Here is a 72,089-nt window from a genome sequence, read left to right as displayed (position 1 = left end):
CCTGCGCCATAGGATTTAGACCGACGTGCTGACCTCTCTGTTGTGCCTAGGTAGGGCTGCGACGTGTAGATCTTCCGAGGATGTAAGTGCATCTTGTGATGCCTCGAGACTGATGTGCCAGGTGTCGTCCAGTTATTCGCCGTCGTTGCCATCTCTTTTGCTAGCGTGTTGCATCTTACCATGTCATCATGTGCATTGCATCATCATGTTTTCAAAACTTGCATCCGTCCGGGTTCCCCCAATTCCGTCCGTTGTCCGTTCTGAGTCCAGACACACTTGCACGCGCCCGCGACACGTCCGAATATTATTTTAGAAGTGGCCGGAAAATGTTCTCGGAATGGGATGAAAGTTGGCGTGCGGTGTTGCTTTGTTGTTAGTAGGCCGCCTGGCAAGTTTCAACGCATTAGGAGTCCGTTTGAAGCCCCAACGGATAACTATAGCGACAATATAGCCGGTCTAACGTTGGACGTTTTCGGTCTCCGAAAACAGTCGCCGGGCCTCCCTCTCTTCTCTTCTCTCAGCTCGACACCGTCTACATAGCCCACTACCTACCGCCAGGCCCAACCTAACCTCTCTCGTTAGCCCGCGACCCTCCTCGCGCGTGCGCCCAGAGGTTGTCCCGGACCCGTCCCAGGCAGTCGTCACCGTTGGATTCGGATCATCCCCAAACATCCCTAAAACATCTGCGATTATTTGTTTGGACTCCCAAAGCATTTTATTTCGAACCGTCCGATTACGATCAGAGGGACCTAGATAACCTCAAACCTTATCTCCTACCTATATAATCGTTGTAACCCTAGACCTAGATGTCCCATCCATCCCTCTCATCTCGCCGCCGCCACCCACTCACCATCTCCATCGGGATCCTCCCAGATCCATCCAATCCTCCCAGCCGACACGACCAACTCCCTCGTTTTCAGCACAAGCCAATCTCCTCCTCCTTCCAATCGATCCAACCAAGCTGCGTCGCTCTAATCCCGCAGGAGCCCGAGCTCCTCTGCCCAGCAGCGCCCGATCTCCCCTCATCCCCGAGCTCCACTCGAACCCCCTCCTGCTTTGCTTCGTCCTGCTCTCCGAGCCCAACAGGAGAGGGGCTCCTCCATGGCGTGCTCCTCACCGAGCCCCACCTCGTCGCCGGAGAGGATCTCCTGTAGGACCTCCGGCCTCCTCCCACAATTCAGCCGCAGCGGCACCCGAGGGCCTCCACCAGCTCACCGCCGCAAACTCCACCACGATCCGGAGCCACCAGGACCCTGTCGCCACGCCTACTGCCGCCTGCATCGAGCGAGGGGACGAGCTCCTCCTCGGCCAGCCACGTCGTCCTCTTGACCCCGACCTCTGCGTGCCGGCCTCAAGCTCGACCTCGCCTCATCGCCCGACGACCGGCGCCGCTGCCGTCGACCACCACTAAGGGAGCACCACGGCGCCCCGTTTTCCCGCGCCCCCTCTCGAACCAGGAGCCGGAGCTCGTCCACGCGCTGGCCAGCAGCAGTGCGCCCCGCCTCGACTCGCCATGGAGACCACCGCGGCAAGGCCAGCCCTCGTTGCCCTTCTCCTTTTCCATCCTTTCTTCTTCCACCTCCCTAATCTCTCTGCTCCCTCTCTCTGCCGCCATGGACAGGGCTTCGACGTCGTTGCCTCCTCTACTTCAGAGCAACGCGCCGCCCCATGGATCCTTCTATGCCTGGAGCTTCTTCACTTGCATCCCCCCCTCCGCCCAGATCTGCCGTCTCTGCCTCCCTTCCTTCCTCTCCGGCGAGCAGCCGTGCCGCCGTGGCTCTGCTTCCTGTCGAGCAGAGCAGCGCGCCCGCTCGTCCCTGTCGCGTTGACCGCGATAACGCCTGAGCCAGATCCAGCCGGCCCACTTGCCCCGCAAGCCTGCTGCTTCCACCAACTAGGCCTTAGCCCAATGTGAGCCACCCCAAGCGCCCCCTCCTTTTTTTCTTACCGCTGGGCCAGTTCAGTTTCGGCCCAGTGGATGTTTTTTTTGGTTCTGCGAATTTAGCTAATTTCCGGGGATTTGCAGATTTACAGAAAACCCCTAGCCTTCATGCATTTAATATCTCACAAACTAAGCATCACATGTAAAAACTTTGTATATGAAACTTGCTTAGTTTTTCATCTAGTTTCATAATATGTCTTTTTCATCCATGTTTAAAATGTTTAATATGCTGTTTGATTAAATTTGCTTAAATAACTTGCTAAAATGCTTTATTTCATAACTTAATAACCGTAGCTCCAAACCTAACAAACTTTATATGTAAATGGGGTAGAATTTTGCATAGTTTAACTTGGTGGCATCACTTTGCATGTTTAACAACTACAAAATATGGTTTAGGGCAGAACAGTACCAAACCAAATATATGCATATGAGGGTTTTCCGGACTTGTTGTTTGTTGTTCCGGCCTCATTTAAACTTGCCTAGATAGGTAGTTTTCATTTGTTTCACCCTCTTGCCATGTTTAACAACATTTAATATTGTTGGGTACATAAACGAGATCGAACTAAATAACTTGAATGTGGTGTTTCGTCAATATGCGACGGAGTTGCATATTGTGCTCCACTTAATTTGTAGGGTTGCTTGTGCACTTTGCCATGCCATGCTTCATTAAACCGGACATGCATCATACTTGATTGTGCATCATGCCATGATTATATGATGGTTGTTTACTATGTTGTTTGCTCCTTTCCGGTGTTGCTTCTTCGGGTTGGTTCCGGTAACGTTGCGTTTGTGAGGATCCGTTGACTACGTCCGTTTGTCTTCTTCGTGGACTCGTTCTTCTTCCTTGTTGGATTTCAGGCAAGATGACCATACCCTCGAAATCACTTCTATCTTTGCTTGCTAGATGCTCGCTCTTTTGCTATGCCTATGATGCGATACCTACCACTTGCTTATCATGCCTCCCATATTGTTAAGCCAAGCCTCTAACCACCTTGTCCTAGCAAACCGTTGTTTGGCTATGTTACCGCTTTGCTCAGCCCCTCTTATAGCGTTGTTAGTTGCAGGTGAAGATTGAAGTTTGTTCCTTGTTGGAACATGGAGATGTTGTTCCTTGTTGGAACATGTTTACTTGTTGGGATATCACAATATCTCTTATTTAATTAATGCATCTATATACTTGGTAAAGGGTGGGAGGCTCGGCCTTATGCCTGGTGTTTTGTTCCACTCTTGCCGCCCTAGTTTCCGTCATATCGGTGTTATGTTCCCGGACTTTGCGTTCCTTACGCGGCTGGGTTATAATGGGAACCCCTTGATAGTTCGCCTTGAATAAAACTCCTCCAGGAAGGCCCAACATTGGTTTTACCATTTGCCACCTAGCCTTTTCTTTCCCTTGGGTCGGCCAGCCCAAGGGTCATCTTATTTTACCCCCCCCCCCCCGGGCCAGTGCTTCTCTAAGTGTTGGTCCAACCCAGAGCACCGTGCGGGGCCGTCCCTTGGCAACTTGGGTTACGTTGGCTCCCGTACGCTTAGCTTATCCGGTGTGCCCTGAGAACGAGATATGTGCAGCTCCTATCGGGATTTGTCGGCACAGCGGGTGGTCTTGCTGGATTTGTTTTACCATTGTCGAGGATGTCTTGTAACCGGGATTCCGAGTATGATCGGGTTTTCCCGCTAGAAGGAATATCCTTCGTTGACCGTGAGAGCTTGTGATGGGCTAAGTTGGGACATCCCTGCAGGGTTTTGAACTTTCGAAAGCCGTGCCCGCGGTTATGGGCAGATGTGAATTTGTTAATGTTCGGTTGTAGAAAACCTGAAGTTTACCTTAATTAAAATGCACCAACCGCGTGTGTAACCGTGATGGTCTCTTCTCGGCGGAGTTCGGGAAGTGAACATGGTGTTGGAGTTATGCTTGACGTAGGTTGTTCTAGGATCACTTCTTGATCATAGTTTTATCGACCATGCCTTGCCTTCTCTTCTCGCTCTCATTTGTGTATGTTTAGCCACCATATATGCTAGCCGCTTGCTGCAGCTCCAGCTCATACTTTTCCTTACCCATAAGCTTAAATAGTCTTGATCGCGAGGGTGCGAGATTGCTGAGTCCCGTGACTCACAGATACTTCCAAAACCAGTTTGCAGGTGCCGATGTTACCGAGCAGGTGACGCAACCAAGCTCAAGGAGGAGCTCGATGAAGATCTTATCCTTTGTGTTGTTTCGTTCTAGTTGATCAGTAGTGGAGCCCAGTTGGGGTCGATCGGGGATCTGTGTAGCATTTGGGGTAGTCTTCTTTCATTTTGGTTCCGTAGCCGGACCTTGATTGTATTTGAATGATGTAATGCTTTATTCATGTATTGTGTGAAGTGGCGATTGTAAGCCAACTATGTATCTCTGTCCCTTATGTATTACATGGGTTGTGTGAAGATTACCTCACTTGCGACATTGCTTTCAATGCGGTTATGCCTCTAAGTCGTGCTTCGACACGTGGGAGATATAGCCGCATCGAGGGCGTTACACATCTAGTGCCCCTTAGTGATTTTGGTGTATTGAAGACTTATAGGTTAAGGGACTAATGCGTTTGTGAGTGTACACAGGTCTATAAGTCTATGAGAAGTTTGATATTTATAAAGAAAGTCGACCCCTAAAAATGAAGTTCTTCGACTGAAGACTTTGGATTTCGGAAGACTTTGAAAGTGAAGAAATTGGTGTGACCTTGAAGACTTGGTATTCATTCGAGGAACATGAAGCGTGAAGACTTTTGTTTTCGTAGTTTCATTTTCTCTTTCTTGAGTCATAGGAAACACCGTACTGTTAAAGGGGGTCGAGGAAATACTAAGGAAAAATTATCATGTGATGCTCAACTCAAAATCCTACACCTACCAATCCCTTCGAGTGAAGCCATTGGAAATCTCATACATTCCAGTCATATTCTTCAGTGACAGAGACGAAGTTCTTCTGGTCTCTAACGAATTTGTTCTGACTGAGGAGTAAAGAATTCGCCAGTGCGGATTGCCTACACAGTGAGGAACATGATAACCCTGAGGATTTTGCCACTCAAAATTCCGACCGTTGCTGTGCTATGCGCCAGCTGTCCCAAAATTTCTATCCACCTAACGGTCATATCATTGAAGGGCATTTATGTCTTATCATGTCGGGCTGCTCCCTAGGCTATAAATAGCCGCCCCCTACAACCACTAGTTGGTTGGCAGCTCCGAGAGAAACTGACACTTGTCATTTGAGAGCAACTCATCCTCCGAGGACTTTGAGCGAAAATCATCAAGTGAGGAAAACCCAAACCCAAACACCTACAAACCCCAAGTGATCGAACATCACTGAAGAGATTAATCATGCGTGGATCCGACGCTTGTTACCTTTGAAGACTGTGCTTCTTCCAGACGGTTAGGCGTCATGGTCTAGAGCATCCAAGAGGAATTGTGGATCGCCGAGTGACCAAGTTTGTGAAGGTTTGGAAGTCACCTGAAGACTTACCACGAGTGATTGGGCGAGGTCTGTGTGACCTTAGCTCAAGGGGAATACGATGAGGACTGGGTGTCCTGAGCTGCGTGTTCAGGACTGGGTGTCCGGGACTGTGTGTCCTCAGGTTTAAATACCTAGCCGCCCTAACCAGACGTACAACTGAGACAGCAGTTGGAACTGGTCTACCAAATCATTGTCTTCACCAAGCTTACTGGTTCTATTTCCTCAACTCTTTCATTTCCTCATAACTGTGTTGTGTGCTTGTTCATATCTGTGTTTGAAGACTTTGACTGAAGATTTTCTCAATTTCCTCAGTTCAATTTCTTCAGTCTGTTTGTCTTCATCCTGTGTTATCTTGTGCTTACGCTCTCTGTACTCTGTGCTTGTCTTCATTTCATCATGATGACTATGCTTGTGCTCTGTTATGTTTACTTTTGAGTACTTATTCCGCTGCTAGTAGTTCTTCGCTAAGGTTTTTTCCTCACCGGTAAATTTCTCAGTGAAGAATTCATAAAAATCGTCTATTCACCCCCCTCTAGTCGATATAACGCACTTTCAATTGGTATCAGAGCAAGGTACTCCCTTGTTCTGTGTGATTTTGGTTTAACCACCTGGAGTTTAGTTATGTCGACCGCAGGTATGAAGAAAGTGACATGCCCCATCTTTGACGGTCACGAGTATCCCAAGTGGAAGGCCATGATGAAGAAGCGCCTCATGGCGATGAACAGCGAGTTGTGGACCGTCACTGAGATTGGTCTGACCGATCTGTGCAAGATGGCGGAAGCTGATGACATTCGCAAGTACACTCTTCTAAACCTCACGGCAAAGGATGTCATCTGCTCCTGTCTGTCTCAAAATCAGTTCAGGAATATTATGCATCTCGATCATGTGAAGCTTATCTGGGACCGTCTCTCTAAGGTCTATGAAGGTCATCGAACCTGTCATGATCCTTGGTTTGAGGACTTCAAGGAATCTCTCAAAGCGATGACATTTGAACCAGAATCATCATCTTCTGCATCATGCCTTATGGCAAAAGATGCTAAGGTAACTGAATGCTACTTATCCGAGTCTAGTGATGATGAATCTGGTGATGAATTTGGACCCAGCTATGTCAAACTTGCTTCCCTTGCCACTAAACAACAAAGAGCTTTGGAAAAAGTTCAATACATGCTAAATAAGAGAGATGATATGTTGGGTGAAGAAATGGATCAGTCAAAAGCTTTGGCTGAAAGTCTTCAGAGACTTCATACTAAGTATGACACCCTTCAAGATCAACATAACACTCTTTTATCTGATCATGAGAAGCTTTCTTATGAATTTCTTCAAAGAAAGTAGGATCTTGAAAAGCTAAGAGTGAGTTATGAAGATCTTCAGAAGGAGCGCGATTCATTACTTGCTCAACAAATCAGTGCTTCTCAAGAAGAATTTGTTCCTCCATTCTTAAAGTGCATTGAACATGAATCTGCTGATTCATCACCAGAATGTTCAAATGCTGCTAATGTTTCAAATTCTTCACATGCCTCTGCTATCACTAATTCCTCATCTGAGGACACTACTAGTATCACTGACGATGCAGGGCTGAAGGAATTGTACATGACAGGCATGTACAAAAGCCTCAAAGGGCATCAGACTCTTTGTGATGTGCTTAAAAAGTAGATCCTCAACAGGAACCCTAGGAAAGAGGGTATTGCCTTTGAGAGGAAACTCAATGCTGATGGTACATATTGGAAGCCTGAGCAGTACCCCAAAACTACATGGGTTGCTGCAAAAGGACCTCTAGTTGATCCATCTAACTTATCTAGATTTGCATGTGAATCTCCTCGTTCTGATGATGAGTCATTTGACTCCAACTATAAACTGTTCAAAAATCAGAATGGTGAAGTATTTGCTAGATATGTTGGCACTAACTGCAGGAACGGTTCCCCTATGAAGAAAATCCGGGTTCCCAAAAGTGCCTTGAAAGTCTTCAGGTGAATGTCCTCAGGACACCACCTGTGAAGAATAGGAACCCCAGAGCAAATTCTTCATATGGACCAAATTCTTCATATGGACCCAAGTCCTCATACGGACCAAACTCCACACGTGGATCAAATTCCTCAAAAGGATCGAAGTCCTCATATGAATATCATCGTGCTAACAACTCTGTTTCGCAGGGAAGAGCTAAGGGCTATGAATATGAGCATTATTCTTCTAATCATCATGTTCATAAGTCCTCGAAGAATTTCTCTGCTTATTCATATGCTTATCCTAACTCCTCTTATGTGAAACGAAATGGACTGGCTTCTATGCCACCTTTCTCGTATGGAGCTCGCAGAGTGATGAACTCTTTGCCACCCCTTCAGATGTGGGTGGTGAAGAAAAAGAACCAATCTCTTCTGCAGGGTCAGGTCTCCAGACGTACGTAATCGTCTGAAGAATTTGCTGGAGACCTGAGTATGCCTGGAAGGACGCAGGCTAATCATGAAGAAATGAACTTTCATTTCTCACGTCCTCATACTGCTTTACTGTTCTATTGCTTAATGTAATTGATCTGATGAATTGATGTCATATTCTTCACTGATGAAGTATATGAGTTCGTAAGTTGCACTAATTCATCTGCAGGATGATCAACCCAAAGCCACTGAGTGGGTCATCGATAGTGGATGTACAAATCACATGACTGGTGACAAGAATCTATTGATGGATGCTCCATTATCTCCGTCGCATATGAATCATATCATCTTTGCCGACAAAGGCAAAAGTCAGGTATTGGGTATAGGTAAGGTTGCGATCACAAAGGATCGACACGTGGACAAAGTCATGCTTGTCGAGTCCTTAGGATACAACCTCATGTATGTCGCAATGCTTTGCGCTCTCGATATGGTTGTTGTCTTTGGCAAGTACCGCTGTGTTGTGGTTATGGAAGCTGACAATTCCAAAGTCTTCGAAGGCTTTAGGAGAGGAGACTTGTATATTGTTGATTTCTCTACAGGATCACAACCAGCCATGTGCCTACTTGCAAAAGCTTCAGAAGGCTGGCTATGGCATCGACGACTTGGTCATGTAGGCATGAGGAATCTCCACACGCTTGCGAAGAAGAAGCATGTTATCGGCATCGAGAATGTCAAATTCCTCAAGGATCACCTATGCGGAGCCTGTGAAGCTGGGAAGATGACAAAGGCTAAGCATCCAGCGAAGACTATCATGACCACTACTCGTCCATTTGAATTGCTTCACATGGATCTCTTCGGTCCTAATCATTATTCTGCTATTACAAATGATGCATATCTATATGGCTTTGTTATTGTTGATGATTACTCTCGATACACATGGGTACACATTGTTACTTACAAACATGAAGTGCAGGAAGTCTTCAAACGATTTTCCTCAAGGGCTTCAACCAACTTCGGTGTGAAGATCAAGCACATCAGAAGTGACAATGGAACTGAGTTTCAAGAATTCTGGTCTAGATGACTATCTTGATGAACTTGGTATTACTCATGAGTTATCTGCTCCTTATACTCCTCAGCAGAACGGCGTCGTGGAGCGCAAGAACAGGACTCTTGCTGAGATGGCTCGCACTATGCTTGATAAATACAAAACGCCTCATCGTTTCTGGATTGAGGCAATTGATACTGCGTGCCACATCATCAACAGAGTATATCTTCACAAATTCTTCAAGAAGACTGCCTATGAAGTCCTCACTGATAAGAAACCCAATGTAAGTTATTTCAAAGTCTTCGGTGCTAAATGTTGGATTAGGGATCCTCATCACAACTCAAAATTTGCACCGAAAGCACATGAAGGTTTTATGCTTGGTTACGGAAAGGACTCGCACACATACAGAGTCTTCAACAACGTTCTTCACAAGGTTGTTGAAACTGTAGATGTGCGGTTTGATGAAACTAATGGCTCGCAAAGAGAGCACCTACCTACTGTGATAGATGAACTAGCACCTGAGGAAACTATCAAGTTCAAGGCTACTGAGGATGTCATTCCTACTGAAGAATCTGCTAAAGAATTCATTCCAGAACATGAAGAACGTCGAGCTAATGCACCTGAAGAAAATACTGAAGAAAATGGTGCTGAAGAGAATGCTGATCAAATTCCTCAACGACAACCAGCTCATACTCGCATTGCAAAAGAAGTGCAAGTTGAAAAGATCATCAATGACATCAAAGCGCCAGGTCTTCTCACACGCTCAAAAGCTTCACATTTATCTAACTTTTGTGGGCACTATGCTTTTGTCTCTATCATAGAGCCCACTAAGGTAGATGAAACATTTCTAGAGCCTGAGAGGATTCAGGCCATGCAAGAAGAATTACATCAGTTCGAGCTCAACAATGTCTGGGAACTGGTCAAACGTCCAGATCCTCGCAAGCACAATATCATTGACACAAAGTGGATCTACCGCAACAAGCAAGATGAAAATGGCCTTGTGCTGAGGAATAAGGCACAGCTCGTAGCTCAAGGCTACACACAGATTGAAGGAATTGATTTCGATGAAACTTTTGCACCTGTTGCTAGACTTGAGGCTATTCACATATTACTTGCTTATGCTAACCATCATGATATCACTTTATATCAAATGGATGTGAAAAGTGCATTCCTCAATGGTAAGCTTGAGGAAGAAGTATATGTTGCTCAACCCGTAGGTTTTGAAGATCCAAAGAATCCTGACAAAGTCTTCAGACTCAACAAGGCCCTCTATGGCCTCAAGCAGGCCCCACGGGCGTGGTATGATACTTTGAAGGAATTCTTCATGAAGAAAGGCTTCAATCCCGGTTCACTCGACCCTACTCTTTTCACTAAATCTTATGATGGTGAATTGTTTGTGTGCCAAGTATATGTTGATGATATTATCTTTGGCTGTACTGACCAACGTTATAGTGATGGATTTTCCTACATGTTGAGTGAAGAATATCAAATGTCTATGATGGGAGAATTGAAATTCTTCTTAGGTCTTCAAATTCGTCAACAACGCAATGGCGTATTCATATCTCAGGAGAAATACCTCAAGGATGTACTGAGGAAATTCAGCATGCAAGATTGCAAAGGCGTCAAAATTCCTGTGCCCACAAATGGCCATCTGTGCACTGATGAAAATGGTATTGACTTCGATCATAAGGTATACCGCTCCATGATTGGTTCTTTATTGTACTTATGTGCATCTAGGCCAGATATAATGCTTAGTGTTTGCATGTGTGCCCGATTTCAAGCTACACCGAAGGAATCACACCATAAGGCTGTGAAGCATATTCTTTGATATCTAGCTCACACACCAACACTTGGATTATGGTAACCCAAGGGCTCGGCTTTTGATCTCATTGGATATTCTGACTCTGACTATGCTGGTGATCGTGTGGACCGCAAGTTAACATCTGGTACATGTCATTTCCTCGGACGATCTTTGGTCTGTTGGTCCTCGAAGAAACAGAACTGCGTATCACTATCTACTGCTGAAGCTGGGTATATTGCCGCTGGTTCTTGCTGTGCTCAATTGCTATGGATGAAGCAAACTCTCAAGGACTATGGCGTCAACATGAAGAATGTGCCTCTCTTCTGTGACAATGAGAGTGCTATCAAGATTGCTCACAACCTAGTTCAGCACTCGAAGACTAAGCACATTCAGATTCGTCATCATTTTCTTCGTGATCATGTGTTGAAGGGCGACATTTCTATTGAGCATGTTAAGACTGAAGAACAGCTAGCCGATATCTTCACAAAGCCCTTGGATGAGAAGAGATTTAGCAAGTTGCGGTGTGAGCTAAATATCCTGGAATCTTCGAATGTTCTTTGAAAAGGACACTCATCCTAACACTTATGCAAAATTGATGACTTAGATGTGCAACACATGAAGAAACGTTTTTCTTCAATCAATGAAGAATAACACTCTAAGTGTGAAGAAATTAACGAAGAATTTGATTCTCAGAACCCTACGACAATTGTACGCGGTGTCTGAAATCATCATTCTTATACGGTGGGTCACGCCACCACCAAAAGTTGAAATTCCTCAGTTGTTCAAATTCTTCAACTTTGCATTATCTTCACTGTTTCCGTCGTTTTTCTTCATTGTCTATATATATGAGTTTATGTCCTCTACAGCATTCACTTATGGCTAATTCTTCAAGTTGGTTTTTTTTGCTAAGTGAATGTGATCGGACCCTTCCCCTCTATGCTATACTCAACCCAATCTATTCACAAATTCTTCATGTGCATTCTATTTGAAACTCGTTCAAAATCTTCACTGTGTCCTTGTCAGCTGAATAATTTGCAAATGGAACTTTTAACTTATCTTATCCAAATTTCCGGCTTTGCCGCTCAAACCGTTCCACATCCCACGACATACTTATCCATTCACCCACGATCTAACACGATCTCCACTTCTCAGTACGTGGGTGACACATGTCATGCGAAGGAGAAGGGTCAGGGGCACATTCGTCCAAATTCTTCGGGCGAACAGTTTCTCACCGTGGCTATAAATACCCCCTCTCCCCTTCCTCACTTCTTTTACTCCGGTCGACCTCTCTCCAACTCGAGCTTCTCAAACCCTAGCGCCGCCACTACTTCATCGTCGCCGGTGAGGAAGAGCTTCACTGCCTCGACCTCGTCGCCGCCGTACTTGCACCGGCCGCGGAAATCTTCACTCCGCCACCGCCGTAGCCGTCTTCCTCCGCTGAGTTAGGGCGTGGAAGATCTGCACTGACAAACTTCACATCTCCACATTCAAGTTCGTCGTGTTCTTCGTCCAGGGTAATTAAAAGTTACTTTTAACGCCCTAGTTGATTCAAATGATTATCTACAAAATCTTCAAAGGTGTTTTTCTTCATATCTTCACACACTAAAACACCTCACATATCATCTGTTCTTAATTCATTTCTCTAAGCTGCAAATTTCTCTTCAAGATTCCTCAATTGTGCGGATTTCTGATCTGTACAACTCTGGAACCTAAGTCTAAGAACGCTCAGTGAAATTCTTCAAGACTTATCTGGTCAAATTCCTCAAACTTGTTCTCTATAAAAACCTTCTGAGGACGCATATGACCTCTCCAAATTCCTCGCAACTATACTCTGTTCATAGGTACTCATGTCAGCTGCTGAATCACTAGGTTCTCATCAACTTAACTCATTTGCAGTGTTCCTCGAAGAAAAGTTGCATACTTCTTCGGAGAATTTGATTGTTCAAATTCCTCAACTGAAGAAAATGGCTGACGGTAAGAAGCCACAGAAAGGAGGAAAGAGGCCTGAGGTCAACACCGCATTTGAGATCCCTGATGATATATATGCTGGGTACTGCACACCTCCTGAGGAAGACAAAAATCAGCGCAAGTTGCGCATTCAGAAGAGAGAGAGGAGATGGGCTAGAGAGTGGAAGGAGTACAGATATGTCACTCCCAAATACATGAAGAAATTCGCACTCAATTCTCCATGCCCAAGATCTCCATTGGCACCTGGCCAAATAGCTGATCCCACCAGCCTCAAGCGTGGTGAGGATTATCCTGATGAATGGGCCAAGCGCCAAGCCAAGTTGGCTAAACAAGCCAAAGAAGCTGTGAGGAAATTCAACGAAGACTCTGCTGCTGCCGCTGAGGCCTCTGTCAAGCCTAAGAAGGTCATGTCAAAGCAGCCTGCGCACAAGCCAAGTGCTTCGCCTTCAATGCCCTCAAGGTCAAGTTCCTCAGCAATGCCCTCACGGCCAGAATCTTCAAAGCCATCAAGGCCAATTCCTCATGATGCTCCTGCTCCTCCCAAATCCTCAGCTCCTCACAAGTCCTCAGCTGCTCCGACAAATTCCTCTGCACCTATGCATATCACCACGTGTCAAAGGACCACAGGCGTCTCAATTGCCTCAGGAGCTTCAGCTAGTTCCTCAGTTGCACCAAATTCTTCAACGGGACCCTCTCTACTAAAGACAAAGGCCACTGCTGGACGAGGTCCTCGCCCTAGTCCTCAGAAGAAGCAGGTCGCCTTCCAAGTGCTGTCCGAAGAAGACGAAGCTGATGATGATGAACTTGCTGAAATCATCAGAGATAGGCAAGTCAGGGCCGCTAGAGCCAAGGAAACAGATGTGCCACTACTTTTGGATCCAAAGTTGATCCTCGAATACATTGATGTTTGGCACAAGGACCCCAACACTCCCATGCCTGACTTCAAGCTGACTCCTGGCCAAAGTCACATGCTAACCCACTTCATACAAGAAGAAAAATGGAAATATGAGAAGGCTAGGCAGATCAAGAAAGCGCAGTACAAGAAGGAGCGCTATCTGAAGAAAAACGTTGTCTCTATGACAACTGAAGAACTTGTCACTGTTCAAACTGAGATCAAGAAACTCGGTGATGAATTTGATGCATACCGCACTAATTGGCTTGGAGCCAAGGTTCGCTTTGTGAAACTTGTTGATAACTTCACCTCAAATGTTGCAGCCCCAACGCAACATGAAATTCCTCAGGACAAGGACTTCACTCAACTACAAAGCTGATTTTCAGAATCACCTCTGCTACTTGCCCCCAATTGAAGTCCTCAAGCGGACCTATTCCTCAGTTGATGAAAAGGGAAAGGCACCAGCTGTTATAGATGAAGGCATTCGTCCATTAGATGGTCAGTTTCGCAAAGCTGCATCTTATTCCACCAATGATGACTCTGCCACACATGACTCTGCCAATGCACCCAAGTCTATTCCTCAAGCCACTGCTCCTCGTGTGATGACTGACCATGAGCTTCTGCTTAGTCTTCACCAGAAGGTGGATCGAAACCATAAATGGGTTAAGCGTCAGTTTGGTTCATTTCTTCACAACATGACTGCTACGCACAATGCAGTGAAGAAAAACCATTACTACCTCCATGAAGTTTTCGGTTGCACCTGGGCAATACTGTCACATCTGTATGGTGAAGAAGATCTTAAGAAAATGGGTCTCAAGGAAGATTTTGACTGGTCTGCACCTCCACCGAAGAAATTCAAGAAGGTCAAGGTTCCTTCCTTGGTGGCTAGCTCATATTCTTCATCGCGCGACACCGATGAGAATGAAGACTTGGACGACACTGAAGCAGGCCCTTCCATGACAAACGGCCCCAACAACGCTGGCGCTCCTTCATCAACTTGATATTTTTCAGGGGCGTTAGTCCTCATATTCGATCCTTTTGGTCATTTGATTACAAAGGGGGAGAATTTTGAGTTAGTCTTCAAGCGGGTCTTTCTATATGGGCTTTTTTTTGTTAAGTTACAACTCTCGTTCTTTTGAGACTTTATTGGATCGAGTTGTAAACTTAAACCCGATGGTGCTCTGATACTTTTGATATGTTTTTCTGCATGCTTATTCCTCATATATGCTAATGCACGCATGCTGAATTACATCAGTCACCATATTTCATCATGCATTTCAAATTCTTCATTGTGATATGTCAAATGCGTGTATGAATTACAAGATATAGGGGGAGATCTCCATGATTCTACTCTTCAAGTGTGCAATGCTTCAAAAGCAATACCTCACCATGCACATATTCAGAGGGAGTTCTTCTATATCTTGCAATCAAATTCCTCAATATCAGTATTTACACTTCATATGTTTATCCCCGTTGAAAACTTAACCTATATTGTCATCAATCACCAAAAAGGGGGAGATTGTAAGTGCATCTAGTGCCCCTTAGTGATTTTGGTGTATTGAAGACTTATAGGTTAAGGGACTAATGCGTTTGTGAGTGTACACAGGTCTATAAGTCTATGAGAAGTTTGATATTTACAGAGAAAGTCGACCCCTAAAAATGAAGTTCTTCGACTGAAGACTTTGAATTTCTGAAGACTTTCTGAAGACTTTGAAAGTGAAGAAATTGGTGTGACCTTGAAGACTTGGTATTCATTCGAGGAACATGAAGTGTGAAGACTTTTGTTTTCGTAGTTTCATTTTCTCTTTCTTGAGTCATAGGAAACACCGTACTGTTAAAGGGGGTCGAGGAAATATTAGGAAAAAATTCCATGTGATGCTCAACTCAAAATCTTACACCTACCAATCCCTTCGAGTGAAGCCATTGGAAATCTCATACAGTCCAGTCATATTCTTCAGTGACAGAGACGAAGTTCTTCTGGTCTATGAGGAATTTGTTCTGATTGAGGAGTTAGGAATTCACCAGTGCGGATTGCCTACACAGTGAGGAACATGATAACCCTGAGGATTTTGCCACTCAAAATTCCGACCGTTGCTGTGCTATGCGCCAGCTGTCCCAAAATATCTATCCACCTAACGGTCATATCATTGAAGGGCATTTATGTCTTATCATGTCAGGCTACTCCCTAGGCTATAAATAGTCGCCCCCTACAATCACTAGCCGGTTGGCTGCTCCGAGAGAAACTGACACTTGTCATTTGAGAGCAACCCATCCTCCGAGAACTTTGAGCGAAAATCATCAAGTGAGGAAAACCCAAACCCAAACACCTACAAACCCCAAGTGATTGAGCATCACTGAATAGATTGATCCTGCGTGGATCCGATGCTTGTTACCTTTGAAGACTGTGCTTCTTCCAGACGGTTAGGCGTCATGGTCTAGAGCATCCAAGAGGAATTGTGGATCACCGAGTGACCAAGTTTGTGAAGGTTCAGAAGTCACCTGCAGACTTACCACGAGTGATTGGGTGAGGTCTGTGTGACCTTAGCTCAAGGGGAATACGGTGAGGACTGAGTGTCCTGAGCTGCGTGTTCAGGACTGGGTGTCCGGGACTGTGTGTCCTCAGGTTTAAATACCTAGCCGCCCTAACCAGACGTACAACTGAGACATCAGTTGGAACTGGTCTACCAAATCATTGTCTTCACCATGCTTACTAGTTATATTTCCTCAACTCTTTCATTTCCTCATAACTATGTTGTGTGCTTGTTCATATCTATGTTTGAAGACTTTGACTGAAGATTTTCTCAATTTCCTCAGTTCAATTTCTTCAGTCTGTTTGTCTTCATCCTGTGTTATCATGTGCTTACGCTCTCTGTACTCTGTGCTTGTCTTCATTTCATCATGATGACTATGCTTGTGCTCTATTATGTTTACTTTTTAGTACTTATTCCGCTACTAGTAGTTCTTCGCTAAGGAATTTCCTCACCGGTAAATTCCTCAGTGAAGAATTCATAAAAATCGCCTATTCACCCCCCCTCTAGTCGATATAACGCACTTTCAGAGGCCGGGCATGACCCAGAAAAGTGTGTCCAGACAAAGGGGATCGGGCGTGTTGGGAAATGTGGTGCACCCCTACAGGGAAGTTGATCTATTTGAATAGCAGTGTCCCTTGGTAAAAGGACGACCCGGAGTTGTACCTTGACCTTATGACAACTAGAACCGGATACTTAATAAAACACACCCTTCCAAGTGCCAGATACAACCGGTGATCTCTCTCTCACAGGGCGACGAGGGGAGGATCATCGGGTAGGATTATGCTATGCGATGTTACTTCGTGAACTTACCATCTACTCTCTTCTTCTGCTGCAAGATGGAGGTTACCAGAAGCGTAGTCTTCGATAGGACTAGCTACCCCCCCCCCCCCTCTTATTCTGGCATTCTGCAGTTCCGTCCACATATGCTACCCTTTTCCATTTGATACCAATGCATACATATGTAGTGCAGCTCCTTGCTTGCGAGTACTTTGGATGAGTACTCATGGTTGCTTTGTTCCCTCTTTTTCCCCTTTCTGTACCCGGTTGTTGCGACCAGATGTTGGAGTCCAGGAGCCAGAGGATCCCGAGGTTGATTCTACGTGGAGTTCTACTTCGAGGAGTAGTTAGGAGGTCCCAGGAAGGAGGCCTTGCCTTTTCGATCATTACTACTTTTGTGCTAGCCTTCTTAAGGAAAACTTGTTTAACTTATGTCTGTACTCAGATATTGTTGCTTCCGCTGACTCGTCTATGATCGAGCTCTTGTATTCGAGCCCTCGAGGCCCCTGGCTTGTAATATAAAGCTTGTATTATTTTAATTTGTGTCTAGAGTTGTGTTATGATATCTTCCCGTGAGTCCTTGATCTTGATCGTACACCTTTGCATGTATGATTAGTGTACGGTCAAATCAGGGGCGTCACATGTGCCCTGGTTGGTTGTGCTCTCCTCGGAGCACCCCCCCAGGCGCGGCCTTGGCCCATTAGGTGTCTTCTGGTCCATAAAAAATCTCTGTAAAGTTTCGTTGCATTTGGACTCCATTAGGTATTGATTTTCTGCGATGTAAAAAACATGCAAAAAACATCAACTAGCACTTGGCACTATGTCAATAGGTTAGTACCAAAAAATGATATAAAATGATTATAAAACATCCAAGATTGATAATATAACAGCATGGAACAATCAAAAATTATAGATACGTTGGAGACGTATCACGCCCATTCACGGAAGATGAAATCTGGCATGCGGTTAAGGCGCTCCCCCGCGGCAAGGCCCTGGGACCTGACGGGTTCACTCCCAAATTCATCGTGGCATGCTGGGACATGGTTAAAGCCGACATTTGCCCCGTGTTTGACAAGTTCTACTCCATGAATGGGCGCAATTTGCAACACCTCAATGAGGCCCTCATCACACTCCTCCCGAAGAAGTCGGACGCCTCCTTCCTCTCTGATTACTGCCCCATCAGCTCGATACACCTTGTGGCCAAGCTCATCGCCAAAGTTCTTTCGCTCCGCCTTGCCCCGCACCTTGGCCAGCTCGTCTCCACCAATCAGAGCGTGTTCGTCGCGGGCCGGTGCGTTCACGACAATTTCATGTTGGTCCAGCAGACCGCCCGCCAGCTGCACAACCTCCGAGTGCCTCGTGTCCTCAAGCTCGACATATCGCGCGCCTTTAACACGGTCTCCTAGCCTTTCCTCATCCATGTCCTTCGCCACCTGGGCTTTGGAGGGCGTTGGATCGAGTGGATCATCATTTTTCTCTCCACATCCAGTACGCGTGTTCTCATCAATGGCTCTCCTGGGCCTCCGATCGCCCATGCCTACGGGTTGCAGCAGGGAGACCCCATTTCCCCCATGCTCTTCACTATTGCCATTGACGCCCTGAACTCGCTTCCTCTGCATGCCCACTAGTGCGGCTTGCTCCAGCGCCTCACCGCTCGCCACGCCTCGTCGAGCATATCCCTCTACGCCGATGATGTTGTTATCTTACGCCACCCCTCGGTCCGCGATCTTCGAGTTATCCGCGAGCTTCTGCGTGTCTTCAACGAGGCATCCACTACGTGCTCGGCGACACCCATCCGTTGCGGCGATCCCGAGTTGATTACTATCAACAACGAGCTCATGTGTGCCACCATCTGCTTCCCCATTACCTACCTTGGGATCCCTCTTTCGATTAGGAAACCCTCCGCTACATTGCTTCGCGCAATTGTCGAGAGGCTTGCCAAGAAGCTCTCCACCTGGCGCGCGGCGCTCCTCTCCCACAGCGAGCGCCTTGCCCTTGTTCACCACGTGCTTTGCACGATCCCATCCCACATCATGGTGGCTATTGCTCTCTGTCCGACAATTCTCAAGAAGGTGAACCGGACCACTAGGGAGTTCCTTTGGCATAGTAATAAGGAGATCCGCGACGACCATGGCCCTATGCACTGGCAGCGCGTCTGCCACCCCCTTCAACTAGGCGGTCTCAGCATTTCAGACCTTCATCGACAAGGGATCTCGCTCCATGTTCGTTGGTTGTGGCTACAACATACCGACCCCACCAGGCCTTGGGCGCATCTACACCTCCCTACTAATCCAGGCTCATCCTCCATCTTTCGGGCATCCACGTCTTGGGCCGTCGGCTATGGCCGGACCTGTCGATTCTGGACAGACCCTTGGATCGATGGCCATGCCATCTCCAATATCGCCCTGCTCTCCTACCCCTCATGCCCCGCCAATGGCGGAAGGGCTTCAAGACCATAGCTGGGTTGCCGACCTGCATGGCGCCCTGACGCCAGGTGTGATGCTCGAGTACGTGCAGCTCTCGAGGCGACTCCGACACCTCACTCTATCCAACTCCCCCGACCGCCTCATATGGCGTTGGACTGCGGACACCAAGTACTACGCCAGAACATGCTACCGGGCCTTATTTGCTGGATCTACTATAGCCCCATTCTGGCACCTGGCCTGGAGATGTGGGACTCCTCTTCGAGTCAATGTTCACCTGGCTTGCCGACCTCGACCGCTACTAGACCGCCGCTAGATTGGCCCATCACGGACTACCGCACAACGACCGTTGTGTTCTCTGCGACCAGGCAGAGGAAAGCATGCAACATATTATCATCAACTACCCTGTAACACCCACAATGCGGCTATATCTCCCACGTGTCGGGGCACGACTTAGAGGCATAGCCACATGGTAGGCTTGTCTCAAGAGGGGTAATCTTCACACATCCCAGGTACTAAATAAGAAAGGGATAAAGAGTTGGCTTACAATCGCCACTTCACACAATACATAAATAATTCATACATCATCCAAAATACAATCAAAGGTCCGACTACGGAACCAAATAAAAGAAGACAACCCCAAATGCTAGATCCCCGATCGTCCCAACTGGGCTCCACTACTGATCATCCGGAAAAAAAACATAGTAACGGCCCGAATCCTCGTCGAACTCCCACTTGAGTTCGGTATCGTCACCTACATTGGTATCCTCGGCACCTGCAACTGTTGGGAAGTATCCGTAAGTCACGAGGACTCAGCAATCTCACACCCACGAGATCAAGACTATTTAAGCTTATGGGTAGGAAAGGGTAGCGAGGTGGAGCTACAGCAAGCACTAAGCATATATAGTGGCTAACATACGCAAAAGAGAGCGAGAAGAGAAGCAGCGCAACGGTCGAGAGGCTAGCGGTGATCAAGAAGTGATCCAGAAGCTACTTACGTTCAAGCATAACACAAGACCGTGTTCTCTTCCCGGACTCCGCCGAAAAGAGACCATCACGGCTACACACGCGGTTGATTCATTTTAACTAAGTTAAGTGTCAAGTTCTCTACAATCGGATATTAACAAATTCCCATCTGCCACATAACCGCGGGCACGACTCTCAAAAGTTTATACCCTGCAGGGGTGTCCCAACTTAGCCCATCACAAGCTCTCATGGTCAATGAAGGATATTCCTTCTCCAGGGAAGACCCGATCAGTCTCGGAATCCCGGTTACAAGACATTTTGACAATGGTAAAACAAGACCAGCAAGACCGCCCAAATGTGCCGACAAATCCCGATAGGAGCTGCACATATCTCGTTCTCAAGGCACACCGGATGAACACTACGTACAACTAAAACCAACCCTCAAGTTTCCCCGAGGTGGCGCTGCAAGTGGCTCTATTTTGGACCAACACTCAGAGGAGCACTGGCCCGGGGGTTTAAAATAAAGATGACCCTTGAGTCCGCGGAACCCAAGGGAAAAAGGCTTAGGTGGCAAATGGTAAAACCAAGGTTGGGCCTTGCTGGAGGAGTTTTATTCAAAGCAAACTGTTAAGGGGTTCTCATAACACCCAACCGCGTAAGGAACACAAAATCAAGGAACATAACACCGGTACGACGGAAACTAGGGCGGCAAGAGTGGAACAAAACACCAGGCATAAGGCCGAGCCTTCCACCCTTTACCAAGTATATAGATGCGTTAAAGTAAATAAGATATAATAATGATATCCCAACAAATCCATGTTCCAACATGGAACAAACTTCATCTTCACCTGCAACTAGCAACTCTATAAGAGGGGCTGAGCAAAAGCGGTAACATAGCCAAACAACAGTTTGCTAGGAAAGGTGGGTTAGAGGCTTGACATGGCAATATGGGAGGCATGATAAGCAAGTGGTAGGTAGCGCGACATAGCAATAGAGCGAACAACTAGCAAGCAAAGATAGAAGTGATTTCGAGGGTATGGTCATCTTGCCTGCAAAGTTCTTAGAGTTGTCGAAAGCTTGATCCTCGTTAGCGTACTCAACAGGTTCCTCGGTCACGTACTCGTCTCCCGGCTCTACCCAAAGCAATAACACAAGTAAAGGACCAACAATCAATCACAATGCAATGCACAAGCAACATGATGCAATACATGGCATGATATGCAAGACATGATATGCAATGCATATGCGTGCTCCGGAAGGGAAAGAATTATCAAAGCATCAACTTGGCAAACCAAGTGTGCCGCTGGAAAGATGAGGTGATTTTGGTTGAAATCGATATAAAAATCACCGGAAACAGATGCACGGTTTGCAAATGGCAAGCAAAACAAGGTTGATGCTATTGTGCGATTAACAGCACGATGCCACTTAGAATGCAACAAGAAACTAAGATACTGCACTCCAACATAACAACAAAGCATATGGCAGTGATGTACAAGAGATGCTTGACAAAACATGAACAGTGAGCTACGGCTAAATAACACAAGAGCATGATCAAACAAGCATGGCAAAAGTGCAAAAGATATCAGCATCACAGACTTAGTGAAAATACTAACATGTCAAAAACAACATCAGGAAGCATTATTTAGAGTAAGCAAACAACATGCTACAGTAACATATCATAGCAAACAAAGGCATGGCATGATTCTACTAAATGCATAGATCAAAAGTCCCTTACTGATCATGAGCCAAAAAGGCACAGAAGATATGATGGCACCCATGTAAACATAGCAAGTTTTATTAACAGTTTCAGACTTAGCAGAAAAACAGAGCATGGCATAAACAGAATTATGATAGCAACTTTGCGAGCTCAAACCACTCGCCACAAAGCATTGCATGGCAATATAAGCATACCAATAGCAAGATGACATGTTCATGAAGCTAACCATGGCAAGAGAAAGTTCATAGGATGCATGGATCACTAGCAACAACCATGGCAATATTGATTAACATGTTAACATTCTGCCAGGAACATTTTATAGCAAAAGTAGAGCAATAACAAGACATGCTAAGGCACTCCATAATTGCAAACATGGGCATGGATGGATAGAGCATAACCACATGTTCAAAACATCCTTACTTAAGTATCTCAAAATAAGCATGGATATCACTGTAGCATCAAGTTTACATGGCATCAAAATAACAGCAGGAAAAAGACTTAGCAATATCCTAAGTCCCTGAACACAGCAACATTGTGAAGCCTAGTTTGCATGCTTGTGCTAGTCACCACAATGATCACAAAAATACAAGACAAACACCACTCTAAAGATGGCATGTTGTAGTTCAAAACACATGTAGACCCCAAGCTCATACGATGCACACACCAAATGCAACAAAAATGACAAAACCTCATGATCTGATAAGTACCAGCAGTTAACATTTTATAACACTCTTGCATCAATGAAAAAGGCATCAAAATGTACAGTATCATGCATGGAAATGCTTCTAACGTGAAGAGCTCATCGAGACGATCAATTCAACATATCATATGCATGAATCGGAGTCACGGACACCGAGATATGAAGCAATGAAGGGGGCATAAAATTATTGCAGAAAAGGACTTAGTGGAAATTATACCCCGCGAATCTGGATCTAGGGTTCGTCGATACGCTTCCCGAGGTTCACCGGAGGACGAGCTCACCGGAGTTGGACGCCGGGTGGAGGGAGATGGCCGGCGACGGGGTTCCTCCGGGTCAGATCTCGCCGGATCCGGCCGGCGGCGAACCGAAGAGGCGGTGGGGCGACTGGGCAACGGGCGGCGACGACGACCCGGTCAGGCGGCAGCGGGGTGAAGCGGTGTGGCGAGGAAGAGCGGCGGCGCGCGGGAGGCGGAGCCGGGCGGCGCGGCGAGAGAGAGCGGCAACGCGGGGAAGGCGGAGCCGGCGAGAGGCGCTGGGCCCGCGAGGGCCGAACGCGGGCCTGGCTGGCCGGTGGCGCGGGGACAGGGCGGAGCCACGTGGCGGCTCACTATTGGTGCGGGTGCCGTGGCGGTTTCGTCCGGTGATGGCCGGACGTGTCCGGCGGCGTGGATGGGAGATAGCTAGGGTTTTGGACCCGAAATTCGGGGAAGGGGCACATATTTATAGGTGGAGGGAGTTTGGAGTGTCCAAATGAGGTGTAGTTTTCATCCACACGATCGTGATCCGACGACGGAGGACATGGAGATGGTTTAGATGTGTTATTGGGCTGTTTTGGAGGGGTGTTGGGCTGCAACACAAAAGAGGCCTTCGCGGTTACCTGGTTAACCGTTGGAGCATCAAACGGCCTCCAAATGGAACAAAATTCGACATGTTGTCTACCGATAGTGTACCAAGGCCACTTGACAAATCTCGATCAATTCCGAGAACGTTTAACACCCGCTCACGGAAAGAGACAACAGGGGTGCGCCGGTGCATGTGGGAGTGTCGGATTGCGAAATGGCCAACGGGGAAAATATTCGGATGCACGAGACAAACACGAATGCAAATGCAATACACATGATGACATAATATGAAATGCATGACATGAACAAAAAGCAAAACAACGTCAAAACCCAACCACGAAGGGAGATCTCATAACTTAAAGCCAAAAATGGCAAGAGTCGGAATTACAAATATGGCAAGTTACATACGGGTGTTACACTACCCCTTCTCTACGTAAATCTGGCATGATGTGCTAGCCTGGGGCGCTACCCCCCCCCCCCCCCCCCCCCCGAGGAGTTCCTCCTGCGGTGCACATCGACGATCACGAGATCCCCCACTGGCCACCGCAAGGGCTTGGCCACGTGGCGATCCTAACAGCCCGGTCCATCTGGAAACAGAGCAGTTGATGTGTATTCCACGGCGAGACAACCTCCATCTCACGACTTTTTGCGTCTATCCAAGACGAGGCCCGCTCCTAGGCTAGGGCAGGCGCGCACGGACTGAACTCGTTGCTAGCATTGGGTCATAATCTTTTAAGCAGCCCGTCACCAATGCTCTGCAGCTCTTTGTCTTGCCTTTTGATCCCAAAAAATGTACGATTTTTTTCAGATGGAGGTAGTATGTTAGTCAAATGTGACTAACAATTTCACTACTGCACACCCGCAAAAAACATTTTTACTACTGCAGCTACTTAAACCAAGAAAAAGTCCATTAGTCTCCCATTATCGCCAGATTACAACAAATGTCAATATCAAGTCGCAAAACTATACCCTTGTATACAAGCCCACTACCAAAATCATATGTACTCGACTTTGTTCTAAAAATGAACCAACATCCAACATCTACCCTTAGGAGGGTGGCCTTTACACCCAATTTACAGAAACTTGATATCGTGCACCCTTGCGATGATGAACCTTGAAAAATCGTCATGGCCATGCATCAAGAGCAAAAACTGTAGCACCCAAATGGCCAAACATGCTGCTGCTTTCACCTGTTGCAGCCTACTCCTTTTCCACTCCCAGATCAACGCCTTCATCAGGGGACCAACACAGTTTTAAGGCGTACTAATTGTATATCCTCACCGGCTTCTCATGCGTGTGACGGTTCTGCAGGTGTATAAAACCACCAGAAAAAGCAAGGATATATAAGATACATGTCCTTGTGAAATAGAATGAATTAGGTGAGGCTTGCACGAAATCACGCAATAATCAAGGAAGATCTGCTACTAAGCAGGCCCTGCCCTGACGGGAGGGGGCGGCCACCCGGGCCCCCCGAAACCAAGGAGCCCCTCAGGTATGCCGTATGTCCTTCCCTATAGCCATTCATGGCGCACAATGCAAAAGCCCGATCGAGCCAGCCACCAAGCTAATGCGTGTGCATCTAGCGATCTTCTAGACTGAAATAATACCACGTCTAGCTCATACTCCAATCGACCTACCACTATCTTTCGGAGATCTGGTTGATTGGCTAGCCGGCTGGGTTATGCTGCCACTACGAGACCGGAAATGGAATACTCGAGTTTCCAACAGAGTATACCCAGCCTATCATAAAAGAGCTGCTAGCTAAACTGGGATATGATCCATAAGTGCACGTCTTGCCTCCATCATCATCCCACTCCTTAATTCCTACTTTAGTTAGCTAGCTAATTTCTTTCTTACATATTTAGGGTTAGATATCATTGCAATTTGTGATTTATCATCTGTGAGTTCGAAATGATAATCGGTAAGATTTTACTGGTTTAATCTAACTTTGTGACTTTAGCTTTGCGCCAGTTTTCAATTACTTATTGCTCTAAATTCCAGCGCAGCCATGCCATCTACAGTATAAAGTATGCATCCGGCCATGAGAAAGGAAAAAAAACAAGTAGATGAGATGCCAGAATCAAATCAACAATAACAATGTGAGTGATCATAAGCACATATTTAATTCATTACAGAAACTGCTAGTCTTGATGGGTACCAAGCACGTGTAAATTATTTGATATGAATGTTGCTTTTGGATGCACTCTACGTGTTTACTGGTAACAATTCATACATACATATATTGATTAATACATTGATGTTTACATTAAAAGCCCAGGATTATAGTTTCGCCCTGGGCCCCTGAAATCTCAGGACGGGACCTGGTACCAAGGCTACACAGTATAGGGCTGTGGCAGCATATACTGTGTAGCCTTGGTAATAGCAAGGGAAGAAATACTGTTTGACAAAAATGCAAAGCTTTGCACAAAATCCTGTAATAGCAAGGGAAGCTCCGATACAGAGATAACAAAGCATGGCTGCAGCATATTAAGCCCAAGCATGACTAAAGGTAAAATTTGACATCCAAAGTTTGGTAAGTTCACTTCCCAGCAAAGCAACTGCATACCTGATTGGCTGTATAGGCCCTTTTTGGTGCAGTGTCAGTATGCTCCAGCCCAAGATATTGTTCCCAAGCTCCATAGACATCTCTCCTCTGTAGAAACCAAAAGAAGTCAGAAACCACCGAAAACAAATGTATGGGCAGAACTATAGAAGCATGTAGGGCAAAATCACCAGTTTACCTGGAAACGAGCAGATACAACATCAGAATCTTGTAGGTAGTCTGGCCGATTCATAGATATGAATGCAAATTTCCACTGAAGACATAAGCATGAATAGGTATATTAGTTCAGTAGCTGTACTATATATTCATACTACGATGCAATGCAACTCCAGGTAGACAGTAAAACCAAGGATGCAGACAGGACATGAAGCTTAAGCAATACTTCACAGCCCCTTCTATAAGATTAAGATCTACAGTGCTTTCAGCGCCAATCACCACCCGTTTTATTATGATAGCAGACAGCAGTGCTTTATTTATTGATTTAGCATATTACTAATCAACTTTGAGAGTAAAGTAAGATACGTAAACTATTCTCAGTTCACTATAGCACAACCAACTGGCTACAAAATCGGTGCTGGTTCTAACATTTGTGTTTAATTTACAATATCAGTATGAAGGGAAAAAAAGTAACTTTTATATCGCATCTACTCCCTCCGTTCCTAAATATTTGTCTTTCTAGAGATTTCAACAAGTGACTACATACGGAGCAAAATGAGTGAATCTACACTCTAAAATATGTCTATATACATCCGTATGTGGTAGTCCATTTGAAATCTCTAAAAAGACAAATATTTAGGAACGGAGGGAGTAAGAAACAAATAAGATCACCTTGGAGAATTCTTCATCAGGGACCTGGAGTTTTCTCTGTATGCGGCCCTTTACTTCCGCTAAAGTCTCACCTTCACGGATGGCAAGAAAAAAAGGATCTCCAAAATTCTGAATCTGCTGTTGGTCACAACAACGGTGTCACCTGATTGGATAAGAATGTCATAAATATATGCTGTCATTAATACGAAAGTGCAATACTTGATTCTGAAGAGGATCTTTCGCGAAGTGATAAACATGGATTAAGCGATCATTCTGACTGGGATTTTTCTCCTCCTCTGGAACCTATGAAAATGGGTATAAATAGATATGAGGACTAAAAAAGCACATAAATTAATCACAGCAGGTACAGGAAAATGTACAGTAAGAAATCAGGGAATGGATGACACTTGGAACTTAAGGGCATCTCCATCACGGCACGCCAAACCACCACCAAAATGTCCAGGCCGAACAGTCCAGACACTTTTAATCCTCCAACATGACTAACCAAATCGGGCCGGGCCAGTCCGCACGTCCAAAATCCCCAAGGCCAGCCCCAAATCAGGGGGAGCTATGAGGGAATTCGAACATCCGCCATGTCGGCATCCAACAACCCGGTCCCACCCCAAAAAACCCTATCAGACTCCAGAAGCCTCCACATTCACACCGGCTTCACCGGCCACCCGCCTACCCGCATTGATCCTTCGCCGCTCCGCCAGCAGCAATCATGGCCAGTTAGCTGACAAGCCACCCAAGAAGCCTACCCCAGCTATTAAAAGCCGCTCGGAGATCATCCAAACCCTAGCCAGCATCCCATTTCTCTCATTTCAACTCGTCTGCGGCGCCGCTCGTAGCAAAGCCCTCGACCTCCACATCAACATTCCCGACGGCCGCTGTCACCATGGTCCACACCAAGATCACTGGGTACAAGATGTTGACAATGGAGTGTCGCGCCGAAATCACAGCGAAGGTCCGCATAGTGGACGAACACCGGAAAGCCCGCGTTGCGGCGGGCCAACCTCCAAGCTGTCCGAACCAAGCTCTAGCATGGAGATGGTATAGGACCACGGAGAGGGGCCAGCAGCGGAGGAGGCGATGGGCATCGAGGCCGCGAGGAGCGTGGTGGACGGTCTCTTCACCATGTGGCACTAGGCGCTCTTGCGGTGGTCGATCAACCGAATGTGAAGCGCGCGGATGCCGCAGCCATGGCAGAGCTCCTGACGAAACCGGAAGTCGTCGACGAGAACTAGGCGGTGCTCGCCGTGCAAAGTGCTGGCACGATCGACTGTGAGCCCTGCCAGCTCCGCATCAACAAAGCACAGCAGACCTGGCTCTTCGAGGAGCTTGATACCGAGGACAATGAGGCATCGGAGCAGCACGACAACAATGCCAAAGAGGCACACGTCGGCAGCTCTGGCACGGGGGCTATCGACCTCAACGTCAGGGAGTAGGAGTAATTGTTAGTTGTTTTCTAAGGATCTTTGTGTTGTATGATTCCGCTTGGTGTAGAAAACTACGAACTAGTGATGATTCCGTTCAGTGTCCATCTTGTTTGAGGGATTGGGTTGGACGGCCGCTGCCCAGCAGAATGTTCGCGGACATTTGATGTGGTTTGTTTGAGGAACCGCGTTGGAGATGCCCTAAGTTCTCACGAGATGACAATCACCAAGTAAAACTAAAATATATGATATCAAAGATGTAAAAGAGGTATGACATATAACATCATTAGTCTTACATACCTCTTCAGCACGTAGCGTCCAGTACTGATCATTTATATTCTCTATCTTCTCGTGAAGTGGAAAGATCTACAAAAACATAATTAGTAATAGCTACAATGATATATGGAAAAAATGATACTCCCACCGATCCAAATTAATTGCCGCAGCCGTAGTACAACTTTGTACTAAAGTTGCGTCAATTAATATGGATCATAGGGAGTATTTAACTGCTGAAACATTTTCAAAGGGCATTCGTTAGTAGTTCAAAGATTTTACTTCTGAAGGCTAAAGAAACCTCAAGAACAATAAAGCTCTTTTTCAGGAAGACATGAAATAGAAGACTAGCACATGATTTCAAATACATACCTTATAGATCTTGTGGTAAAAGACCTCTAGCACGCGTAGCTCGGCAGTGGGACTGGATAGATCAACCTGTTGATTAGTAGTACAAGGTTTAGAAATGGTTCTTATTGGACAAACCATCCGCAGAAACACACCACTTTGCAGTTGTATAACCTACAGTAGATCGCAATGGTCGTAAAGATAAAAGGCAGCTTCCCTTTCTTGTAGAAGCTAAATGGCAAAGGTTTAAGTGAGAACCAAAAAATCAAATAGGCGTGACCATGTGTTTGAGGGACAGAAGTGTTAGAGTTATAATATAAGTCATGTACCCCTTTGTATTTATCCCGTTGTATAAGGGGTTTCCTGCATATGTTCCACACCTGTACATGTATATATATCGGCCTATGGCCTCATGGGAATACAAGTTGCATATTCCTAACATGGTATTAGAGCCTTAGGGTTTCTTTTTTTAGCACGCGCAACTCGTGCTCTCGATCCAATCTCCCGTCCACACAGCCGCCGCCCTTCATCTCTTGGCCGGCGCTGCTCTCCGGTGCCTTCACCACCGCAGGTCAACCCTGCTCTTGGGCCGTCGCTGTCCCGTCTCATCTGCAGGTCCGCCCAAGCGATCCCGAGCGATCTCCTTCCGGACGACCGCTTCATCCCCGCGCCCCGAGCCGACGGTGGACAAGGCTGCTCCAGATCCATCGATCCCGTCAGCAGCTCCCGTACGACCGCTTCCCATCAATCCCGTCAGCAGCTCCCGTACGACCGCTTCCCATCGATCCATTGATCTACTTCCGGCCGACCGCTCCAGATCCATCGAGGTGGCGCAGTTCGAGGGGTTCGAGGGCTCCACGATCTACTTCCCGGACGACCGCTTCGACAAGGCTGCAGTCTCGTTCCCAGCCAGCCCCAAGCGACGGGGCCCTGATCTCCTGCTCCCGCTACTCTCTGCCTAAAAAAAATGTCTGCTGCATCGGGCTATGTTGCTGTCCCTCGCTGTCCGGTGATCTTCGATGGTACTAACTACACTGAGTTCACTGACTTCATGCGCATTCACATGCGTGGCATCCGTCTCTGGGGTGTTCTTTTTGGCGAGGTCTGCTGTCCGCCACGTCCGGTTCCTCCGGTGGCTCCTATTCCGCCGACTCCACCGGTTCTTCCTCCGGATGCTAATCAGGCCGCCAAGGATGCGGCTAAGCTTGCTGATGAGGCTGCTGATCGTGCTTATGATGAGAGGGTTTTGGCTTATGAGGAGGCTCTTCAGACGTATCATGGTGCTCTGTCTGTTTACACCCAGTGGCTTGATGATGATGCTCGTGCTGCAGCTGTTCTCACTGCTAGTGTTCTGCCTCAGTTTGCTTCTGAGTTTCTGGGTCTTCCTACTGTCTTTGAGATGTGGACCCGTCTTCGTCAGCGCTATCAGCCCTCTGGTGATGCCTTATACCTTTCTGTGGTCCGTCAGGAGCATGCTCTTCAGCAGGGTGACTCTACTGTTGATGACTTCTATGCACAGAGTTCTGCTATCCGGCGCCAGCTTGATTCTCTCCGCAGTGCTGGTTGTCGTACCTGCCCCTGTTGCCAGGCTGTCCAGGCCAATTTGGAGTTTCATCGCGTCTATGAGTTCCTGTCTCGGCTCCGTAAGGAGTTTGAGCCCCGGCGTGCTCAGTTGTTTGCTCGTGGCCGTATTTCTCTCATGGAGGCGCTTTCTGAGATTCGTGCTGAGGAGACTCGCTTACATGCTGCTAGTTTGCTGGAGGTTCCCTTTGTGCTCGCTACCCGTGCTCCTACGCCACCTGCTGCACCGACCCCTTCTCGCTCGAGTGCTCCGCCGCTCTTGCCCACTCCTTCTGGAGGCTCAGGTCGCCCCCGTCCACATTGCGACTATTGCAACAATGATGGTCATCTTGAGTCTCAGTGCTACACGAAGAAGAAACACCTGCGCAAGGCGCGATCATCATCTTCAGGGACTTTCGTCATCTACCTCGACAGCTTCAGCCATTGCTTTGACTGACCAGGATATTCTGAGACTTAAGCGTCTGCTCGCGGCTTCAGGTTCTTCCTCGACAGGTACTGCTGGTTCTGTAACTGATGCTTCCCGCACTGAGCAATCACCCTCTACACAGTCAGGTACATCCCCATGGGTTCTGGACTCTGGAGCTTCTTTTCATATGTCTTCTCATTCTTTCACTTTGTCCTCTCTTCGATCACTGGATTCTCCTGTTCATGTCTTCACTGCTGATGGTACTCCACTTTCTGTTGCCAGTAGAGGCAATCTTACCACTCCTTATTCTGTTCCTGATGTTGCTCATGTTCCTCGACTTACCATGAATCTGTTTTCTGCTGGTCAACTTACTGATTCTGGTTGTCGCGTCATCCTTGACGTTGACTCTTGTTCTGTCCAGGACCGTCGCACGCACACTCTGGTTGGGGCTGGCCCTCGCCGCCGTGATTCTCAGGGTCTTTGGGAGTTGGACTAGCTTCATGTTCCTTCCGCTGCCACCACCATCGCCAGTTCTTCCGCTTCTGTCGCCTCCGTTACTGGTTCCTTCCAGCAGTGGCATCATCAACTTGGTCATCTGTGTGGTTCTCGGTTGTCTTCTTTAGTTCGTCGAGGTCTTCTGGGGTCTGTCTCAGGAGATGTCTCTTTAGAGTGTCAGGGTTGTCGTCTTGGCAAGCAGATTCAGTTACCATATTCACATAGTGAGTCAGTGTCCAAGCGTCCTTTCGATTTAGTCCATTCTGATGTATGGGGTCCGGCCCCTTTTGCTTCGAAAGGTGGTCATAAATACTATATTATTTTCATAGATGATTTCTCTCGTTACACATGGCTTTATTTCATGACTTCTCGTTCTGAGGTGTTGTCTATTTATAAGCATTTTGCTACCATGGTTCATACTCAGTTCTCTTCACCCATTCGTGTTTTTCGTGCTGACTCCGCTGGCGAGTATATCTCTAAGATGTTGCGTGGTGTTCTTGCTGAGCAAGGGACTCTCTCTCAATTCTCTTGTCCTGGTGCTCATGCTCAGAATGGTGTGGCTGAGCGAAAGCATCGACATCTTCTTGAGACGGCTCATGCATTGATGATTGCTGCCTCTCTCCCGCCTCATTTTTGGGCTGAGGTCGTCTCCACATCCACCTATCTTATCAATATACAGCCTTCCGCTGCTCTACAGGGTGGTGTTCCTTTCGAGCGACTTTTTGATCGTTCTCCCGATTATTCAATGCTTCGCTCGTTTGGTTGTGTTTGCTATGTTCTTCTTGCCCCTCGCGAACGCACCAAACTGACCGCTCAGTCTGTTGAGTGTCTTCTTAGGCTACAGTGATGAGCATAAGGGCTATCGTTGTTGGGATCCTATCGGTCGTCGGATGCGTATCTCTCGAGACGTGACTTTTGATGAGTCTCGTCCCTTCTACCCACGCCCATCTTCCTCGACTTTTTCAGTGCATGATATCTCTTTCCTCACTTTTCCTGACTCACCTATCACCCTCGTCGAGCCTGTACCTCTCCGTTCCACTTCCTCTCCTTCTCCACCTCTAGTTGATTTGCAGCCACCATCCTCCCCGGTCTCCTCGCCTAGCATGCCACCTCTAGCATGTCACTGGATTCTACACCTTCATCTCCGGTGACTTCTTCGTCGCCACCCCCCGATTCTACCTTGACGATTCCTCCTTCTATTATTCCATCTTTTCCTCAGCATTACACTCGTCGTCCACGACCAATCGATGCCTCTGTGGATGAGTCGTCATCTTCCTCTCAGCCTACTTATGGCTTGCGTTCTCGTCCTCGTCCGCCTGTTGATCGCTTTGGATTTCCCACCGCTGGTGCTGCTGTTCTTGAGCCGACTTCTTACCGTCAGGCTGTTGTTCATCCTGAATGGCAGTTTGCGATGCCAGAGGAGATTGCTGCTCTTGAACGCACTGGTACCTGGGATCTTGTTTCTCTTCCTCCCGGAGTCCGTCCGATCACTTGTAAGTGGGTCTACAAGGTTAAGACTCGCTCCGATGGTTCTCTTGAGCGTCACAAAGCTCGTCTTGTGGCTCGTGGTTTTCAGCAGGAGCACGGTCGTGATTATGACGAGACTTTTGCTCCTGTGGCCCATATGACCACTATTCGTACACTTCTTGTCGTTGCCTCTGCACGCCACTGGTCTATATCTCAGCTTGATGGTAAGAATGCCTTTCTTAATGGTGAGCTGCGTGAGGAGGTGTACATGCAGCCACCACATGGGTATTCTGTTCCTGATGGCATGGTATGTCGTCTTCGTCGCTCTCTCTATGGCCTTAAGCAAGCCCCCCGCGCCTGGTTTGAGCGCTTTGCCTCTGTGATCACTGCTGCTGGTTTTTCAGCAAGTGCTCATGATCCAGCATTGTTTATTCACCTTTCTCCTCGTGGTCGGACTCTTCTTCTTCTCTATGTTGATGACATGATCATCACGGGGGATGACCCCGAGTATATTGCCTTTGTAAAGGCCCGTCTTAGTGAGCAGTTTCTTATGTCTGATCTTGGACCTCTTCGCTACTTTCTTGGGATTGAAGTCTCTTCTACCTCTGATGGCTTTTTTATATCCCAGGAAAAGTATATCCAAGATCTTCTTGCTCGTGCTGCTCTTACTGACGAGCGCGTTGTTGAGACTCCTATGGAGCTCAATGTTCACCTCCGTGCTACTGATGGTGATCCTCTCCCTGACCCGACGCGTTATCGTCATCTTGTTGGCAGTCTTGTCTATCTAGCTGTCACTCGTCCAGACATCTCTTATCCGGTTCATATTCTGAGTCAGTTTGTCTCTGCTCCCACCTCGGTTCACTATAGTCATCTCCTTCGTGTTCTCCGATATCTTCGAGGCACGATCTCTCACCGTCTATTCTTTCCTCGCTCCAGTTCTTTACAGCTTCAGGCCTATTCGGATGCTACGTGGGCTAGTGATCCTTCAGATCGCCGTTCACTTTCTGCTTACTGTGTTTTTCTTGGTGGTTCTCTCATTGCCTGGAAGACGAAGAAACAGCTTGCAGTTTCCCGTTCGAGTGCCGAGGCTGAGTTGCGAGCAATGGCTCTTTTGACGGCAGAGGTGACTTGGTTACGGTGGTTACTTCAGGATTTTGGTGTTTCCGTCACTACACCGACTCTGCTCTTATCTGACAGTACAGGTGCTATCAGCATTGCGCGCGATCCTGTGAAGCATGAGCTCACCAAGCATATTGGTGTTGATGCTTTCTATGTGCGCGCTGGTGTGCAGGATCAGGTTATTGCTCTTCAGTATGTGCCTTCCGAGTTACAGTTGGCGGATTTCCTGACGAAGGCCCAGACTAGAGCACAACATGGCTTTTATCTCTCCAAACTCAGTGTTGTTCATCCACCATGAGTTTGAGGGGGGGTGTTAGAGTTATAATATAAGTCATGTACCCCTTTGTATTTATCCCGTTGTATAAGGGGTTTCCTGCATATGTTCCACACCTGTACATGTATATATATCGGCCTATGGCCTCATGGGAATACAAATTGCATATTCCTAACAAGAAGCAAGTATGACTAGACTTGACTTAACTGAGACATCTACTAAAAGGTATACATGTAGGGGGTCTTTACACATCTAACTGCATAATCCCACGGTTCCAAAATCTAAGTGCTTTTACTTTTCACAGTTTTAATTCATGATTTTGACTATAATTTTTATTTAAAATATGCCTACAAATTAGTGCTCCCTCTGTTCACTATTATAAGATGTTCTAACTTTTTCTAAATCGAATGTATGTAGACATCACTCATTTCAGTCTGTATCTAGTACATAGTGAAATATCTAAAACATCTTATAATAGTGAGCGGCGACATAAAACACTTTGCAAGACAAATACAACAATGTTATTCGTACATGCTCGATTCATATACTTCTTCACAAATTTTGGAATAGAGGGAGCATATATTAAGTAATCTCACCCAAATTGAATCCGCAACAAAAAATGCAGCTGGCTAAATTTCCTGCTAAACAAAATCAGCCTCCAATCATGAATGATTGTGATCTCCCGATGTCACCTACCTCTCAGGAAGTTAGACATGCACCCCAAAGCCCAAAAGACTCCTTATGAATATATCCAAGAACAATCAATTGGTGTATCTCAGTTCCAATATTGTAAATGTGCAACAAGAAACTAAAAAAGAATTCAGGAAAGGACAGAAAAGGGCTGTATAAGTAATAACCTTAGTTTTCAAGTCAATTATCACATCAGCAATGGTGCTGTTCTTAGGAAGCCTGATGCTGTGAATGACAACCTAAACAAAGAATATCTCATAAGAAAGTTCATTTCGCATCCGAGGATAAATAAACAATATCTCAAATGATTTCAGTGAAAAAACCTCCTCCTTTGTAGCATGGTGGAATGCAACTTTAAGGGTTTTAAGGAACTGCAATTCCGGCAAAGGAATATCCAATACTTCGTAATACAAGATGTCAGACGTCTGTATCATACAGTAAGTATCTTTAATGGATATGCATTCTGCATTATCGTTATGCTGAAAACATGCTCATACTGGAAAAAAAAACAAGTGAAAGGGTTAACCTGATTATAGTGGACGAGCATGTCCAATAAATGCTCCACACCCTGATATCTGATGGGTTGCGGTTTAGGCTGCTGTGAATAGCAGTTATGGGATGTAAGGCGAATTTTCGCTGGATCATCCAACCCAAGCTGGTGGGCAACTCTCTCAACAACATCATCGTATGTGTGAAGCTTTGACCTTAACGCATGAGAAAACAAATAAATAAAAATATGAGATAATGAGTTAATTGACATTTTAAATAAATAGACAAACACGTTTGGAAAATCCCTCACAATTCCAAACAAAATTCATCATCCTTTGGTTTCTCCAACGACCGAAAGTGCACAACCTGCAATAAACAGAATAGCTACTCAGACAAATATAAAATACAACACAGTAAACAAAAGCTGTCAGAGAAACTAGTCATGCCGTCCAGGTCCATACCATGTTGTGACAAATCAAATGTAAACAAGCATCAGAAAGAGAATAACTCAAGAAAAACAGGTAGAGAACAAAAGCAAGCAAAATTTCCGGGTGAACTAAGGGTGTGCTCGGTATGTGCCCAAAGTTTGCCTTACAAAAATTTGGCTACCCAAGATTTTGGTTGAGATTTTCCTTGCCCATAAGTTGGTCAACATTGTGAGCATTAATCTTGTCATGATCAGTTATGTAGATGTTGTATCATGGCATGCAAAGCTAACAATGCATGTCAGCAAGGAGCAGCAGCTAGACTCTCAAGGATAGAGAATGTACTCCCTCCGTCCCATAATATAAGAGGGAATAGCTGAAGCAGCACAAGGTTGTGGAGGAGCAACTCCACCTTGCTGCTACAACGTGTACAACACAACTGTTGAAGGGAACAGCTTCAACGTGCTGCGCTAGAGCGAACCAACCTGTGGTTGGATGGTTAGAGGGACTATGGTATCCCCCGGCCATCAGGGTTCAAGCCCTGGTGCTCGCATTTATTCCTGGATTTATTTCAGGATTTCCGGCGATGCACATTCAGTGGGAGGAGACGTTCCCGTCGACGACGAGGTGCCTACGGCGACTTCATAAATTTCAAGATGATATGCCGGCTCAGTCTTTCGGAGGTGCTCATAGGGGTATGGTGTGCGTGTATAGGAGCGCTTGCGTCTGTACTGTGTTAAAAAAACGTGTTGCGCTAGATATTGCCCTAGAGGCGAATGTAGGCCTATAGGGCAGCAGGAGTTCAATCCGAAACTCCTAGGACACAAGATCTGCTCCAAGATCTTAGATAAGAACAAGTTCTATTATAGGTAGTGGATACATAGTCTGCTTACAAAGTAGAGGTGAGGACCTCTATTTATAGGTCTTTGAGAAGCCTTCACATTCTTCTACTTATAGCTGGAACACTCTAGAAAACATTATTTAGGACTCACCATTCTACTCACAGCTACTTATAACTAGAGAACTCTACCGAAAAAGGCTTTCGCCCTGCTTTATATTATAAAGCAACTGCCCAGGCCAAACATCCAATAAGGTTCAAACACACGCACACACAACAGTCTAACACGAAAGAGAATCCAAGGGTTAATGCTGAGGGCACAGCTCAACAAGCCCTGAAATCCAGAAAAAAACATGCACACGCGAGGTGCAGAGAGCAACTAGTCGGGCTCGGGGGGTGGGAGGGGGGGGCAGAGGCGCCAAGCGGAAGGCCATCGATCGAAGGTCGGCGAGGAGAGTGTTGATGACGTCCCGGTCCTGGGGGCGGCTAAGCGGCCGCCAAAGCTGCAAGTAGCCACACATTTTAAAGATAGCGTCAGTAGCACGTCGAAGAGGCACCTTCTGGATAACAAGCTTATTGCGAACGGTCCAAAGCGTCCAGGCAAGGACCCCAACGCATAATCATCTAATATGGCGGTAGTGAGGAGGCGTGCATCTCAAGCAGGTCAGGGAAGTTGGTGTTGCACCACTGGCCACCGACCGTCTCGCGAAAACACGACCATAGAAACTGGGCCGTGGAGCAAGTGAAGAAGATGTGGTTCGCATCCTCCACCGTGCCGCATAGGGGACAAATCCCGTCTCCAGGTCCATTACGCTTAAGGACCTCCACGCCGGACGGGAGGCGGCCGCGGATCCATTGCCATGGGAAGATCCTGATTTTCAGGGGCAAGCGGATGCCCCAAATCAAACTAAAGGGCTCGTGGGCCGTCGAGGGGGCGATGGCCGCGTAGAGGGATTTGATGGAGAAGCAGCCGGGGGGCTCCAGTCGCCAAGAGATAGCGTCCGGGGTGTCGGCGACGTTCATCGGGAGGAGGGCGATGTCCTGGAGGAGGGCATCCCAAGCGGCCACTTCAGGTAGGCCGAAGGGACGGCGGAAGGCGAGGCGCCCTAAGTCAATAAGGGCCACCTCGACAGAGACCCGAGGGTCGATCGCAATGGCGAAAAGCTCCGGAAATCGCGTGGTCAGGGGAAGGTCGCCAATCCACCGATCAAACCAGAACATGGTCGAGGACCCAGTACCAACCAAGATAGACGTGCCAATGCGGAGTACAGGCAGCAGCTGGATGACGGCTTGCCAAAACTGGGAGCCGCCAGAGCGCTGACAGAATGCGAGTGGCTGTCCCCGAAGGTACTTGTTCCGGATGATGGTGAGCCAAAGGCCTCCATCGCCATTAGCAATGCGCCAGAGCCAACGTGTCAGGAGTGCAATGTTCATGCGCCGAGAGGACAAAATCCCAAGACCGCCCTGGTCCTTGGGTTTGCAAATGTCGGGCCAGCTCACCATATGGTACTTCTGCTTATCACCCTCTCCAGCCCAGAAGAATCTGGATTGGTACTTGGCGATTTCCTGATGATGCGTCTCATGAAGGTTGTAAAAGCTCATGAGGAACCAAAGAAGGCTGGCAAGCGAGGAGTTAAAGAAAAGAAAGACTACAAGAAGTTAAAGCGAGAACTCTAGAAACAGCAGGTAGGGTAAAGAAAAGAAAGACTACACTAGAGTAGAAGCATCTAGAAGTAGCCAAACAAATCTGACATACGATTCTATTTTTATTTTTCCTCATCTAGTGTTCCTCATCATTCTCCCCTGGTTGTTTGGAACTCGCGCTCGAGTTATCTTCATAGAGCGCTTCTTCTGGACGGTAGAGAGTCAAGTCCGCAACATTCTTGCTATCATGTGATCAACATGCTTTTGATTTCTAAAATGATTCAAGGATTGATGGTCACTATAGACAATGAACTCTTTAGGCAGCAAATAGACTTCCCAAGTTTTCAAGGCTCTGAAAACGGCATACACTTCTTGCTGATAGGTACTCCATTTCTGTCTAGCTTCGCATAACTTCTCGCTAAAGAAAGCAATGGGCTACCTTTCTTGAGATAGAAGAGCTCCAATGCCTACTCCACTTGCATCACACTCCAACTCAAAAGTCATGTTGAAATCAGGTAGCACCAAGACAGGAGCTTTTGAGAGTTTTTGCTTGATCTCATTGAAACTAGACTCGCTTCTGTCCATTGGAACTTTCCCTTCTTCACCCAATCGGTAATTGGCGTGATGATAGTGTTGAAACTCTTCATAAATCGCCTATACAAAATTGCAAGGCCATGAAAACCTCTTACCTCAGAAATGGTCTTCGGAGTTGGCCATTCTCGGATTGCTTCAACCTTAAAATCATCAACACGAATATCGTCACATGTTATGAAGAATCCTAGGAAAAGAAGTTGTGTTTGTAGGAAAACAGATTTCTTCAAGTTGACGTAGAGCTCATTTTTCCTTGGTACTTCTAGCACCTTCCGAATGTGATCATTCTTCCTCGTCCTTGTTATAGATCAATATGTCATCGAAATAGACCACAACAAAGTGGGATAAGAAGGGTCGAAATACTTGATTCATCAAGTGCATAAAGGTACTTGGTGCATTTGAGAGTCCAAATGGCATGACTAGCCACTCAAACAACCCTTCCTTTGTCTTGAAGGCTGTTTTCCATTCATCACCGGGTCTGATACGGATTTGATGATATCCACTTCTTAAATCTAGCTTTGTGCACACTCTTAAGCTGATCCAACATATCATCCAAACAGGGAATAGGGAAACTATACCTTACTGTGATCTTGTTAATGGCTCTACTATCCGTACACATGCGCCAAGACCCATCTTTCTTTGGCGCGAGCAGGGCTAGTACAGCACATGGGCTAATACTTCCTCGAATGTGTCCCTTTTGTAGCGATTCCTCCACTTTCTCCTTCAATATATTATGCTCTTTTGGACTTATTTCGACAGTGTAGAAGATTAGGAAGACTTGCTCCCAGAATTAAGTCAATTCTATGTTGAATTCCTCTCATCGGTGGCAGGCCTTGTGGCCCTCCAAGTATGTTCTGAAATTCAGCCAATAAACCACGTACCTTTGCTGGAATTTCAACAGTCAGGTGCTCTTCTCCTTTTACAACAAGTGCAGCACATAAATCTGTCTCCTTCAAGTCTTCCATAAACTCATGAGAGGTATGGGAGATAGTTAACATAGTTTTCCCCTCCACCTTAGAGGTATTACCTTCAGTTTTGTTTGGTAGAATAATGAAAGAGTAACAATTTTCCTTGCCCTTGTGTGTAGTACCACATCAAATTGCCAAGGTCTCCCAAGAATATGGTTGGCGTCCATATCAACCACGTCACACAACACATTTGAGCAATAATGCTTGCCCAAAGAAAGTGGCAAGTTGCATTGTTCGGTGATCCTCATATTCACTCCTTTCTTGATCCGTCCAATAATGTAGGGATTTGGATGATCACAGGTTTCAAGCATTAAATGGTTCACCAACTTCTGGGAGATAAAATTCTTCTGATGAATCTCCTTCATTGGTAGCAGGGGGGACACCCTTTATTATCATCTCAACCAGCTGGTCAAATCTCCGATTAAGATCTTCACACATCTCTTAGATTTGTTGCTCTGCAGCATCCATCCTCTTCTCCGGTTGCTCCATTGCTTGCTGCAGCTCGCTTTCAAAGAGAACAGCAAGAACTAGTATGGATTAACGGGGCTCTAATACCACCTGAAGCAGCACAAGGTTGTGGAGGAGCAACTCTACCTTGCTGCTACAATGTGTACAACACAACTGTTGAAGGAACAGCTTCAACGTGCTACGCTAGATATCGAATAGTGGTTTACCCCCTCTCCCACCCGGCGTCGAAAGCGGGTGTCTGACTCCTTTTGAAGTGATTGCTAAAAGTAGACCTGAGGACCTCTATTTATAGGGCTTTGGGAAGCCTTCACATTCTTCTACTTATAGCTGGAACACTGTAGAAAACATTATTTAGGATTCACCATTTTACTCACAGCTACTTATAACTAGAGAACTCTAGAAACAGCAGGTAGAGTAAAGAAAAGAAAGACTACACTAGAGTATAAGCAGCCAAACAAATCTCTACATAATAATAAAGGGGCTACTGCTTCTAGCGGTACGTCACGAAATTTGCCCCCGAAGTTGCCACGAATTACCCACTATGCCACCCATAAGTCAAAAAAAATGTTTTCTTTTCTTTTTACAAGTCGCTGCACCGAACAAGGTTTATTAGCCAGCGGCCCACAAATCTGCTACTAGCATGCAAGCGGTCCAATGGCTAGGGTGCGACCCTTCCACCCGATAGACCTGGGTTCGATCCCAGGTGAGTGCACTTTTTTGTTTAATTTTTTTATCGAGCATATTCAAATACTTTTTAAAACATTCGTATCTTTTTAATCCTAACTCGAAATCTAGCATATTATATTTGAAATTTTCTCAGAAAAATGTGTAGATTCCAATTATGCTATCATCTTGCATGTTAATCATTTCTAAAATTTGATTTAGGATGCAATCTTAATTAATACTTTCTTTATATAGGGTATTTTGAAAATGACTATTATATATCTTCCTATACCATTTAAATTGGCACAAACGCTATTATTAGCATCAAAGGGGATGTTTATTCCAATCAGCTACCATATGCTAAAGGTTACAACAAGCAAGGTTGTCAGAATCGCGATTCTGTTATACGATTCTATGACTTTACGATTCAAACTAACCCCTATGACTCTACGATTTTAGTTCTTAGAAGCTACGTTTCTACGATTCTGATAGTGAAGATTCTATGATTTGCGATCCTACCATCGAAGCTCCGATCCGATTCAAAATCACGATTCTGACAACCTTGACAACAAGTATACAATTATCCTCTCTATTTCGCACAATGCACAATAACCGACCCAGATACGATGATTTACACTAAACTACTAATATGTTTGCAACACTAAACTACTAATATGTTTGCAACTAAATTAAATCTTGACTTAGATTACAATTACAAACGCATACATCAGCAAGAAAAAATAATGCTCGTATGCACAAGTTATCGTTGAATACTAAAATGTATTCTCTATTTTTATCCTAATGCAATATTTGTTGGGAATCACTATGGAGGAACAACAACAAAGGCTATTTGTTGGGAATCACTATGGAGGAACAACAACAAAGGCGTAAAAAGATAACTGCGACTAGGTAGATATTTTGGTTATCTAATAAATTAAAAACACCTTGAGTACAGTAAAAATCATTCCAACTTTATGTTTTTGCACAACACCACTTATCTTGTTGTTTGTCATGCAACATCGTGAAAGATTTCAAGGAATTTGTTGATGCCATCGGCTGTGTGTATGAGTAGTCATTTTTTCTCCCGGTGCAACGCACGGGCGCATGTTTGCTAGTCTGACATGCGATTTTATTTTTATATTTCCTCATCTAGTGTTCTTCATCAATAGCTGTCACCAGTAAAAAGCAGTCTTATTTGATTTTGAGCTACAGAGAGACAGCAGTAGTACCTGGACAGTAGTAAAAGCTTGCACTGAGCTGTCCCAGCTAGCTGTTAGGAAAGGTACCATAGCCGGTTTGTATAGTCCTATAAAACGACAATTATCCTGCTTCTAATACTAAGCTTGTAGCACTTGAGATATCGAATAAAGTTTCCTACTAGTAGTAGCTCTTTGTCTACGTGCGTGTGAAGCACATCCCTTTAGAGCTCAAGTCCTGTTAGAGCTAGAGCTAGTGGTTCTAAAAATTGGTATCAGAGCCAGGTTTATTAGCTTGAGTGAGGTATGGATAAAGGAGCTATTGTTTCCCTTCAATACCCTATGCTCACACAGAGCAACTACTTGGCATGGTCAATCAAGATGAAGGTGTCCATGTGTGCCCAAAGGGTTTGGGATGCTGTCGAGCCAAAAGATCCTAAAGTGCCCACGGATGAGAAGGGTCAAATGGCATTGGCTGCCATTACCAAGGGATACAAGGGGCATGCTCTTCCTGGTGGCCAAAAAGGAGACAACCAAGGCGATTTGGGAGGCCATGAAGATACTGCACATCTGAGCACGTGGACTCTCAAGACAGAATTTGAGTGGTTGCGCGTGAAGGAGTCGGAGTCGGTTAACGATTTTGCTGCCCAGTTGATGACCATCATCAACAAGATCAGGGCACTCAGCGAGAAGTTCGAGGAGACTTCTGCAATCAAGAAGTTCCTTCACGCCATCACCAACAAGTTTCTCCAAATTGCTTCAACTATTGGACGATTTGGTGACCTTAAAACCATGACGGTGGAAGAGATTATTGGACGATTGAAGGCACATGAGGAGTGTCTAGGAGAAATCGGTGATGCTCGCGAGGAGCACTTGCTGCTGACCCGCACTGAGCGGGAGTCCATGTTCAACAGGAATGAAGGAGGCCAAAGCTCAGGCAAGAAAAACCGCAAGTTCAATGAGGCAAAGGTTCGTTCCTACAATTCTGATGACTATGGGTTGTACTATTTTTATTTGAATTATTGTTGCATTAGAGTATTTATCTTTCCATTGCTTAAGATTGTGCTATTTATCTTTAATTGTTTTGAGTAGTATGGGTACAGAAAAAAAACTGGCAATGGACATTTGGTGCCTGCAGTTGGATGGCCTCCACCCCTATCCCTGTCCGCAGACGTTTTGGTGATCTGCGTTGGAGTTGCCCTAAGACTGGCGAAATCTGATCCACTGCAGATCTGCACATCACCATCACTTGTATCCACCAGAACTCAACCAAACTCAGCGCAGCCAATGCCCTTGGCCAACAGATCAGAGGTAATACTCCCTCCGTCCCAAAATAACTGCCTCAAGCTTAGTACAACTTTGTACTAGAATTAGTACAAAGTTGAGACACTTATTTTGGGACGGAGAGAGTAGCATCATGGTCTCATCTTCTTTCCCTTGAAAAATATCAAGTCATATTATGTCAAAATGCCGCCAGGCGTCACGGCTGATCAGGATCAGCGTTTAGATATGGAATTAGGAGGATAAAGTAGACGGGAGATAGATTGCGATTATTCTTCCATACCAAAAAAATTATGTGCCCTATCAACCACATCTAAACAAATATCATCTCTAAGTAGATATCTTATCTCAAGTTGGCCTAAGGCCAGTTACGGGATAACTTTCTCATATAGAAATAACTTCCTGGCTAAGAATATTTGACGGAATTCTATAAATAGAGTAGAAACAGCTAGGGCTGGCTGGATTAAGAAGTTGGCATGCCATATGAGTATTTTCTTGATGAAAGCAAGTACAGAAGATTAGAATGCCAACATCACTTTTCCCTTCAGGTGTTGCATCAACAAAAGATCGTCTAAAGCAGTCGTGTGACTCTTGTCACAGCACCACCAGCTCGCCAACTGTGTGTCCCTGCAGCTATTACCTGGAGGGGCATCGGTTTGAGAGAGACACAGCAGAATTACCATTGCCCTCGCCTCCCTCTAATCCTGCAAGCATCTCCTCTCGCATGGTTTTTTTTGGGGGGGTGGGTACGACTAACCATAGTTACCGGATTCACTAACAAGCCGCTGAACACGGATCTAGATCGATCGATTCAGATCGGAATTCGAGATCGCTCCGGTTACAATTCGCTCCCCAATTCATTGAAGGGAAGGAACCCACGGTGCGCCAGCCACCCAGCAATGCATGTTTGGAGAAGTGTGGCAGAACAGGGCAGGGCGGCAGCTGGTATATGGTTAGGGTTGGGCTGAGCGTGCCTGTGCTTGAGAGGATAAGAGAGAGGAAAAGGACCCTGGCCTGCACAAGAAGAAAATGGTGGCAAAGGGAGCTGAGGACCAAGGACAAAGGGTGAGAGGAAGAGAATGTTGGCCTGCATAGAAGTGGCGACGCTGTAAAAGGTAGGGGATGGGAAGAACTCGAGGGGAATTTTAGTGACATACTGCCCTAGCTGTTCACTTGATGAGCTTTGGCCCATTAGACAAGCGGTGAGCAAGTGCTTGTTGTCTCTCAGTTTCTCTTTTTTTTTGTACATATTTGTACAAGCTTGAATCTTTTGTGACAAACATGTTCAGCGAATTCCAATGTTTCAATTCACTAACCCAATTTCCAATTCGCAAATCCGAGAAGTATACCCCCAGCGAATCCGATTCGTATGAGGTAGCGAATCACGAATTGCGAATCAGGCAACTATGGCCCTAACAATACCCTCCGACTAGCCTCAAGTGGGCAGTGCTGCATGATCTTACTCCCTTCGCTTACATTTACTATGGAAATTTCATTGGCCCAGCGACGCCTTCACGTCACAGATTTCTCTTCCACCACCACCACCCTTTGCTTCTTTCTACACATCCCTTCCCTTCCTACCAAGGGACATAAGCAACTCCAGTAATGCATAGGCACCCTGGCAATCACATTGATTGGTCTCGCCAGGACACCATGACAGCAAATGGTCTAAATTGCCAATATATATATATAGCGACCTTAAACAAGTTCTGTGGCAAGCTATTATAGACACAGTTTTACCTATTGTTCAATTACACATTGTTCAAGAACTTTTATGGCATATAGTGATCCCCGTCCCAAAGGAACTTAACAGTGGTATTACTACCTCCTTTCCGGTTTGTAAGGCCCACCTGATATACAATTCGTATTACATTGGTCGAATTGTTGATCTATAGGGATAGGCGTGAGCCTTATAAACCGGGAGGGAGTATTATATCTTAGTCAAAGTGAAGAGAAAAAGAAAGCTGCAAGTAACTCGAAAGCTTTCCTGGGAATGACCAACATAGCATAATAGCATATAAAACAGAAAAATGAGTTGAGCATATTATGCTATACCTGCCTATTATGAACATACTCCAAAAACAAAGGGACGTCAGGATAGCGCACTTGAGTACCACTGTCTGCTTTAGGTGACTTTTGGAAACAGACTATGTCCCCATCTTCAAGCTAGCAATATTGTGAAATTTGGGGAATTAATAAGTAAGCAGTTTAATTCGAGTTCTGCATTTCTCAAATCGAAGAAACACTGTTGACAAACCTGACTAGCACGGAAAGTAAGCTTCTTGTCAATATGTTCGCACATTACATTTGGCTCAAACTTAATTTCCTGCATTAAAAATTGAACCGACTCAAGTACAATCGTCATGTAAGGTTATCACCATTTAACTTGATAAACCTCAAAATGACTATTGTAAGTAAAGCAGAGAAAACTTTAAGCTTTGACATCTTGACTTTGAATGTATAAATGTATCAAATCGTCGATTTAACACTTGCCTCATATAGCTCGATCTCTTCATCCGGGGTAAACCCAGCCATTTCAGTTAGTTTTCTCAAAATATCTGAAGGTTTCCCCAAGGCCTTTACAAAGAACCGCCCCACAAAACTACACCGGTTGAAGAATGTAACATGTAAGCATAAGGAAATTTACAGTTATATATATGAAAGGATGGTGAAGAGGGCAATTCAAAGAGAATTTACCAAAGCACTTCTTTTTCGGGATTGTACAGTTTGAAGAAAAGAAGAATATCTTCCTTGCTCTTCTCGGGAGGAGGAAGAGGCTGCAAATCCTACATCAGTAATCAGATGTAATTAAGCAACCTGAATCCTGTCCAAGACATACTCTAAAATAAATAACATACAGAAAAGGAAGCGAGCAACTCCAGTTACCAGTCCAAATTCCACTTCCAAAAACAGCTTCAGTTCAGCATTCTGTGCCTTATTTGATATCTCCCTCAGTTGCCCCACCTGTGCAGAAGAAAACATAGTGATTGGACTATTGGCACATAATTGAAGCAAAGCTGATAGAAAGATAACAAAATGTAAGCAACACAACAAGATTCTACATTGTTCTCACAATTTTTTCTAAAGTAATCTAAACAATTAAGCACACTGGATTGAGCTACTGAATTGGTTCTTGGAAATAACCAGCTTTGCGCAACGAAATTTATGAACAAATATACAATAGAACACACTGAAGAAAAACTATACAATGCTGTACACTCAACAACTCCAAACTATAAAGGTCTTGCTTTTTCCCAAGTATCCGCACACTACACACTGCTGTAATTTTAAGTTTGGTTGGTGGTAAATCCAAAAAATGAGCGCCATTTGGAAGTTGGGCGAGTCCTTGGAATGACTACATATTTTCACATTGTTTATGTTATTCCCCTCGTAAGAGTTCTATATTATGTCACAGCAAAGCATACTGCATTGATAGTAGATCTAACCCCGCGATCAGAATAGTCAACTGGACCTAAGCCAACCAAAATGAGATAACAGATTAAAGCTTCACTTTCCAACAATTTAACTTACAGATTGTGTTTCTTCATGAGGATTCAATGGGCGATTTGGTCTGTATGTATGGTTTTGCCTCTTAGCCCACAGCCAGAAGCGCTGAAACTGTACTGGGATGCCATATTCCTTTGCAACTTCCTCCTATTAAACAGTTTGTAGCAGTTAGATTACAAATTACTAATCTTTAGCAACGATAACAACTTGCATGGAGTTCCAGGGACATGTTACCTTGAAAGTACTAAATGGCAATTGCTTCTGTATTCGGAAGCTACGGACCTTTTCATGGTCCACCAGATCAAAATATATGTCCTTACCAGTTTGCTCCTTTAAATCCTCATCCCGGGCAATCTGGATACAGTTTCAAAAGAAGCTCTGTGAGCAACAAACTCAAAAGGAAAATCCAAGCTATGATGAACACTACAATAAGCAGATCCTGACCTTTATGATGGTATAGAGATGGGCTTCAGCTTTTTCTTTCTTCTTATGTTCTTTCTCTTCTTGTTCTTTCTTCAACCTTATCTGTGAATCCACATTCATCATTCAAATATACCACAATGAAGTAGTGTTTTCAAAACTGATGGGGGAAATATAATATTCTACATACCCTTAAATGTTCAGCAATGTCCTTCTCATCAACATTACACATTATTTTCTCTTTGTCACTCTCACGGATGTATACAAGCATGTAGGCATTTGAATACTTCGTGAATTTGAATGGAGTGTTGTTGAATCCAGGGTTTATTTGAGGTAACTTCATAATCAAAAAGAGAGAGCCATGTAGATGATGGTGATGAGTAGAACAAACATTAATTGTTCAATATCGGTGTGAAATGGAACATACCTCTTCCTCACCCCCATACTGCTCTTCAAAGGCCTTTTTAGTATCTTCTTTTGTTACACGCTCGTCATCAAATTTATACCTGTTACACAAAATAATATTTTCCAAAATGTGTCAACAATTGGAAACTGCTTGCAAAGATGTGGAAAACAGAAACATACTCGTGTAAACATTCTTGCCATCAGGACAACTACCATTTGGAAAAAGCCCGTAAACGTAGAGGATTATGGCGTTGGTAAGGGGAGACAGACTTGGATTAGGCATTTTGGGCGAGAAAGACCAAGTCGTCGTTCTTGACTCATTGACAATACCCAGACCCTTACGGAACTATCTTTGGGTGTGCTTGGATTCTAGGCCAGCCTAACTCTAGCCTTGCTTAGCAAGGATGGGTGTTTGCTACTCCCTTCGTCCCACAATACGTGCCGCAGGAATTTTTGCACATAGACCAAAGAGGGAGCAGATGAATACAATGTTGGACGAGAACACCACTATCTAACTGTAACTGATGCAGTGAATATCTCGAGTTTATGCTAAGTCTATTAGATCCACGAGCAACGCACTTCCTCTCTCCTGCATGTGTGAGGCTCTCCGCAGCAACTGTTCGGCTTGGTCATTAATTCCTTGCATGCAGCGAGAGGAGGCAATGTTGTATTGATGAGGAACAATAAAGAGAAGGAAAAGAAAAAGGGAATCAGAAGTCAATGTTGCCCACTGAGGAAATTTGTTAACACAGCTATCCATGATGATGAAGACGATGGGGAAGAATACGAATCTGAAGATGTACAGGGTAAGAAGAGGTTTGTCAAGAAGAAAGGTGAACAGGTGGTATGTGTGATTCAGCGTCTCCTATGTTCCACGCCACAACCTAATGACAAACAACGGAAGAAAATATTTTAGGGCAAATGCACAAGTCGGTGATTGATAATTGCACCTGCAAGAATCTTATCTCGCAGAATTTGGTGAACCATTTAAATATTGAAACTCATGATTATCCAAATCCCTACACTATCAGGTGGATCAAGAAAGGAGTGGACATGTAAGAAGTTTTCGTGGCCTTGCAACTTTCTACAGGCAATTTGTGAAGAATTTCAGCACTGTCATGGCACCAATTATCGAGTGTCTAAAGAAGGGAAAGTTCCAATGGACAGAAGCGACTGAAGCTAATTTCAATAAGATCAAGCAAAAACTCTCACAAGCTCCTGTCTTGGTGCTACCTGATTTCCACAAGGCTTCTGAGTTGGGGTGTGATGCAAATAGAGTAGGCATTGGAGCTGTCCTATCTCAAGAAAGGAAGCTTGTTGTTTTCTTTAGTGAGAAGTTAAGCGAAGCTAGGCAGAAATGGAGTACTTGTCAACAAGAATTGTATGCAGTTTTTCAAGCTTTAAAAACATGGCAAGTCTATTTGCTGCCTAAAGAGCTCATCGTTTACACTGAACATCAATCCTTGAAGCATTTTCGAAATCAAAAGCATGTTGATCATATGATAGCAAGATGGACAACATATCCGGAGAGGTTTAACTATCTCATTGTGCATAAATCTGGAGCAACCAATCGAGTAGCCAGTGCTTTGAGTTGTCGTGCATGTCTCTTGATTTCTTTTGAGGTTGAAATTCCAGGCAGGTGACGAAGACTTTGGCCATGTTTGGGTAAAGCACATACAGCCATTAGGTGACGACTATTTGGTGCAAGATGGCTATCTCTTCAAAAATGATTGTTTGTGCATCCAAGAAGTTCTCTACGTGACAAACTTTTTCGAGAAAACACAAAGGACCTTTGCATTTTATTTCATGGGAAAGGTAGAACAGGCCTCCTAGGAGGTGAGCAGTGTCATGCATACTATCAATGGACGTCCCAGGTTGTGGGCAGAACAACCCGAAGCCCCTGGGCTCCAGCCTTTGCCCAACATCGGGTCTCATCCTTGATCCTATCCACTAACGATTCGATGGATGATGTGGCGTTGTCAAAGACACACGCGTTCCTGTGCTTCCATAACATCCAGGGTACAAGAAGCGTGATGGACTTGAGGGCCTTCTCATTCGCCGGCAGCGTGAGCTCTTTCGCGCGCAGCCACCACTCCATGACTTTGGGTTCCTGATTTGGAATTTGGACCGGAATATGCAACCAGTCAAGGATGATATGCCAAGTCTGACGAGCAAAGCGGCAGGTCAGGAGCAGGTGCTGTAGTCTCCATGGCCTGACAAACTGATCAGAGACCTCAATTCAGGTGATCTTAGTGGCCATGTTGGAACTCCGCCTATGTTGTCTCAACATAGCCGGTCCCAAGCCCGGGTAGAGGAGGGTTGTGATAGGCTTGGCGAGCCAACGGAAAAACTCAGCCACTCTTATGGAGATAAAACCCAAAAGATTTTCATTGGGGCATAACCCTCTCAGCGACACGCAACATCGGAACCCGGGTGTGGTGGCAAATGGGCAAGGGCCAGGCTGTCACCCCCCTGGTTGCGCGCCGTATCTTGATCCGGATACGGTGGCAAGTGAGCGAGGATCGGGTCGTCGCACCCTTAGTGGAGCGCTACATCGGCGCCCCGATGTAGTGGAAAATGAGCAAGGGTCTTCGCATTTGACTCGACGAGTGCGAAGGGTAAGGAAGCTAGCCGAGCCTAGCAGGATTCGCTTAGGTAGCTGGAACGTAGGGCCCCTAACAAGGAAGCTTCGGGAGCTAGTTGATGCAGCGGTGAGGAAAGGTGTTGATATCCTTTGCGTCCAAGAAACCAAATGGAGGGGACAGAAGGCAAAGGAGGTGGAGGAGGTAGAGGATACCGGCTTCAAGTTGTGGTACACAGGGACAGCTGTAAACAGAAATGGCGTAGGCATCTTGATCAACAAGAGCCTCAAGTATGGAGTGGTAGACGTCAAGAGACGTGGGGATCGGATTATCCTGGTCAAGCTGGTAGTTGGGTACTTAGTTCTCAATGTTATCAGCGCGTATGCCCCGCAAGTAGGCCACAATGAGAACACCAAGAGGGAGTTCTGGGAAGGCCTGGAAGACATGGTTAGGAGTGTACCGATCGGCGAGAAGCTCTTCATAGGAGGAGACCTCAATGGCCACGTGGTTACATCTAACACAGGTTTTGAAGGGGCACATGGGGACTTTGGCTATGGCATCAGGAATCAAGGAGAAGATGTCTTACGCTTTGCTCTAGCCTATGACATGATTGTAGCTAACACCCTCTTTAGAAAGAGAGAATCACATCTGGTGACTTTTAGTAGTGGCCAACACTCTAGCTAGATTGATTTCATCCTCTCGAGAAGAGAAGATAGGCGTGTGTGCCTAGACTGTAAGGTGATACCTGGAGAGAGTGTTGTACCTCAGCATAAGTTGGTTGCTGACTTACGCTTTCGGATTCGTGTCAAGCGGGATAAGCGTGCCAACGCCGCTAGAACGGAGTGATGGAAGCTCAAGGGGGGAGGTAGCTCAGGCGTTCAAGGAGAGGGTCATTAAGGAGGGCCCTTGGGAGGAAGGAGGGGATGCGGACAATGTGTGGATGAAGACAGCGACTTGCATTCGTAAGGTGGCCTCGGAGGAGTTTGGAGTGTCCAGGGGAAGGAGAAGCGAAGATAAGAATACCTGGTGGTGGAATGATGATATCCAGAAGGCGATTAAAGAGAAGAAAAATTGCTTCAGACGCCTATACCTGGATAGGAGTGCAGACAACATAGAGAGGTACAAGATGGCGAAGAAGGCCGCAAAGCGAGTTGCCCGTGAAGTAAGGGGTCAGGCATATGAGGACATCTACAAACAGTTAGGCACGAAGGAAGGCGAAAGGGACATCTATAAGATGGCCAAGATCCGAGAGAGGAAGACGAGGGATATTGGCCAAGTCAAATGCATCAAAGACGGAGCAGACCAACTCTTGGTGAAAGACGAGGAGATTAAGCATAGATGGCGGGAGTACTTCGACAAGTTGTTCAATGAGGCTTTGATGAGACCAGCATGCATTTTGTGCGGCGAATCCAGGAGTCTGAGGTCAAGGAGGCTTTAAAAAGGATGAAAGGAGGCAAGGCGATGGGCCCTGATTATATCCCCATTGAGGTGTGGAAAGGCCTCGGGGACATAGCGATAGTATGGCTAACCAAGCTTTTCAACCTCATTTTTTGGGCAAACAAGATGCCAGAAGAATGGAGACGGAGTATATTGGTACCAATCTTCAAGAACAAGGGGGATGTTCAGTGGTGTACTAATTACCGTGGAATTAAGCTGACGAGCCATACAATGAAGCTATGGGAGAGAGTCATTGAGCACCGCTTTAAGAAGAATGACAAGCGTGACCAAAAATCAGTTTGGTTTCATGCCTGGGAGGTTGGTGTTCATTGACTTGGAGAAGGCCTATGATAAGATACCGCGGAATGTCATGTGGTGGGCCTTGGAGAAACACAAAGTCCCAGCAAAGTACATTACCCTCATCAAGGACATGTACGATAATGTTGTGACAAGTGTTCAAACAAGTGATGTCGACACTGATGACTTTCCAATTGAGATAGGACTGCATCAGGGGTCAGCTTTGAGCCCTTATCTTTTTGCCTTGGTGATGGATGAGGTCACAAGGGATATACAAGGAGATATCTCATGGTGTATGCTCTTTGCGGATGATGTGGTGCTAGTTGACGATAGTCGGACGGGGGTAAATAGGAAGTAAGAGTTATGGAGACAAACCTTGGAATCGAAAGGGTTTAGGCTTAGTAGAACTAAAACCGAGTACCTGATGTGCGGTGTCAGTACTACTAGGTGTGAGGAGGAGGTTAGCCTTGATGGGCAGGTGGTACCTCAGATGGACACCTTTCGATATTTGGGGTCAGTGTTGTAGGAGGATGGGGGTATTGATGAAGATGTGAACCATCGAATCAAAGCCGGATGGATGAAGTGGCGCCAAGCTTCTGGCATTGTCTGTGACAAGAGAGTGCCACAAAAGCTAAAAGGCAAGTTCTACAGGACGGCTGTTCGGACCGCAATGTTGTATGGCGCTGACTGTTGGCCGACTAAAAGGCTGACATGTGCAACAGTTAGGTGTGGCGGAGATGCGTATGTTGAGATGGATGTGGCCACACGAGGAAGGATAGAGTCCGGAATGATGATATACAAGATAGAGTTGGGGTAGCACCAATTGAAGAGAAGCTTGTCCAACATCATCTAAGATGGTTTGGGCATATTCAACAAAGGCCTCCAGAAGCTCCAGTGCATAGCGAATGGCTAAAGCGTGCGGAGAATGTCAAGAGAGGTCGGGGTAGACCGAATTTGACATGGGAGGAGTCTGTTAAGAGAGACATGAAGGATTGGAGTATCACCAAAGAACTAGCTATGGATAGGGGTGCGTGGAGGCTTGATATCTATGTGCCAGAGCCATGAGTTGGTCGCAAGATCTTATGGGTTTCACCTCTAGCCTACCCCAACTTGTTTGGGACTAAAGGCTTTGTTGTTGTTGTTGTTGTTGTTAGTGGCCATGTTGGACACGACAAGGCTATGACTAACCTAGAGGCTCGTTATTTTTGGCTACAACTAAAGAGAGGTGCAGGAAAGTTTGTTCAACAGTGCCCCATATGTCGAACCTACAAAGGACAAGTCCAGAACACAAGATTATACATGCCTTTGCCTGTTCCTGTTTGCTCCATGGGAGAATATCACTATGGACTTTGTCTTTGGTTTGCCAAGAACAGAATGAGCAAGTGATGTTGTGTTTGTGGTCATGGGACAGATTCTCTAAAATGGCTCATTTCATTCCGTGTGGCAAACCTATTCTTTCGAGAAGTGGCAAGTTTCATGTTGCATTTTGGCTCACTTTGTGGACGCAATTCAACACTGATTTAAAATTTTCTAGCACTACCCATCCACAAACAGATGGACAAACGGAAGTGGTGACCAAATTATTGGGTAATCTGATTGGTTGCATTTGTGGAGAAAGAAAGGGACAATGGGATTTGGCTTTATCACTTGCAGAGTTCTCCTACAACAACTCCAAGCATAGATCCAAAGGAAGGAATCCCTTTTCCATTATCTACACTAAAGTTCCAACACATGTAGTGGACCCGGTGAAGCTACCATCAAGGGGAAACTCAAAATCAGCATTGTCCTTTGTTGATAATGACACCGAGTTATTTGAAGAAATTCTTGTGTTTCAAAAGTACAAAATCAGGAATATAAACAATTTGTTGACTGCAAGAAGCTGAAATCATTTCAAGTTGTTGATAAGGTGATGGTCTACCTCCGAAAGAAAGACCGCCTTTAGGTGTTAAAAGGAAGCTTAGGCAGCGAAGGTATGGGCCCTTCTCTATTATGAGGAAGATAAATGATAATGCCAATGTGATGGATCTTCCAAGCGAGACGGGTATATCCAACACATTCAATGTTGCGCATTTGACTCTCCATCACCCAGAAGAAGCGCTCTATGAAGATAACTAAAGGTCGAGTTCCAAACAACCAAAGGAGAATGATGAGGAACAATAGAGAGAAGGAAAAGAAAAGAAAATCATAAGTCAAATCCATTTGCCTACTTCTAGATACTTCTACTCTATTCTAGTATTTGCTTGTTTTCCTAGCTTTAGCTACTATTTTCTAGAGTCTTCTAGCTATGAGTGGAACATTGTATCTTAAGTAATGTTTTCTAGAGTATTCTAGCTATAAGTAGAAGTTTAGATGTGAAGGCTTCCCAAAGCCTAAAAATAGAGGTCCTCACCTCTATTTGGGACCAGATTACATCTTGGTTTCCCAAAGCCTCTATTTTGGAACCAGAATACATCTTAAAGCCTCTATTTTGGAACCAGAACTGAGATGTGAAGGCTTCCCAAAGCCTATAAATAGAGGTCCCCGCTACCTGTAACAAACTTGGTGTTCTTATCTAAGATCTTGGATTACATCTTGTGCTCTAGTTGTTTTGAATTGAACTCATGCTGCCATATCGGCCTATATTTGCCTCTAGAGCGATATCTAGCGCAGCACATTAAAGTAGTTCCTTCAACACTTGTGTTGTACACTTCGTAGCAACCAAGTGGGGTTACTCCAACACAACCTTGTGTTGCTTCAAGTATGCATGCGCTCGGTTGGCACTTTAATTCCTCGCATGCAATGCCGATAATTACTCTCGGCCGAGCGCATGAGGGGTAAATCGGAAAGATTACAGAGTATCTACATACATGCCACTTAAATCAGGATGAAATCACTCAAACTGTACACCATCTATTCAGGATGGAGTAGAAAATAAACTACTAGCTTTGCCAAGCAAACTATCAGAAATGGGCTACAAGATCCTTGCCCTGCCAGGAGAGCTGCACTGGCTCTCCCGTAGAAATCGTTAACTCGTTAACTGGGCATAGTTGAATGGCGATAGAGGATTAATAGGCGAGTCAGCCAGTTAATCGGCTACTAAGTGACCCACTGAGAAGGGATTTATCGGCCAGTTAATTGATTTATCAGTCCATGTTTTGAACAATGCTACTGCATAACCCTAGTTACTGAAAGGTGGATAAAAGTAAATGACAATATTCTTCATTGCTTTACTAGGAGGGGGTGGTCGGAGTCATCAGCCTCAATAAAGAACTGTGCACACCCCCTGAACATAAATCTCGTCGCAGTTGAGGCCCTGACGAAGATGTTGTGCCAACTCAGCTGGGGTGGGGCCCCGAACCTATTGTGTCAGGGTTGGCGCTGGAGTGCTTGACGGTAGAACATATGCTAGTGGTGCGGGCGAGGAATGTGTGGGAGTTGAGTCAACCGTAGGAGGATCAGAGAGGCACAACAGCCCCGTAGGCCAAGAGGCACAACTGTGCGGGCCTGGGATGCGGAGTTGGCATCGTGGGCGGTTGTTGCAGCCACGGAATCTAGTGGTGGGGCAGGGCCAGCAAGAGTTGCTCAAGCACCCTCAAGCGCTGCACCAGCTAGGCGAGGAGCGCCCAGTCATCCGCTCATGTGAAGGCCTCCAAATTGCTTCATGATGATCTTCATCTGCTCCACGGTCTTGATCTTCGACACAAAACTGAAAGGATCTACTACTGACAGAACCCTAATTATTGAAAAACAGATAAAAGTAAATGACAATATTCTTCTCTGCTTTATTGAGAGGGGTCAGCCCTTTATATAGTAGACAAGACCTGACCGACAAGCTGGTAAATCTACTCGAATTCTAATAAGATCTCTAAACTAACCGGATTCCTTCCTCACGAACTTGCTTAATCAACTAGGGGGGCAGTTCTTTTGGGGCATATGGGTGGCTGTCAAAATAAGCTGCCCCTACCCAGCTTATTCTGGCAGTTTATTTTAGGTTGGGCTACCAAAATAAGCTGGGTAGGGGGCAGCTTATTTTGGCCGCCACCCAAAGCCCCATCAGAACTGCCCCTATTACTCTAATTAAACGACAAGGCTCAAGTTTGATGGGCTAGCCCACATAACACTGGGTCAGCAAGAATCAGGTGAATGCTACATAATGTCATGCTAACAAATAAAACAAAGCCGTGGTTGAACATACGCTCAGATCTTTATAATTAACTTGTCAGATGGTAAAATGAACCAAATAATTTCCCTTGCTACTCTTGTAGGCTCTACCTCGTGCTAGCTAGAAGTTCTTGCCTAGCTAGGCATCATAAACAAAATATCTGAAACACACCCTTGGTCTCAAATACTTGAGCCTGCAAGGAAACTAACCCAAATAAAACCTCATCCGTGTAAAATTATCTTCGTCTATTGAATGATACACAAATCTCATGTATTCTTGGCAAAACTGTTGTTCTCTCTAACTCTCAATTCACGCAGTGGCAGCGAATACCACCAGAAGTGTAACTTAAGATACCACAGTCTACTATGAGTCTATCACGTCCGGGTGCAGTCAGAGTAACCAAACCTATTGGAACAAGTAATGACAATGTATTCTAAAGAAAGTCAATGGAGTTCATGCTAGCTAACTGGTCATAGCTTACAGAAAATCCTGGAAACAGTTATCTCATGAAAACTTGGATGAGGGAGATGGAAAGAGAGCAACTTGGTCCAATTAACAAATACTTGCACAAATTTACAAACTATACCCAAGATTATCATTATTCTCATCTGTAAGCACAACAATTCACATGATACTTTGGATACTAGGTTGGGATGGTAGCGAAGCATCTAACAAATACCTGTCCTAGTAAGCTAGTTTATGTTGTCAAGTTGAGACACGTGTATATCCATGTATATTCAGCTACCATCAAGTGGCCATGAATAAGAAAACGAGAAGCAATTAATTGAGTAAATTGTGGTACTAGAAGACCACAAAAGTCATTAGAGAAATAACCATTGATCTGCTAGCGTTGGCCGTATGAATGCATAGTAATGACCACCATGTACTCCTCCGCTATGAACAAGAACGCTGAGAAAGCAAATAAACAAGATTAGTACAGAAGGAAGATGTAGCAAGGAATTCATGATACCTATTTGCACACTAGTATTAGACACAATAGGTTGGTCTGCAAGAAACTGGTTTATACAAATAAATCAACAGGTTATTTGGATCCCAAGTATTGTCCAAACCAGATTTTCTTAAGATAGTTAAGATCCTGTCTGGTTAGGAACACAATTTAACTAAATTCGCTTTTACCAGGACTGGACTTGTTGGCTCTGTAAAAAAGAACTACCGCCTGGTTTCCAAGAAAACACCATGCCCTAACTAGTACTCCCTCCGGTCCTCAATAGTCTGCGTCTAAGATTTTTCTGTTTTTCCTTAAATGCTCTGCGTGATCCACTTTTTCAGCAGCTGTTTCCAAGTTTACCCCTAATTTAGAGCAGTGCATGCAGCCGGATAGTGATTACAGTCCAAACGCATGCATGCATAGAGGAGGCAGGGGAAGCGTGCGCAGAGAATCCAAGAAGACTGAAGCACGAATAGAGAAAAAAGGAGCCAATGGCTACATGCGTATTAATAGCCATACATCTTTCCAGGTCGTTGCATGCAGGGATAAAACAGTCCAAAATAACCCATCGGATGGCTTGCTTGGTATGCGTGCGCTGAGTTATACGCAAACTAAAAAAGAACGGAGGGAGTACTCCCTCCGATCCATATTACTTGTCACTCAAACAGATGTATCTAGCATTGAAATACGTCTAGATATATGCGTCTGAGTGACAAGTAATATGGATCAGAGGGAGTAATTACTTAAATTCGTATTTAGAACTTGCACAAACACATTTTGACAAACATTAGTAACAAATATGAAATTCATATGACAAGGAGATCTTTTTTTATGCCTGGCAGATTCTAAGGAGGCGCTTCAGTGGACAGATTCTTATAGTTGACTAAGTATGAATCATCATTCAGGAACACTCCTCTATCATATATAACAAAACATTTGCCTCCGTTCAAGTCCCTGTCCACTAAAGCATAGCAACTAATAACCTATGCTCATCAATAGGTTCGAAATGAAAGAAACAGATGTTACTGTTACAATGTCTTTTGCAATGTGAGTCCCCAGACTACTATATTAAACCATTGGGAACCTGTGATAGACAAATTACTCAACTTCAACTTCAAACAATCCAGAGTTCCTACAACTGAATGCATAACATTAAAGTAATCACCTGTGGAGAGTATAAAGGTTTCTTATACTTCTATCTGCATCTGGAGCAAGATACTTGCCATCATCTCTATCCAGATCAAGTTGCAAAGGAAACTCATAGCGGTCATTAATCTGCAAAAGCAGGCATGACAAGCTCAGAACTGGAAAGTTAATCTTTTAACATGTGGAAGAAGATAATAGCTACTCAGCTGCATATTTTCTCATTATCTTTATGTGTGATTTTCTTTTATTTCTATCTATCCTTTTGTGAACACTAGCATAACATTTGGAGTTCATTGTGGTTTGCTTCCAACTTCGACAACATCTTGAACTTTAATTTGCTTGATTCCGTGCTACTAATCCCTACCAGGCTCCACTATAACCCATATGTGTAGGTGTGAGGTTGGACAAGGCTCATTACCAAGTGCATTCATTTCATATTGTCAATTGTGAGATCACCTGATCCTTCACCAACATCAGAAAGAGGTAACTTTGGTATTGTTCAATCCCTTCTCTACTCACACCGGGCTCGAGTGTCAATATGGATAGGGAAGGCACATCACATCCGGTCTAAGCCTACAATGATCACTTCGATGCCAAGTGGGACTACATCAACACCAAGATGGACGCACAAATAGAGCTCATCAAAAACATGCTCAACAAATACAAGTCATCTTCATCTCCAAGATCATCTTCAAGACGGCAATCTAGTGCACATGCTTCCAAGGTATCTTCAAGATCAAACCGGCATCTACATCGTCTGACAAGAAGCTCCAGTGACTACATCAACTCGACCACCAACTATAAGGAAGAGTGACCACTCCATCTTTGGAGGCACCCCAAGTGAGATGGACACTCCCATCATTGGAGCGTCCAACCTGTCGAAATGTCCGACACCAGTCAGAGTAACCAACTTGTGCCCACACGCACGGATTTAGGCCCAGCCCATGTATCTCTCCTCCCTCCTACCTCTTCATGGCTAGAACTATATATACCTTTCCCCACTCTCTAGGGTGAGCAAAGCATCTAGACTAAACTTGATAGAGCTTTGTTCATCCACCCCCTCCATTGATCAAGACCTACTAACGGAGAACCTTGCATTGTTGTGAAGACCTCCTAAGGGAGAAGAATCCCTTTGGATTAGCAAGACCTCCGCATCCTTTGGATTGGAGAAGATCTAATCACCACTCAAGACACATCTCTCCTAGAGATTTGGATAAACTACCTAGTTATTTCCTTTGATGTTGTTGGATTCATGTGTATCTTGTGTTGACTCTATGGTATGAGCAGTATCTTGGTCTGAATCTTGTCCGATAGTGTTTTCCCAATGTGTTCTTCGTGTTCTTCATGATTTTCCCCAAATTCACCTCAATTGTGAAGATTGGGCCACACCTTAGGGTTTGCCCTACATCACCTAGCATGCGCCTAAGAGCGTGTCAGTTATCGTCTCGAACACCTGCCCGCCGATCAGAGGGATGTGCCCGACTAGTTGTGGCATGCACATGGTTGGTTGTGTACAAGGCTTCCGTGTCGGCTTCGTGTCGAGGAGAACTCACAATTGGTTGAATAAAAACATACCCTAGCAACTTTTCTATACAGCCTTTGCATGCAAGATAGCTTTTCAGGGTCTCAAACCTGGAGCATTACCAAGACCTTGGAACTAATTAATTAGGTGCATTATGAGTGCTTGACGACCTCCACTTGCACATTGATGTCAATGTACTACAAGCTATACATGAGTCTACGGATTTCCTCTCTTTGTTTTGGATTTGCTTAACCCACCAATTGATTTGAATCCATATCACTAAGATCCCTAAACAAAGAACCAACGTCGTGTCATCAATTGGCGAAAGTTGGATGCCGTGACACCATACAAACCACTTGCAGATACTCTTTCTCCCTCCAATGACCTTAATGGTGTCCGATTGTAGAACGGTTGTTCTCTCACTAAAGACCTTTCCATCTCTAATTTTCTTTAGATTTTGTTCCCTCCACATGCTACCTACGAATAGAACTTGGACAGAGGCATCTGACTATTAATTCGGCATCTGACAATACACGTACTTGCATAAGAATGACAATACATGCATGTTTTGGTTTCGCCTATTTAGCAAGTGATATGTTATGCTCTAACAACAACAACAACAACAACAAAGCCTTTAGTCCCAAACAAGTTGGGGTAGGCTAGAGGTGAAACCCATAAGATCTCGCGACCAACTCATGGCTCTGGCACATGGATAGCAAGCTTCCACGCACCCCTGTCCATAGCTAGTTCTATGACTACAAAATTATGACCATTGTTGATTCAAGATACTTAGGTTTCTTGAAGATGTTTCATGAGATATCTCTACTATCCACCAATTTAAAGAGGGTGGAGAGGGTAAGAACGTCTAGTGTATTTCGTGTTTAGGTTAACTCCCTTTGTATCTGAAAAGACAACAACAACGACAACAACAACAACAATCCACGCACCCCTGTCCATAGCTAGTTCTATGACTACAAAATTATGACCATTGTTGATTCAAGATACTTAGGTTTCTTGAAGATGTTTCATGAGATATCTCTACTATCCACCAATTTAAAGAGGGTGGAGAGGGTAAGAAGGTCTAGTGTATTTCGTGTTTAGGTTAACTCCCTTTGTATCTGAAAAGACAACAACATTAAAGCCTTTAGTCCCAAACAAGTTGGGTAGGCTAGAGCTGAAGCCCATATCTCGAAACCAAGTCATAATTCTAGCACATGGATAGCTAACTTCCACGCACCCCTATTCTTGGTTAGTTCTTTGGTGATATTCCAGTCCTTCGGACTCCTCCCATGTCAAGTTTGGTCTACCCGCCCTCTCTTGACATTATCAGCACGCTTTAACAGTCCGCTATGCACTAGTGCTTCTGGAGGCCTGCATTGTATATGCCCAAACCATCTCACACGATGTTGGACAAGCTTCTCTTCAATCGGTGCTACCCCAACTCTATCATGTATATCATCATTCCAAACCCGATCATTCCTTGTGTGGCTACACCATCCATCTCAAGATGCATATCTCCGATATACTTGATTGTTGAACATGTCGCCTTTTAGTTGACCAACACTGCCATACAACATTGTGGGTCGAATCGTCTGTCCTATACAACCTGCATTTTAGCTTTTGTGGCACTCTCTTGTCACAGATAACGCCAGAAGTTTGGCGCCACTTCATCCATCTGGCTTTGATTTGATAGCTCACATCTTCAACGATATCACCAAAGCAATCGGTGACGCCATCACTTGTTCGAACACTTGTCACAACCTTATCGTACATATCCTTGATGAGGGTAATGTACTTTGTTGGGACTTTGTGTTTCTCCAAGGCCCACCACATGACATATTTTTTCATCAAATTTTTCAAATGGATATATGCAGCAACCATAAGCCGAATTGAAGGAGACACAAGCAGCAGCCAAAGGAAATATTATAAGAGGAAGCTTTTCCCAAATACTTTGTTGGTACCGTTTTAATTTTTGCTTGATATACGAAACTCTGACAAACTACCTTTTATATTAAGTGCAGCGTTTAGACAAGAAATTTTGAGGCAGTGAAGATAAATTGGTTAGGTTATTTGGGTGCTTTAGATAATGTGTCTATGACACTCAAGTATCCAACCTGCCGATTGTACCTCTGATTATAGGGGCACCTACAGGTTGAGGTTAGCATAACTAGGTCGTACGATTTTTCTCCTTTGCAATTTGTTTTTGGTATAACCTTCATACCTAATGGAGACTAGGGAAGGTGGTAAAAAAAGGTTCTTAACTCAGAACAGTGTTTAATCACTGCCAAGATGTACATGCAAAATGTCAACAGTTGAGACATTTATTTATTTGTTGTTATGCATCCGTTGTAAAAAAATGATATGTGCATAAACTAAATGATCATGTTCTCATTTTCTTTCAATCATGTTTGTGGTATACTTGTTAAGCTGTTATTCTTATAGAGAAATCTTTGCTCAACTTTTCATTGCAACGCTTGGGGTATCCACTAGTATATGTGAGTTACCAAGCTAAGCTCAAGATCGAAGTCAGTATAGTTTCGAGCTCAAGCTGAGTCTACCTGGCCTAGCTCAAATGCTGCACACTGGCAGCCATGTGTGAAAGTAGCTCTAAAGTATTTAGTACAGCAATAGGGTGAACACACATGCATACATACATAAATAATTTAATGCAAGATTGGTGAGGAACAATAGAGAGAAGTAAAAGAAGAAGAAAAAACAGAAGTCAAATCTGTTTGACTACTTCTAGATAATTCTACTCCTCTGTCTAGTATTTGCTTTTCTTTTCTTAGCACTGGCTATTGTTTTCTAGAGTCTTCTAGCTATGAGTAGAATGTTGAATCTCACGTAATGTTTTCTAGCTATAAGTAGAAGTTGAGATGCGAAGGTTTCCAAAGCCCTATAAATAGAGGTCCATACCTCTAGTTTGTAACTCAGCCTATGTACCCATTACCTATATTAGAACTATGTGTTCTTGTCTAAGATCTTGGACTACATCTTGTGCTTTGGGAGTTTTTTATTGACCTGCTGCCATATCGGACTATATTCACCTCTAGAGGGATATCTAGCGCACCAAGTTGAAGTAGTTCTTTCAACACTTGTGATGTACACTTTCTAGCAACAAAGGTGGAGGAGCTGCTCCACAACCTTGTGCTGCTTCAAAGATAATGTGTTTATGGAAACAATTGGTGATTCTTACGGTTCCAATATTCCATAAAAATATCCAAATCACATCATTTGTTACTTTCACAAACCAGGTATTATGTACTCCCTCTGTCCCAAAATAAGTGTCTTATACAAAGTTGAGACACTTATTTTGGGACGGAGGGAGTACATAAATAATGTAAAGAATATGCAACCGCTTCAATATGTAGAAAACTATAGAAGTAAAATAATAGATAAAAGAATCAGCAAGGTATGACAGTCCCAACCTTAACCATGGTATCTCTCATATAATCGTACTCAAAACGCTTCAGCTGAAGTTGCAAAACAGGGGGGAAATCGAGGAAGAGAACACCCTTTTTTGCATCCTGAAATATCAAGATTGAAATCCAGTCACCAAGACAATACCAAAATAAATTAGAGAAGAAGAGAAACTGCATTTCTCAAGCTAATGGAAGGTACCCCCGTGCTCATAAATAGATGACGTTTTAGACATGCGAAGTGTCTCAAACATGAGATTTGTGACTGTTTCTTTTAATGTGAATATGTTAACAAAATTCTATAAGAAAATGTGGACATCTTTCCCTAATATAATAAAGCACGGATTGACTCCGTCGGGTTCGCAGTTGCGGCAAATTTGCAGAAAGGTCCCTGCGTTTATCGGTATTCAACCCGCAGTTCAAATCGAACCGGTACAAAGGGGAGAAAAACGCAGCCACGATGTGCCTCGCGACATCGATGGAAAGACCAAGGGACACCAGCGGCATCGATGGGCGCTCGCCTGGGCGGCGGATCTCGGCTGCTCCGCCATGGATCCGGTGGCGGACGGATCGAGACGGGAGAGGCGGCAACCTCCATGGCGGGTCCCTGAAGGAAACCAGCGGTGGACGGATGAGAGGGAGAGGCGGCGATCTCCATGGCGGGCTCCTTGGAGGACACTAGCAGCGGCCGGCAGATCCGGCCAACACCGGCAGACGGAACGAGACGAAGGGGTGGTGTCTCTATGGCGGGCTCCCTGGAGAAAACATGTGAGAGATTAGAGAGAGAAGGGGAAGACAGGATAGGAGATGGGGGCGGGAGTCGGCTTGGCCTGCTTGCGCGGTTGGAGGAGGCAGGGGGCGGCCTAGGGTGCGCGCGCACGGGCGTGATCTGCTGCTGTGGGGGGAACTGCAGGCTAGCCTTGGAGAGTTAAAGGCCGCCGCCATGTGCTCTGCTGTTGTGGCTGCTCCTATGGCGAAGAAGATGAAGAGAAAGGGGGCGATTTGGTTTTGGGGTATGAGAAGGGAATAGAAATGAGTGGTGGTGGGTAGGACGGTATGTCTCTTAGAGATAAGATGGGCTTTTGTGTACTGCGGTAGCTTCACGAGGACATGTGTACATATGTGTTTGTTGTCCATATTTGCCTCTAATTGTTTCTCTTGACGGACTATACGCTAGACCGTAAACGGACGTCCGTCTTGTTCGGATTTTGTTCGTTTGCGTCTAGAAAACGGACGTCCATACCCAGCTTTTGTTGGAGGCGTCCAACGCTGCAGACTATCCCAAAAAATGTCCGACCACGGCCCCACCGTGTCCGCCGCGCCGGTCGCGCCCACTATGCGCTCGAGCTTACCTGTGCACACACGCGCTCGTCCCAAAGCTGGCCCGTGCTCTCGCGCCGCTCCGTCCGCCGAGCGCAAGGCGCTGCCCCGCCCCACAGCTGCCGCCGCAACGCCCTCCCGCTATAGCCGTCGACCCATGGCTCGCGCCGGCCTGCCCTGCAGCAGTCGACCCTCGGCGCTTGGGGCTCGAGCCGTCCCGCCCTGCAGCCGCCGACCAGCCACGCCCCGCAATTGCCGCTGCCGGGCCCTGCGGTCCACCTCACGCCCCCCCCCCCCTCCCCCTCACGCGGGCATGCTCATCTCCGCGTCCGCCCCCACGCTTGCTCGCAGCAAAGCCCACCTCCGCGCGCTCGCAAGCGCCGCAGCCACTGCGAGCCTCTAAGCGCCGAGCTCCGGAACAGCCGCAGCTCGCCTGGCGCAACGGCCACCCCAGCGCGCCCGCATGCTCGCCAACCAGCGCACCCGCACGCCTGCCACCACGCGCTGACCGGCCGTTCCACAAAGGCCATTGATGTGTTCAACCAAGGAGGGGTGGTTCTGGACGCCAACCCACGACGACGGGGAGATGCGGCGGCTCGAGCCCAGAGCGGAACCACCGGCCGGGGATGCGCGCTGCGGTGCAGATCCGGCGTGACTCGACGGGGTCACACACGCCGGCATTGTGGGGAAGAAACAGAGAAAGGAGGAGAGAGAGAGGTGGGTGGGTGAGAGGACCTATCTTTTTCGCCTGTTGCAATGCACGGGCTCTTTTGCTAGTATTTTATGAAAAATATAGTTACTATTTCCATCTGAAGAATCTAAATAATTTTTTGTATGTTAGAGACAATTAAATGCATTCTTTCCAAAACATCATCTATTTCTGAACAGAGGTTGTGTACGGTATGCAGATTCACGTGACACAGTTCCAATCAAGATTCAAGATCTTCATAAAAGCACCAATTCAAGTTTCAGATTACAGCTTAATGGAAAGAAGAATATGTGGTGTGTGTACCTGTAAACCATGATTCTCTGCATGATACTTGTTATCGCCCTCAAGACGTTCAACCTCAACATATTTATCGAACGATGCATACACGTCACGACAACCTTTAACATCAAGTTGAAGGTCTGCAAGGAAATAATACAGCATTATCTCAGCTATAAAGATTGAAACACAAAGATTGAAACACAGCTAATGGGAACCTGGTACCAAGATAATGTGTAGTTACGTACCATAAAAGGACTCCTTCCTGTTAGATTTATAGTCCACGTTTATACACTCAATATAATTAATGTGGTGACCTTCAAATAATTGCTCGATTGTTCCTTCTACAACAGTTCCCTAGGGAGAAAGCTAAGTTAATAGAAGCCCATGTGCTACATATAGGAAGCCTTACACTAAATTCATTACCTTCATCTTATCTTCAAGTTTCTCACAGAGAACTCTGTTGAGCTCTTGTACATCATGCTGCATGAAGGAATCATATGTGTCCCATCCAAAAGATTTCGTCAACTCTTTTGTAGCTACACTGTTGTCACTGTACTGGAGCTTATAAAAAAGGCTTTGCAGAGCCAAGGGAATACTTCCAGATGGCATGTCGTTTTCGGTGGTTGGCATATGATACACAGCCTGCAAGAAAACCTCAGTTAGTCGACTAGTACAGAAAACAGTAATGCCTAGAAAGTTACAATGCATAAACCAGACCTTTCTGAAGTATGGTATGTGGTACAATGTTTGTAGAAGAGAGTTCATATAACAGGTCGCTCCTTGGTTTTTCAAACCAACATAACCTGTTTCCTTTTTTGAGTCATATGTCCAATAGTCAACCATTTTGCGGGCAGCAACCTCTGCCTCCACAACAATAGTATCATTCACAAGGTAACCTCTACTTGGATCATATAACTCACTCAAAGGCATAAAAGAAGTGAAACCCCAATCACTCTCACGTGCACTAAATTGATGTTGAGTATCTGCCAGACAGAGAAGAATAGTGCATTAGAGATGCATTTATACCATAGAAATTAGACATTGGCAAACAGAAAGAAGAGCAAGCAGCAGTACTCAGAATCAGTAGGTCAAGTTCAAATATCCTTCCTAATTAGTCCCACCGTTCCAAAATACAAGGTGTATTAGTTTTTTCAAAAGTCACACATATGCATGTTTGACCAAGTTATAGAAAAAAGTATCAATATCTGTGGTACCAAATTTAAACTATTAGATCCATCACAAAAGTATTTCATATTTTATTTATTTTGTATTGTAAATATTGATATTTTATTCTATAATTTTTGTCAAACATATATAAGTTTGACTTGCACGATAAATGATGCACCTTATTTTCAACTATGAAGATGAACAAACAAAAGATGTCGCGTGGCATTTAAAAGCATGAGGGTCACAACCCAGACTTAATTTTGGGGAGTGAAGCAACATGTGACCGAGTGTTCAAACAGTAAACCAAAACAAAGCTAGATTAAAATTGTAATTGTGAGCCTGTGAGGAATTCATTGTTTAGGACAGAACAGTGTCTAAATGAGATTGATTGCTATTTTATGCTACGAAACCCTGGAGTTCTTCAATAGGAGTAGTAGTTTTGCATACAGAGACAGTTTAGTGGAGACTAGAATAGTGCTAGCGCTCCTTTACAGTTCACTCAAGTTTAAGTGCAAATCTACGTAATGCAGGGTTATGTACAGCATGAAGAAGGAATGCACCTTTTCGTGTCGTATACTTCTGATCAATCTGGTTTACAACAGATAAGCTAAACTGGGCAGAACGGCTCCAACCATATGGGAGATTGGCCGAGTCAGCGACGTCCAAGTACATTGACAGGTGCTCCACATTATTCCCCTTGGGGAAAATAAGAACACGCCTGCATCAAAGCCACAGACGTTACCAAGTTAAAACATTCTGAAAAGTCGCAGCAGCTGCAGCTAGTATAAGGCTCAGTTTGTGGTTGCTGAACTGGGCTTATCTTATAATCGGCTGTGCAAAAATACACGGAACTAGAGATAAGTTGGTTAAACAAACACCAAACTAGGCAAAGCTGGTTGGGTAGGCTGGGTTATCATAATACACCGCAATGCCAACACAGCCGAATACGTGAAGAGACATAGGAGCTCACCATTTGTACCCACCGACGACAAACACATCAGAGTAGTGCTTCTTCCCGTTGAGCCGGGTAAAACTTGCGATTGTCCAAGTGAACCGCGATGTCTGTGGGTCCTCAGAAGGCTGGCTCTCGGCTGTGCTTGCCGCTTCCGTCTGTGCCACCACTGCTACCATAGACATCAGAAGCCCCGGATTACGAACAATCCAAACGGGCATACCAGCACCACACATTCCCGAATCATGGTACGAATCAGGATGAAGCAAAGCACCAATAGAGATAGAGCTAGGGGCGCACACGATACCTTCCATGGGCTGGGCAGTGTCTGCATCGGCGGTGGCTAGCTCCTGGTGGGGAACAAGCATCTCGTCGTTCTCCTGCTGCGAGGTAGGAGAAGCAACGGCAAGTCGGGTTAGATCCGCCCCACCATAGAGGCGCAGTAGCCCCACCCGATCGCGGGGCCACGGGGAAGTGCAGCCGCGAGGAGGGGAGATCGGGCAATGGCGAGGAGGGTGAGGGTGCATGCGCGCGTACCTCGAGAGGGGCGGGAGTCATGATAGTCATATCGGCGTCGTAATAACCGTGGTCGTCTTTGGACGCGGCCGCAGAGAGGCGGGCGGAGCCGGAGCCGGCGGGGGCAAGGGCTGGAGAGGATGCGGCGAGGCGGAGCAGATGGGAGTTGGGCTGTGGGAGGAAGGGGAGGAGTGGCCGCGACATGGAGCCTGATTTCATTTCCGTGCCGCAAGTAAAACAGTATAAAAAATGTGTAAGAGCTTCTCTAGCGATCCCGCAAACCGGGTCATCCTGCAAAAAAAAACCGCCGGTTTGTGGGACGTAGACCGTTTTGCCGACCCGAACAGATCCGTAAATTCGGTCTTTCCAGAAATTTTTTGTGGGATCCTCCAAATCTACGGGAGAAGCGTCTGTTTTTGTCTGTTCCCTTTTCCTACTCATTTCTGCTTGCTTCCATTTGCGCTTCCACTCCCCGTCGTCGTCGCAGCCGCCGCACATCCCCACCTATTCTTGCTGCCCCTGGCTGCCCCACGTCGTCAGAAAGCTCCTCCGCCCCGCGTTGCATCTGTTCCACCAAGTTTCAGCGTGGGGGTGCCCATTTGTGTCCGGGGCCTCACGGCGGCCGCCGGCGCCATGGATCCACCCCGGAGCTTCGCACGCGGTCTTGTAGCGGGTGAATCCGGTTGGTTCCGGCACCGGTGAGCTTAGGAATCGGTGGGCCTCGCAGCGCGCACCAGAGGAAGGAGTCGGCGCGGCTTTGCTTCGGCCAACGGGGAGAAGAAAGGGTCGGCATGACTTTGCTTCGGCCTGCAGGGGAGAAGAAAGGGGCGGCGGGGCTTTGCTTCGACGGCCAGCTTCGAGCGAGGTATGTCCAACGCCCGTGGAATTGTGTTTGATTTGGCTCGGTTGAGGTTCAGGTGAAATTTACGAGTGATTCGAGGGCATTTTGTAGATGGATTGGAGTTCATCCTCATCGTCTTCGTCTGATGACTTGGACATAGAAGAGATGTTCGTCAGCGACAATGTCGACAACCTAGTGTTGGTGCATCTCGTGAACGAAATTGAGGCGGGCCTGAAGAAAAAGCGGCGCGGATCCATGGTCGGCCGGCTATGCATTCCCCGCAACCGAGCTCTCGACGACAAGATGCTCATGAAGGACTACTTCGCCGAGGTACCGACATATCCGGTCACCTCTTTTGTAGGCGATATCGAATGCGTAGGTCCCTATTCGTGCGCATCATTGAAGCTTGGGAGCAAAATTGTCATTTTTTCACTCGGCATAGGAATGTTGCCGGTTTTTTTGGCTTTAGTGCATATCAAAAAATATCGGCAACGACGAGAGTGATTGCATATGGTGTTCCGGTCGAATACGCGGATGAATATCTCTGCATTGGAGAAGATACCACCATCAAATGCGCAAGATAATGATTCAAGTTTTTGTCCCGGAGTACCTTCGTGCTCCAAACGAATAAGACGCAAAGAGGCTCATGGCAATGAACGAAAAAAGGGAATCACGGGGCATGCTAGGTAGTATTGACTACATGCATTAAAGGTGGAAGAACTGTCTAGTGGCTTGGGCAGGGCAATACACCGGCCATAACGAAAACCCACCACTGTGCTTGAAGCTGTGGCTTCACATGATTTATGGATTTGACATTGTTTCTTTGGTTCGCTAGGGTCTCTCAATGATATGAATGTCCTGCAACGGTCTCATCTATTTGCTCAGCTAGCTAGTGACAAAGCTCCGACGTACAACTATACCGTCAATGGCCATGAGTATAACATGGGGTACTATCTGGTCGATGGTATTTATCCTTCCTGATCAACATTTGTGAAGACCATTAGTGATCGCATAATCAAGAAACGCAATTTCTTTGTCGAAGAACAAGAAGCTTGCCGAAAGGATACCGAGAGGGCATTTGGTGTCTTGCAAGCTTGGTTTGCCATTGTTTGAGGTCCTGCTCGCTTTTGGGATAAAAAAATCCTTCGAAAATATCATGACTGCTTGTGTAATTTTACACAATATGATCGTCGAGGATGAGAGAGATTTGGACTTGGACTACAATTGTGACAATGTTGGTAGCCGTGTGAAGCCTGCTAGGGACACAGATGAGATCACTGCATTTCTTGAGACGCACTGGAAGATCGAGAACTGTGATTCACACAACCAACTCAAGCATGATCCTATTGAGCATCGTTGGCAACTCTACGGGGGTACATTCTCCCTTCTTATTCATTTGTATTTGTGTGTGATTTTGAACAATTTGGTGTTGTAATAATAATTCGAATTCAAACATTTGCTGTAATGAGACCAATTGTTGCATTGTGAATTGCTTTTAAGACAATCTATATCCATTTGTTTAATTTATATTATGATTCCATTCAGTTTTCTCTGTTCAAATCTCTAAGTTATGAAGTTATGCAAAATTTGCGGTACTGACAACCCTCCGGCGCAGAACAGATCCCGTAAAACATGGGTTTGCGGGGTCTGTTCCGTCGGAGGGTTCACGGGACTGTAAAAAAGTTTTGTGAGACAGTCAGTTGCGGGATCTGCTAGAGATGCTCTAATGCTGGCATCTCCAATGCGGATCACCTCCATAAATTTCCAAATGAGCAATTTTCGACAAATCTTTGGATTTCTCATTTTCTTCATCAGATGACATGGAGGTGCCGGCCATCCAGCCGGAGTCACCAAATGTCCGTGTGGTTTAAACGGGTAGGACAAGAAATGTGGGCAAAAATAACAAATTTCGATAATTCAGATGCAAACAAACGAAATTTAACAAGTTCGAAATAAACTTAACCGAAACTAAGCTAAAAATAGGCATAGTAGTGGATGGCGACCCCATAGGCGTGGCATCCAAGACCACGGGAACCTCGGTCATCATCATCGACATCCGAACTGGTGTCGCCATCGTCACGCCGGTGGCGGAAGACCCGCCATGCGTTGCGACATCCCTCCCGGGTTGTCGCAGGGCGCTCATGTCGCAGCCGCCCAGCCACATCCTCTACTGACTTGTGTCATTTCCTCAGCTTGGTAGCAGATGGCGCGCTCGGAATCTGCCAGCCCCGCTTGGAAGAGCTAGGTGTTGAGGCGGCGCCGTCTACGAGCGTCAGACTCGATGGTGGTTTTGGACTGACCGAGGGCCATGCCTCCTGAAGGAAATATGCCCTAGAGGCAATAATAAAGTTGTTATTTTATATTTCCTTATATCATGATAAATGTTTATTATTCATGCTAGAATGGTATTAAACGGAAACTTGATACATGTGTAGATACATAGACAAAACACTGTGTCCCTAGTAAGCCTCTACTAGACTAGCTCGTTAATCGAAGCTAGTTAAGTTTCCTAACCATAGACATGTGTTGTCATTTGATGAAAATGATCACATCATTAGGAGAATTATGTGATGGACAAGACCTATCCGTTAGCTTAGCATATTGATCGTTCAGTTTCATTGCTATTGCTTTCTTCATGTCATATACATATTCCTTTGACTGTGAGATTATGCAACTCCCGGACACCGGAGGAATACTTTGTGTGCTATCAAACGTCACAACGTAACTGGGTGATTATAAAGATGCTCTATAGGTATCTCCGAAGGTGTTTGTTGGGTTGGCATCGATCGAGATTAGGATTTGTCACTCCGAGTATCGGAGAGGTATCTCTGGGCCCTCTCGGTAATGCACATCATAAGAAGCCTTACAAGCAAAGTGACTAATGAGTTAGTTGTGGGATGATGTATTATGGAATGAGTAAAGAGACTTTCCGGTAACGAGGTTGAACTAGGTATGAAGATACCGACGATCGAGTTGCAGGCAAGTAACATACCGATGACAAAGGGAATAA

General features: G+C 45.5%; 1 protein-coding gene, 2 long non-coding RNA genes and 1 pseudogene across 10 annotated transcripts in view; 3 read left to right on the top strand and 1 right to left on the bottom strand.

Annotated features, from left to right (window-relative positions):
- LOC147975382 (uncharacterized) overlaps window positions 1-4,365 on the top strand; it is a 6,885-nt gene extending 2,520 nt beyond the window's left edge. The window contains exon 3 of the long non-coding RNA XR_015600724.1: window positions 4,072-4,365. This is a non-coding gene — a long non-coding RNA (uncharacterized LOC147975382). The remainder of the gene's footprint in view (window positions 1-4,071) is intronic.
- A 19,973-nt stretch (window positions 4,366-24,338) lies between these two features.
- Window positions 24,339-68,472, bottom strand: LOC125551417 (ubiquitin C-terminal hydrolase 12). Of its 8 annotated transcripts, none has more exons than XM_048714666.2 (32): window positions 68,260-68,472; window positions 68,030-68,105; window positions 67,741-67,894; window positions 67,331-67,488; window positions 66,321-66,586; window positions 66,027-66,245; window positions 65,849-65,957; window positions 65,628-65,743; window positions 63,305-63,403; window positions 58,374-58,483; window positions 57,094-57,168; window positions 47,825-47,903; window positions 47,588-47,734; window positions 47,422-47,502; window positions 47,212-47,331; window positions 47,002-47,124; window positions 46,357-46,434; window positions 46,168-46,256; window positions 45,964-46,072; window positions 45,728-45,796; window positions 45,526-45,636; window positions 35,707-35,762; window positions 35,434-35,611; window positions 35,231-35,332; window positions 35,075-35,146; window positions 28,900-28,965; window positions 28,555-28,620; window positions 27,038-27,121; window positions 26,840-26,956; window positions 26,190-26,264; window positions 26,015-26,101; window positions 24,339-24,753 (listed from the first exon to the last, which is right to left on the bottom strand). In XM_048714666.2, the coding sequence occupies exons 1-32, from the start codon at window positions 68,455-68,457 to the stop codon at window positions 24,712-24,714; spliced, it is 3,531 nt and encodes a 1,176-aa protein (XP_048570623.1). In that variant the 5' UTR covers window positions 68,458-68,472; the 3' UTR covers window positions 24,339-24,711. The 8 variants fall into 8 exon arrangements, with proteins under 8 accessions (XP_048570623.1, XP_048570624.1, XP_087374265.1 ...); XM_048714667.2 differs by having other exon boundaries at window positions 67,741-67,891; XM_087518139.1 differs by having other exon boundaries at window positions 68,030-68,102.
- On the top strand, window positions 29,843-31,063 carry LOC147975381 (uncharacterized; annotated as a pseudogene).
- A 150-nt stretch (window positions 68,473-68,622) lies between the features above and the next one.
- Window positions 68,623-70,604, top strand: LOC125551418 (uncharacterized). Its single transcript, XR_007302552.2, has 2 exons — window positions 68,623-69,103; window positions 69,191-70,604. It is a non-coding gene; the product is annotated as an uncharacterized LOC125551418 (long non-coding RNA).
- Window positions 70,605-72,089: the final 1,485 nt, after the last annotated feature.

Source organism: Triticum urartu, chromosome 4A (genome assembly GCF_056163025.1).
Source record: "Triticum urartu cultivar PI428250 chromosome 4A, HENAU_Tu73, whole genome shotgun sequence".
In the NCBI taxonomy this organism is placed as follows: Eukaryota; Viridiplantae; Streptophyta; class Magnoliopsida; order Poales; family Poaceae; genus Triticum; species Triticum urartu.
This window is presented reverse-complemented; position numbering and strand designations above follow the sequence as displayed.

Bases quoted from the DNA above. Each gene is read 5' to 3' on its own strand.
- LOC125551417 (XM_048714661.2), bottom strand. From the start codon at position 68,457: ATGAAATCAGGCTCCATGTCGCGGCCACTCCTCCCCTTCCTCCCACAG. The intron at 35,612-35,706 runs GTGAGGGATTTT...TCATGCGTTAAG, and splicing joins GATGAATTTTGTTTGGAATT to GTCAAAGCTTCACACATACG. The intron at 28,621-28,899 runs GTATGTATTTGA...ATGTTTTTGTAG, and splicing joins TTTACCACAAGATCTATAAG to ATCTTTCCACTTCACGAGAA.